This window comes from Crotalus tigris, unplaced genomic scaffold (genome assembly GCF_016545835.1).
Source record: "Crotalus tigris isolate CLP2741 ecotype Arizona unplaced genomic scaffold, ASM1654583v1 scf7180000024348.693503, whole genome shotgun sequence".
In the NCBI taxonomy this organism is placed as follows: Eukaryota; Metazoa; Chordata; class Lepidosauria; order Squamata; family Viperidae; genus Crotalus; species Crotalus tigris.
The window spans coordinates 552251-622214 of NW_024100517.1; the positions used below are offsets into that span (position 1 = coordinate 552251).

The 69964-nt window shown below is 45.9% G+C and overlaps 5 protein-coding genes across 7 annotated transcripts in view; all 5 read left to right on the forward strand.

Moving 5' to 3' along the window:
* Nucleotides 1–14030: 14030 nt before the first annotated feature.
* LOC120300672 (phospholipase A2 inhibitor-like) lies at nucleotides 14031–28748 on the forward strand. The gene is made up of 3 exons (XM_039326981.1): nucleotides 14031–14215; nucleotides 21577–21893; nucleotides 27431–28748. The coding sequence occupies exon 3, from the start codon at nucleotides 27432–27434 to the stop codon at nucleotides 28425–28427; it is 996 nt and encodes a 331-aa protein (XP_039182915.1). The 5' UTR covers nucleotides 14031–14215; nucleotides 21577–21893; nucleotide 27431; the 3' UTR covers nucleotides 28428–28748.
* Nucleotides 16516–18473, forward strand: LOC120300671 (phospholipase A2 inhibitor-like). The gene has a single exon (XM_039326980.1). The coding sequence runs from the start codon at nucleotides 16776–16778 to the stop codon at nucleotides 17772–17774; it is 999 nt and encodes a 332-aa protein (XP_039182914.1). The 5' UTR covers nucleotides 16516–16775; the 3' UTR covers nucleotides 17775–18473.
* A 1958-nt stretch (nucleotides 28749–30706) lies between the features above and the next one.
* Nucleotides 30707–34927, forward strand: LOC120300676 (phospholipase A2 inhibitor). 2 transcript variants are annotated; one of them, XR_005554711.1, is made up of 3 exons: nucleotides 30707–31223; nucleotides 32737–33804; nucleotides 33868–34927. XR_005554711.1 is itself a non-coding variant. In XM_039326984.1 (2 exons), the coding sequence occupies exon 2, from the start codon at nucleotides 32738–32740 to the stop codon at nucleotides 33731–33733; it is 996 nt and encodes a 331-aa protein (XP_039182918.1). In that variant the 5' UTR covers nucleotides 30708–31223; nucleotide 32737; the 3' UTR covers nucleotides 33734–34927. The 2 variants fall into 2 exon arrangements, 1 of the variants encoding a protein (XP_039182918.1); XM_039326984.1 differs by having other exon boundaries at nucleotides 30708–31223; nucleotides 32737–34927.
* A 3404-nt stretch (nucleotides 34928–38331) lies between these two features.
* On the forward strand, nucleotides 38332–43600 carry LOC120300677 (phospholipase A2 inhibitor-like). Its single transcript, XM_039326985.1, has 2 exons — nucleotides 38332–38806; nucleotides 42234–43600. Exon 2 carries the CDS (start codon nucleotides 42235–42237, stop codon nucleotides 43225–43227), a length of 993 nt encoding a protein of 330 aa, XP_039182919.1. The 5' UTR covers nucleotides 38332–38806; nucleotide 42234; the 3' UTR covers nucleotides 43228–43600.
* A 10520-nt stretch (nucleotides 43601–54120) lies between these two features.
* LOC120300668 (perilipin-3-like) overlaps nucleotides 54121–69964 on the forward strand; it is a 24213-nt gene continuing 8369 nt past the window's right edge. For both annotated transcript variants that reach the window (XM_039326974.1, XM_039326975.1), the window contains exons 1-4: nucleotides 54121–54212; nucleotides 63232–63302; nucleotides 63564–63759; nucleotides 66611–66693. In XM_039326974.1, coding sequence (XP_039182908.1) covers nucleotides 63240–63302; nucleotides 63564–63759; nucleotides 66611–66693 — 342 coding nt within the window. In that variant the 5' untranslated portion in view covers nucleotides 54121–54212; nucleotides 63232–63239. The remainder of the gene's footprint in view (nucleotides 54213–63231; nucleotides 63303–63563; nucleotides 63760–66610; nucleotides 66694–69964) is intronic.

A 69964-nucleotide genomic window follows, 5' to 3' on the forward strand; every position in this document is an offset into this window, starting at 1 on the left:
AGGCAGGACAAGAAGCAATGGGTGGAAACTAATCAAGGAGAGAAGCAACCTAGAACTAAGCAGAAATGTCCTGACAGAGAGAACAATCGGGACTGAAGCTAAAATATACGATAAATGATTGCAGGAATTCTCTAACAAAGAGAAGAACTAGGGGGGGGACAGGATAGCAACTCTTCCAGTATTTAAGGGTCTGCCACAAAGAAGAGGATGGGGGGGTCAACCTGTTCTCCAAAGCCCTTCAAGGCAGGACAAAAAGGCAGGGATGGAAATTAATAAAAAAGAGAAGCAACCTAGAACTAAGGAGAAACTTCTTGACAGTGAGAACAATTAACCAGTGGAACAACCTGCCTCTGGAAGCTGTGAATCCTCCAACACTGGAAGGTTTTAAGAAGAGGCTGGACAGCCATTGGTCTGAAATGGTATAGGGTTTCCTGCCTGAGCAGGGGGTTGGACTAGATGACCTCCAAGGTCCCTTCCAACTCTGTTATTCTGTTCTGTAATTCTATTCTATTCCATTCTATCCCATTCCATTCTATTATTGTTTTGTTATTCTATTCTATTATTATTTTGTTATTCTATTCTATTCTATTCTATTCCATTCTATTCTATCCCATTCCATTCCATTCTATCCCATTCCATTCCATTCCATTCTATTATTGTTTTGTTATTCTATTATTATTTTGGTATTCTATTCTATGCTATTCTATTCCATTCCATTCCATTCTAGTATTGTTTTGTTATTCTATTCTACTATTATTTTGTTATTCTATTCTATTCTATTCTATTCCATTCCATTCCATTCCATTCCATTCCATTCCATTCTTATTGTTTTGTTATTCTATTGTATTATTATTTTGTTATTCTATTCTATTCTATTCTATTCCATTCCATTCTATTCTATCCCATTCCATTCCATTCTATTATTGTTTTGTTATTCTATTATTATTTTGTTATTCTATTCTACTCTATTCTATTCCACTCCATTCCATTCCATTCTATTATTGTTTTGTTATTCTATTGTATTATTATTTTGTTATTCTATTCTATTCTATTCCATTCCATTCCATTCTTATTGTTTTGTTATTCTATTCTATTATTATTTTGTTATTCTATTCTCTTCTCTTCTCTTCTCTTCTCTTCTATTCCATTCCATTCTATTATTGTTTTGTTATTCTATTGTATTATTATTTTGTTATTCTATTCTATTCTGTTCTGTTCTATTCTATTCTATTCTATTTTCTATTCTATTCTGTTCTGTTCTATTCTATTCTATTCCATTCCATTTTTATTGTTTTGTTATTCTATTGTATTATTATTTTGTTATTCTATTCTATGCTATTCTATTCTATTCTATTTTCTATTCTATTCTGTTCTATTCTATTCTATTCTATTCTATTCTATTCTATTCCATTCCATTCCATTCCATTCCATTCTATTATTGTTTTGTTATTCTATTGTATTATTATTTTGTTATTCTATTCTATTCTATTCTATTCTATTTTCTATTCTATTCTGTTCTATTCTATTCTATTCTATTCTATTCCATTCCATTCCATTCTATTATTGTTTTGTTATTCTATTGTATTATTATTCTATTCTATTCTATTCTATTCTATTCTATTCCATTCCATTCCATTCCATTCGGTTTGTTTACAGAAAGGTGACAGGCGAAACTCGGCGTTTTACTCGGAATCCAGCAATCGGACCCAGGCGAAATCCCTCAAAATGCAGAAACACAGTCTTTCCTAGCTACGGAAGCTTCCCCCCCCCCAGCACCACCCCCCTCCATTTCTCTGACCTCATCCGGCTTATGCCGAAAATACCGAACGGTGCAGCCCCTGGGACAGATCGCCTTGTATTTCCTGCGAACGGCATCTCCCCTCCGATGCAGAGCTATTAATAAGGACTTTGCATCCACACTTGTTTGACCAGCTGTCAGAGAGCGGACGGATTCCCGTTGCATTGCCCACCTGGAGCCTCTGCGTTGAATGGACCGGACATTGGGGGGTTTCTCTCTAATTGGGGGGCCGCAAGGATGTTTGGCCTTGAGTCATCGCTAAATGTGCTCAGGTTTTGGGGGGTTACAGTAGGTATTTCTTGACTTACGACCGAATGCTTTAGCAAACCATTTGACGTTACAATGGACCCCCCCCTCCCGCTTCAAGATACAGGTAGTCCTCGGCTTATGACTGTTCGTTTAGCGACTGTTCAAAGCTACGACGGCACTAAAAGCGGGATCTTAGGATCGTTTTTCTCACTTAACCACCGTCGTAGCATCCCCCGCAGTCCTGTGATCAAAATTCAGACGTTGGGCAGCCGGTTCGGATTTACGACGGTCACAGTGATCCCCTTTTGGCGGCCTTCTGACAAACCAAGTCAATATGGAAGCCGGATTCGCTTAATGACCGTGTCACCCGTCATGATTCACTTAACAACTACGGCAGGAAAAGAGGGAAAGTGGGACAAAATTCACTTAGGAAATGATTCCCTTAGGAAGAGAAAACTTTGAGCTTGGTTGCAATCCTACGTCAAGGACTACAAGTAGTCCTCGACTTATGACAGATACTAAATGTAAAAAAGATGTTGAGACTCTAGAAAGAGTACAGAGAAGAGCAACAAAGATGATTAGGGGACTGGAGGCTAAAACATACGAAGAACGGTTGCTGGAATTGGGAATGTCTAGTTTAACGAAGAGAAGGACGAGGGGGGGACAGGATAGCAGGGTTCCAGTATCTCAGGGGTTGCCCCAAAGAAGAGGGAGTCAAGCTATTCTCCAAAGCACTTGAAGGCAGGACAAGAAGCGACGGATGGAAACTCATCAAGGAGAGAAGCAACCTAGAACTAAGGAGAAACTTCCTGACAGTCAAAACAATTAACCAGTGGAACTACCTGCCTCCAGAAGTGGTGAATGCTCCAACACTGGAAGTTTTTAAGAAGAGACTGGACAGCCATTTGGAACAACCTGCCTCCAGAAGCGGTGAATGCTCCAACACTGGAAGTTTTTAAGAAGAGACTGGGCAGCCATTTGTCTGAAATGGTGTAGGGTTTCCTACCTGAGCAGGGGGTTGGACTAGATGACCTCCAAGGTCCCTCCCAACTTTACTACTACTACTACTATTATTATTATTATTATTATTATTATTATTATTATTACTGAGCAAGCATTTGAAGTTACAATGGACACCCCCCCTCGGGTAGTCCTCGACTTACAACGATTCATTTAGTGACTGTTCAAAGATACAATTGCAGTGAAAAAAGGGGCTTAGGACCGCTTGTCACACTTATGACCATTGCAACATCCCCAGGGTCATGTGATCAGACTTCAGACGCTTGGCAACTGACTCGTATTTACGACGGTCATAGCGTCCCGGGGTCACATGATCCCCTCCTGACAAGCAGAGTCGATGGGGGAAAAGCCAGATTCACTGAACAGGAGACTGGACAGCCATTTGTCCGAAATGGTATAGGGGGTTGGGGTAGATGACCTCCAAGGTCCCTTCCAACTTTATTATTATTCTTATTATTCTCTTATTGTGTCAACAACTGCAGGGATTCCCTTAAACCACTGCAGCCAGAAAGATGGTAAAACGGGGCAAAATTCACTTAACGACGGTCTTCCTGAGCCTGGCCTGAATTGTGGTCGTAAGTCGAGGACTCCCTGTAATTTGGGGGGAGGAGGGGAAGGGGAGGGTTAGGGTGTTCTAAGCGCTCACAAATTGACACTTTGGAAAAAAATAGAAAAAGGAGAGCGACAAAAAGGATCCAAGGCCTGGAGACTAAAACCTACGAAGAACGGCTGCGGGACTTGGGTTTGGCTAGTCCAGGGGTAGGCAACTTTGGCTCTTTTATGACTCGTGGACCAACTCCCAGAATTCCTGAGCCAGCATGGCTCAGCTTGGAAACCTCTCCTTTTCACCTCAGCGTGGCTGGCTCAGGAATTCTGGGAGTTGAAGTCCATGAGTCATAAAAGAGCCAAGGTTGCCTACTCCTGGGCTAGTCTAAAGACAAGAAGAAATAGGGGAGACACGATAGCAGTCTTCCAGTATTTGAGAGGGAGGTCAATCTCTGAAATACTGGAATATTGCTATCGTGTCTCCCTATTTCTTCTTTTTTTTAGACCAGCCAAACCCAAGTCCTGCAGCCGTTCTTCGTATGTTTTGGTCTCCAGGCCTTGGATCATCTTTGTTGCTCTTCTCTGAACTTTTTCCAAACTCTCAACCTCTTTTTTGTAGTATGGTGACCAAAAGTGGTTGCAGTATTCCAGGTGTGATCTTACTAGGGCTTTATAAAGCAGTACGAATACTTCGTGTGATCTTGATTCTATCCCTCTGTTTATACAACCCAGGATTGTATTAGCTTTTTTGGCTGCTGCTGCACATGGCTGGCTCACACGCTTGATAAATCCTCAGTAAGGCCATACTAAGTCCAGTTTTGGTCACCACATTACAAAGAAGATGTTGAGATTTTGGGAAAAGTGCAATCAAGGGCAACTAAGATGGTTAAAGCAAGGCCTGGAGACAAAAACATCGGAAGAACGGTTGCAGGAATTGGGTATGGCCAGTCTAGAGAAAAGAAGAACTAGGGGGGACATGATAGCAGTCTTCCAGTATTTGGGGGGCTGCCCCAAATAAGTTGACCCACTATTTTCCAAAGCACCGGGAGGCAGGACAAGAAACAACGGATGGAAACTAATCAAGGAGAGAAACAATCTGGAATTAAGGAGAAACTTCCTGACGGTGAGGACAATTAACCACTGGAACGGCTTGACATCAGAAGTTGTGGGTGCTCCATCACTGGAAGTCTTTAAGAAGAGACTGGACAACTATTTGTCTGAAATGGTATTAAGATCTCCTGCTTGAGCAGGGGGTTGGACTAGATGACCTCCAAGGTCCCTTCCAGCTCTATTCTGATTCTTGAAATCCATCTGTAGGGGTGGGGAAATGGTTGTCTTGAACAATGTCGTGCGTTTTGTTGCTACCTATTAAGATATGTGTCCATGCATGCACACACACACACACACACACACACAGAGAGAGAGAGAGAGACACGCACACATGCACAAGGCTACAGGAGCATTCAGAACAGCTGACAAAGCTCTTGCGCTCAACAGATGCTCTGCTGTTTGGGGGGGGGGGGAAATCATGCTGTTTGGCTTTTGGCCTTGGCAGCCTTCACTGGACACGGTGTGCCAATAAAGCTGATAGGATTTAATAGAAGGGAAATTGACTGTGTCGGAAGTAAATGTGCCTATTTGGGGCGACCCCGCCTTCCCCTTTGATGTGGCTGGGCCTGGTTCCCACTGACCAAGACTGAAAAACAAACATACACACCATTCGGGGACTGGAGGCTAAAACATATGAGGAACGGTTGCTGGAATTGGGTATCTCTAGTTTAATGACGAGAAGGACGAGGGGGGACAGGATAGCAGCCTTCCAGTATCTCAGGGGCTGCCCCAAAGAAGAGGGAGTCAAGCTATTCTCCAAAGCATCCCAAGAAGCAACAGATGGAAACTCATCAAGGAGAGAAGCAACCTGGAACTAAGCAGAAATTTCCTGACTTGTTAGAACAGTGGTTCTCAACCTTTTTAATGCTGTGACCCCAAACCGGTCGTAAGTCGAGGATACTCAACCGGTCGTAAGTCGAGGACTACTCAACTGGTGCAGCCCCGTTTGCAGAATGGGACTTTTGGCGGGCTCAGCAGGGCAGAGACAGCCTGGACAATTCCTATTGGCTTTGGAAAGCCAATAGAATTAGACTCTATTCAAGAGAGTCTATTCTATTGGCTTTCAAAAGCCAATAGAATAAAAGGGAGTAGCACAGCTAAGGAAAAGGGGGGGAAAAATGGCGGACTGCGTTGTTTGGCGACCCCCGTGAAATGGTCGTTCGACCCCAAATGGGGTCCCGACCCACAGGTTGAGAACCACTGTGTTAGAACAATTAACCAGAGGAACAACTTGCCACCAGAAATTGTGAACGCTCCAACACGGGTAGTTTTTAAGGACAACAATTTGTCTGAGATATTGTAGGGTCTCCTGCTTGAGCAGGGGGTTGGACTAGAAGACCTCCACAGTCCCTTCCAACTCTCTGTGATTGTGGTTCTAGCCTCCAAAGCGCCTGGAGGCAGGACAAGGAGCAACGGAGGGAAACTCATCAAGGAGAGAAGCAACCTAGAACTAAGGAGAAACTTCCTGACAGTCAAAACAATTAAGAAGTGGTGAATGCTCCAACACTGCAAGTTTTTAAGAAGACACTGGACAGCCATCTGTCTCAAATGGTATTGGGTGTCTTGCCTAAGCAGGGGGTTGGACTAAATGACCTCCAAGGTCCCTTCCAACTCTGTTATTCTGCTTCTAACTACAGATGCCCCATGCTGGCTAGGGCCAGGAAAGATTGCCCAGGCCGTTTTGGGCAAGCCAAGCAGCCCCAGCCCACCCGGCTAAAAAGAGACAAGCTTGCGCACTCCTTTGGCACATTCCGACATGCCCCATCAAGGTCACGGAGCGAGTCGGGCAGCCAAACGCCCCTCCACCTCGCAGGCGTGAAATGGATTGGCTGGTCGCTGGCTAAGATTGAATTTGCCTTTCTGGGTGGGGTGGGTGGGGGACAAAGAGAGGGGGGGGCTTAGCTTCTGATCAGGGGCTCCAGATGGCTCACCCAAGGAAGGGGAGGAGAGTTGTAGCCCAGCAATAAATCTCTCTCTCTCTCTCTCTCTCTCTCTCTCTCACACACACACACACACACACACACACACACACACACACACACACACCACACACACACACACACACACACACCATTGCTCCTTCAGAGCCTGCAAAGAGGAAAACAATATTGTCGACACCGCAAGATGCTGCGTGGCGGCGCCTGGCTGGGTGGGGAAGGGAGGGAGGAAGCTGGAATGGAGGGGGGGGAGAGGAAAAGGTAGGGGGAGAATGGGGGGGACAGCACAGCAGGTGAAAAGGAGACCCGGTCTGGGGGTCTTTGAGGGTGGGGTCAGAGGGGGGGGTTGGCCATGCCAGACAGGTCTCCCTTCAGATCAGGTAAAGTCCTTTTTCCTGTCATCTTCCCTTCTTTTTCTATCCGTTATTCATCCCTTCCTTCCTTCCTTCCTTCCTTCCTTCCTTCCTTCCTTCCTTCCATCTCTCTTATCCCTGCCTCTCTCCTTCTCTCCTTCTTTCATCCATTCCTTCCTTTCTCTTTATCTCTTTCTCTCTCTCTTCCTTTTCTATCCATCGTTCTTCTCCCTCCTTCCTCCCTCCTTCCCTCCTTCCTCCCTCCTTCCCTCCCTCCTTCCCTCCTTCCTTCCCTCCCTCTCTCCCTCCCTCCCTTCCTTCCTTTCCTCCTTCCCTCCTTCCATTCCTTCCTTCCTTGCTTCCATTCATCTCTTATCCGTGCATTTCTTCTTCTCCTCTCCTACCCTCTTTCTTTCTTTCATTCATCCATTCCTTCCTTCCTTTCTCTATCTCTATCCCTCTCCCTTCCTTTACTATCCATCATTCTTCTCTCTGCCTTCTTTGCTTCCTTCTTTTCTTCCATCCATCTGTCTTATCTCTGCTTCTCTACTTCCTTCATCCGTTCATTCCTTTCTCTTTATCTCTCTCCCTTTTCTATCCATCATTCTCCTCCCTCTCTCCCCCTCTTCCTCCTTCCTTCCTTTCCTTCCTTCCCTCCTTCCTCCTTCCCTCCTTCCTTCCTCCCTCCCTTCTTTTCTTCCTTCCTTTCCTTCTTTCCTTCCTTCCCTTCCTCCTTCCCTCCCTCCCTCTGTTCCTTCCTTCCTCCCTTGCTTCCTCCCTCCTTTCCTTCCTTCCTTCCCCCTCCCTCCCTTCTTTTCTTCCTTCCTTTCCTTCCTTCCTTCCTCCCTCCCTTCCTTCTTTTCTTCCTTCCTTCCTTTCCTTCCTTCCTTCCCTCCCTCCTTCCCTCCCACCCTTTGTTCCTTCCTTCCTCCCTTGCTTCCTCCCTCCTTTCCTTCCTTCCTTCCCCTCCCTTCCTTCTTTTCTTCCTTCCTTTCCTTCCTTCCTCCCTCCCTCCCTTCTTTTCTTCCTTCCTTCCTCCCTTCCTCCCTCCCTCCCTTTGTTCCTTCCTTCTCTCCCTCCCTCCCTCCCTTCCTTCCTCCCTTCCTTCCTCCCTCCCTCCCTTCCTTCTCTCCCTCCCTCCCCCCTCCCTTCCTTCCTTCCTCCCTCCCTTCCTTCTCTCCTCCCTCCCTCCCTCCCTCCCTTCTCTCCCTCCCTCCCCCCTCCCTCCTTCCTTCCCTTCCTTCCTCCTCCCTTCCTTCTCTCCCTCCCTCCCTCCCTCCCTTCCTTCCTCCCTCCCTCCCCCTCCCTCCTTCCTTCCTCTTCCTTCCCCTCCCTTCCTTCTCTCCCTCCCTCCCTCCCTTCTCTCCCTCCTCCCCCCTCCCTCCTTCCTTACTTCCTTCCTTCCTCCCTCCCTTCCTTCTCTCCCTCCCTCCCTCCCTTCTCTCCCTCCCTCCCCCCTCCCTCCTTCCTTCCTTCCTTCCCTCCCTCCCTTCCTTCCTCTCCCTCCCTCCCCCCTCCCTCCCTCCTTCCTTCCTTCCTTCCTTCCTCCCTCCCTTCCTTCTCTCCCTCCCTCCCTCCCTCCCTCCCTTCTCTCCCTCCCTGGCCCCCATCCACCTTTTCTTCCCTTCTTTTCCCTGCCCTTCGTCTCCCTCTCTGCCAAAGGGCCCTCCAGCGTCTCCTTTTTGCCCCCCATCTCTGCCTCGCTCACCCGCAGCCCCCCCCCAAAGCCTCAGGGGTGCCACCTGCCAGGCTTCATTCACCACAGCCGGGATTCCTGGGCACCTAGCCAGGCCAGCCATTTCTCCGGGCACCTTTGCCAGTTCCTCCATTGCCCCGGCCCCCTGCGGGAACCAGCAAAACAGGGCGGGAAGCTGCAAGTCCCCCTCCTCCAGTTGCTCTCCATTTTTATTCTTTTCTCACTGACAAGTTTTAATAATAATAATAATAATAATAATAATAATAATAATAATAGTAGTAGTAGTAGTAGTAGTAGTAGTAGTAGTAGTAATAATAACAGCAACAACAATAATAATAATAAAATAAAACTTGGAAGGGAACTTGGAGGTCATCTAGTCCAACCCCCTGCTTAGGCCCTATTCCATTTCAGACAAATGGCTGTCCAGTCTCTTCTTAAAAACTTCCAGTGTTGGCACATTCACAGCTTCTGGAGGCAGGTGGTTCCACTGGTTAGTTGTTCTAACTGTCAGGAAGTTTCTCCTTAGTTCCAGGTTGCTTCTCTCATTGGTTAGTTTCCATCTGCTGCTTCTCGTCCTGCCTTCAGGCACTTTGGAGAATAGCTTGACTCCCTCTTCTTTGGGGCAGCCCCTGAGATACTGGAAGACTGCTATCCTGTCCCCCCTCGTCCTTCTCTTCGTTAAACTAGACATACCCAATTCCAGCAACCGTTCCTTCTATGTTTTAGCCTCCAGTTCCCTGATCCTCTTTGTTGCTCTTCTCTGCCCTCTTTCTAGAGTCTCAACAACTTTTTTTTTTTTGTCTCCCGCCACGTCCTGGGCGGCAGCTGAGGCAGCGGAGGCAGAGGCAGAGAAGGCGAATCCAGAGTTTGCAGGGCCAGCCTGCCCTCTCTGCAGCCATCTGCCCCATTCAAGCCCAAACGCGGATCAAATCACGGGAGTTTCCCCCCCCCCATTTCCAAGGGCGAGGATGGTCAGTCGGGAATCACCCTTGGGGGGGGGAAGGGATCTTGATAAGGAAGCCTCGGGCCATTTTTGCTGGGGAATTCTGGGAGTGGGAGTCCACCAAGGCTGACGGTTGTTTTATCGCTCTGAGACTTCAAAACGCCCTGAGGCTGTCGACGACGCGTGGACTTCAACTCCCACAATTCCCCAGCTGGCACGGGCGAACTTCATTCCCCAAGAATTCCTCAGCCAACATGGGTAGGCTTTAACTTTTCCCACGCCTGCCTGGGGCATTCTGGGAGTTGAAGTCCACCCATCTTCTAGCAGCCAAGGTTGAGCAACACTCTTTCATAAATGTCTATGGCAGTGATGGTGAACCTTTTAGACAAGAGTGAGTGCCCAAAAACTGCCCCACCCCGGCACCACTACCCTTCTCCACCCCTGCCCCACCCCCACCCACTCACTGGGCCACCCACCACTCCACAGCCTGCCACAGATCGCCCAGGTGGCCCAGCAGTGTCATGGTGGCCACATCCTCCACCCGTGCCCCGCAGCATCATCTGTTTACAACAGGGCACAGGGGTGGAGTCTTGTCCCCACTGCCCGGCTGCCATGTCCTTGGCTGCACTGCTCCAGGCGACTCTCCTCCGGGGGGGCAACTCTGGGGGGCTGCTGGTGTGGAGGTGCCCACGGGGGAGGCGGTGCTGGGGTGATGGCACGTGTGCCCACAGAGAAGGCTCTGAGTGGCGCCTTTGGCACTCGTGCCATAGGTTTGCCACCACTGGTCTATGGAGATCCTCAGTCATAGAGGTCACCGTTGTCCCAAAAATGCAAGGGGTCCAAGAGGCCATGTAGGTGAAAACTGAACAGCCTTCTCTCAACAGAGGGGAAGGGACACAACATCATCCATCTCCAGTCTACAACACGGTCCTTTCAGCAGCTCCAAGAAGGCTCCACCCCCATTTGCACCATTCAGGTGACCCTGAGGACACAGGTAAGCCTCCAGGTGGCCTCAACGACTCTCAAAAGAAGGCAAATGACCAGCTGTCTGCAAGGAGTATAAATCCTTCCATTTCCCCCACCGTCCAGTCAGAGCTGAAGAAGTTTCTTGGAGGAGAAGCGAAACGTCTTCAAAGAAAAACAAAGAAAGTCCAGTTGCCTCCTGAAAAAAAAAAGCACCTTTGGGAATCTTTCATAAAGTACCAAGACGTGTCAGACTATCCTGGCATTTTTCACACCCATGCACATCCCCAACAACATCCATACATACACTCCCGGTTGCCAATCGAGACCGCTAAACCAATTTCGGGGTGAAATTGAAAAAAAAAAATACAGCCTAAAACTCCAAACGTGTGCATTTGTGAACGTTGGTCTGGAAAGGTTGAAATTTCTTTGCACTTTGATGAAATGCAGTTTCTCGTTCATTGTGTTATGCAAGCTTAGATGGCGGGAGCCCCCAAGTGGATGTAACTGCTTTTGAGGACCTGTGAAGAGCGCCCCCTGGTGGCCAACGATGGATAAAACCATAAAGTGTTAATACCACTTTACAAAGCCTTGGTAAGGCCACACTTGGAATAGGTCATGCAGTTTTGCTCACCGTGACGTAAAAAAGATGTTGAGACTCTAGAAAGAGTACAGAGAAGAGCAAGGAAGATGATCAGGGGACTGGAGGCTAAAGCATATAAGGAACGGTTGCTGGAATTGGGGATGTCTAGTTTAATGAAGAGAAGGACGAGGGGGGACATGATAGCAGCGTTCCAGTATCTCAGGGGCTGCCCCAAAAAAGAGGGAGTCAAGCCGTTCTCCAAAGCACCTGAACGCAGGACATGAATGGATGGAAACTCATCAAGGAGAGAAGCAACCTAGAACAGTGATTGTGAACCTTTTAGAGGCCGAGTGCCCCAAAACCGCCCCCTGCCCCCTCTTCACCTCCCGCCCTGCCTGCTCCGCCCCCACTCGCCCCCTGCCCCGCCCACCTGCAGGGCCAGGCACTGCATCAATGGCCTGCTGCAGCAGATCGCCCAGGCAGCCCTGCAGCACCATGGCAGCCACACCCTCCACCCACACCCTGCACATCATCTGCATGCTATGGGACACGAGGGCGGAGTCATGCCCCCCTGCTGCCCGCTATGTCCTTGGCTGCACTGCTCCATGCGGGCTGTGCTCGGGCGTGACTCTCCTCCAGGGGGGTGCTGGTGAGGACAGGGCCGTAGGGGGAGGCAGGGCTGGGGCGACGGCATATGTGCCCACAGAGAGGACTCTGAGTGCCACCTCTGGCACGCGTGCCATAGGTTCGCCACCACTGACCTAGAACTAAGGAGAAACTTCCTGACAGTGAGAACAATTAACCAGTGGAACAACTTGCCAACAGAAGTTGTAAACGCTCCGACACTGGACGTTTTTAACATTGGACAGCCATTTGTCCCCCCTCGTCCCTCTCTCTCTCTCTTTTTTTTATAACAATTTTTATTGGGTTTTTTTTAACTTTTACAACAGAATGCTCAAGACACACCGTGGTGGTTAAGTGATCAATCATCCAAAAACAAAATCATGTAATAGCTCAAGTAAATACATTAAATGTTCCCTCTCTATTTCCCTCAAATAATATAACCTATTTAACATAATCCATTTCTACATTACCTATCTATAAATCCTAATCCTGTTTTGAACTTTATTAATTTACAGTTACCATCGTCCAATTTAATCTTAGATAAACGTATTATCACTTCGGGTATCCCTTCTAAAATACTAATCCAGATATATTCTAATTCATAATCTCATAAATCACTGATTTTATCACAAATCTCTCTTATTTCTTCAGATAGCATTTAAATCTCATTCAAATAATTATCATGTCTAAAAAAAAGAGAGAACACACCTATTATTACACAAAACATCATCTTACTAACTTAACACACTCAATTAGTTGTTAAAGCCATCCCAATTTCTAAAAACCTCTTTCATATTCTTATTCTCATTCCATTACAAAATAATTTTCATGCAAATAAACATATCATTCCAAAAAGTACCTTCTTACTCTGTTTAACATATATATTCTAATAATCACAAGTTTTCAACTCTAAATCTTAGTCCTTAAATCAATCCATATTTCTCAACCTTTTTAATCCATTACATATAATCGTCCTTCTCTTCATTAAACTAGACATCCCCAATTCCAGCAGCCGTTCCTTATATGTTTTAGCCTCCAGTCCCCTGATCATCTGTTGCTTTGTAAGGTGACCAACTTTTTTACAATGAAAAGGAGGACACAAATAAATTGAAGAAAAAAATATCGTAAAAGCTGGCTCGGCCCATGGAAGGTCAATCGCCCGCCGCGCCCCGCCCACAGTCACCCCGCAAGCACCACTGCTCTGCTGTGTAGAGGGGGCCACACGGGGGCAGCCCGCTGTCAACACACCCCGCCTGCAGCCGCCCCGCCAGCATCACCGCCCACCCTGCGCAGCCCCGTGTAGAGAGGGCCCCGTGGCTCCCACAGCACGGGGGCAGCCGGCCGCTGCCGCCCCTCACGCCCCCGCCTGCAGCACCCCCGCCGCCCCTGCGTCTTGCACCCACAGCCATTATTGCCCTAGCAGAGCTGAAGATCAAGAGAAACTTACTGCTCCAGTCTCCTCCAGGTATCTTTGGAACTAACTAGGAGATGGTGTAGTTGGGTAGCAGGGAGGGGTGCTAAGTTTCTGCCAATTCACCTTCGCTGCAGACAACTTGCATGTGCAAAGTTTGCCGGCTGGATGTTTTGGCGCGCTCAGCAGCAATTCCTATTGGAATAATAATAATAATAATAATAATAATAATAATAATAATAATAATAATAATAATAATAATAGTAGTAGTAGTAGTAGTAGTAGTAGTAGTAGTAGTAGTAAAGTTGGAAGGGACCTTGGAGGTCATCTAGTCCAACCCCCTGCTCAGGCAGGAAACCCTACACCATCTCGGACAAATGGCTATCCAGTCTCTTCTTAAAAACTCCCAGTGTTGGAGCATTCACCGCTTCTGGAGGCAGGTTGTTCCACTGGTTAATTGTTCTCACTGTCAGGAAGTTTCTCCGTAGTTCTAGGTTGCTTCTCTCCCTGATTAGTTTCCACCCATTGCTTCTTGTCCTGCCTTCAGGTGCTTTTGAAAACCAATAGGGGGGAGTAGCACAGCTCATGCAAAAGATGAAAAAAAAAATCAAAAAAAGGTGCCGGAATGCCATTCTGAGCATTCTATGAGAAAAAAAAAAGCCCTGCAGATTAGTCTTCAAATATCAAAAAGGAGGATAAGTAGGAGGACACTTTTTGAGGGAGGACAAAGCTTACAAAAGGAGTACTGTGGGTCACTTTATGCAGCTTTGTCAACATCAGGGTGGCCTTTGAACCAAGGCTGAGCTCCACACAGAACTTTAGCCAAGCATGTCTCAACACGATGTAATCCAGGCTGGGGAATTTTCAGTATTGCTTCCCGAGAAGGATTTTGAGCACAGGATCTTCCTCCTTCTGGCATATATAAGACACTTCCTGCTCTAGGAAGAAGGCTGGCAGACGGGAGCTTTGGAGAGAGCGGCAGGTAAGCGCAGAAGACGCGGCGCGATTACGGATGTTTAACCTTTTGTTTTTGCACAACCTGAGTGTCGATGTATTTGGAAAGAAAGGGGAAATGGCAAAAGGGAGGTGGGAATTGTAGCCAGGGGGCTGAATCCTGTCTGCAAAAGCTGGCAGTTTTGATTCTGCTTCTGCAAAATTTGTGGTCCTTAAGATTCCCTGAAGGAAGGAAGGAAGGAAGGAAGGAAGGAAGGAAGGAAGGAAGGAAGGAAGGAAGGAAGGAAGGAAGGAAGGAAAACTTTTGTTGAAGGAAGTCAAAAGAAAGAAAGAAAAAAAAAGAAAGAAGGAAGGAAGGAAGGAAGGAAGGAAGGAAGGAAGGAAGGAAGGAAGGAAGGAAGGAAAGAAGGAAGGAAGACTTTTGTTGAAGGAAAAGTAGAAAGAAAGAAAGAAAGAAAGAAAGAAAGAAAGAAAGAAAGAAAGAAAGAAAGAAAGGCTGAAAGGAAAGAAAACAAAGAAAGTGGGAGAGAGAAAAGAAGGAAGAAGGAAGGAAGGAAGGAAGGAAGGAAGGAAGGAAGGAAGGAAGGAAGGAAGGAAGACTTTTGTTGAAGGAAAAGTCAAGAAAGAAAGAAAGAAAGAAAGAAAGAAAGAAAGAAAGAAAGAAAGAAAGAAAGAAAGAAAGAGGCTGAAAGGAAAGAAAACAAAGAAAGTGAGAGAGAAAAGAAGGAAGAAAGAAGAAAGGAAGGAAGGAAGAAGGAAGGAAGGAAAGAAGACAGAGAGAAAGCGGGAGAGAGAAAAGGAAAAAAAGAAGGAAGGAAGGAAAGAAAGAAAGAAAAAAGAAAGAGAAAGAAAGAAGGAGGGAGGAAGGGAGAAGAGAGAGAAAGAGGGAGAGAGAAAAGAAAGAAACAAAGAAAAAGAAAGAAACAAAGAAAAAGAAAGAAAGAAAGGGAGAAGAAAGAGGGAGAGAGGAAAGAAAGAAAGAAAGAAAGAAAGAAAGAAAGAAAGAAAGAAAGAAAGAAAGAAAGAAAGAAAGAAAGAAAGAGAGGGAGAGAGGAAAGAAAGAAAGAAGGAAGGAAGGAAGGAAGGAAAGAAAGAAAGAAAGAGAGGGAGAGAGGAAAGAAAGAAAGAAGGAAGGAAGGAAGGAAGGAAAGAAAGAAAGAAAGAAAGAAAGAAAGAAAGAAAGAAAGAAAGAAAGAAAGAAAGAAAGAAAGAAAGAAAGAAAAAAAAGAGAAAAGGAAAGGAGTTGGGTCACACTTCCCCAGCCACAAACCTAGTCTGACCTCCTTCTACTATGTACCCCTTATCAAGTTTGCAGATAATGCTGGCCAGTGGCAGGTATCAAAGTCTCCAGGGCAGTCCAGACCAGGAAAGCAAGAATGAGCCCGTCACAATACAGTTACAATAAGAGTAACATGCATGTCTGAACGTGTATCCCTCCCTCCCTTCAGAGAAGCACAGAGTGTCCCTTCGGATATATTTTCTCCACCCCAATTCCTGCTTTGGACTCAGAGTTCTCTCACCCAACTGACGTCCGGGGTGAGGCATTTCCTGCTGTGTCACTCAAAGCTGCATTCTCACAGCCCATGCCAGGAAAAAGTGGCTCTTTTGGTCCACAAGTTAAACACAAGCCATCAATACTAATACCGCGCATGATCTTGATTCTATGCCTCTGTTTATACAACCCAGGATTGTATTAGCTTTTTTGGCGGCGGCTGCACATGGCTGGCTCACACGCTTGATAAATCCTCAGTAAGGCCATACTAAGTCCAGTTTTGGTCACCACATTACAAAGGAGATGTTGAGATTTTGGAAAAAGTGCAACGAAGAGCAACTAAGATGGTTAAAGGCCTGGAGACAAAAAACATCTGAAGAACGGTTGCAGGAATTGGGTATGGCCAGTCTAGAGAAAAGAAGAACAACGGGGGGACATGAAAGCAGTCTTCCAGTATTTGGGGGGCCGCCACAAAGAGGAGGGGGGGAGCAAACAATTTTCCAAAGCACCAGAGGTCAGGACAAGAAACAACGGATGGAAACTGATCAAAGAGAGAAGCAACCTGGAATTAAGGAGAAACTTCCTGACGGTGAGGACAATTAACCAGTGGAACAGCTTGACACCAGAAGTTGTGGGTGCTCCATCACTGGAGGTTTTTAAGAAGAGACCGGACAGCCACCTGTCGGGAATGACATAGTGTCTTCTGCTTGAGCAGGGGGCTGGACTAGAAGACCTCCAAGGTCCCTTCCAGCTCTATTCTGATCGAATGACTAGGGGTGACATGTTGGCAGCCTTCCAATATCTAGGGGGTTGCCACAAAAATAAGGGGGGGGGTGTCAACCTATTTTCCAAAACACCAGAACCAAGACAAGAAACAAAGGATCAAAGAGAGAAGCAGCCTAGAACTATGGAGAAATTTCCTAACAGTGAGAACAATTAACCAACGGAATAGTTTCTCGTACTTCTGAATATTCACTAAGTAGCCAGTTGTTAAGCGAGGACTATATACAATCTGTCTTGGATGCCGAAATGGAGGTAGCATTAAATAGACCAATAGGTTTGCCCACTGATCTTTCTCTCCCTGCTTCTCCCCAGGATGACGTCTTCAGCTCCGTCTCTTCTGATTGCCTGCCTTGTGATGTCCCTCAACAGTTACACTCAGCAGGTCCTTTACTGCCCACCCACCCCTGCCCCAGAAAGCGTCACCGAGTTCGTCTGCAACTCTCCATCTCTACGTGAATTTCCCACCGGCTTCCCCGCACGAGCCAAGAGGATCTCCGTTGAGTTCACCCAAGTCTCCAGCCTTGGCGTGGAGGCCCTCCAAGGTCTTCCAAACCTCCAGGAACTTCACCTCTCCAACAACAGGTTAAAAACTCTTCCGAGTGGCCTCTTCCGTAACCTCCCACAACTGCACACTCTGGATCTCTCCAGAAATCTCCTGGAAGATCTACCTCCAGAGATCTTCACAAATGCAAGTAGCCTAACTCATTTATCCCTCAGTGAAAATCAGCTGGCTGAACTGCACCCATCCTGGTTCGAAAGCCTGGCGGAACTCAGGATCCTAGGCCTTGACCACAACCAGGTGAAGGAGATCCCAATTTCTTGTTTTGATAAGCTGGAGGAGTTGACATCTCTAGATCTCTCATTCAACCTTCTCCATCGCCTCGCTCCAGAGATGTTCAGCGGCTTAGACAATTTGGAGAGGTTAGTTCTGGAAAGCAACCCAATCCAGTGTATTGTCAAGAAGATCTTCCATTGGCATCCCAAGTTGAGTGTGCTGTCCCTGAAGAACAGCAGCCTGACCCACATCATAATGGGAGTCTTTGATCCATTGGACCAACTGGAGCTACTGGATCTCTCTGACAATGAGCTCAGCACAATGGATGATCCAGTGTACAAGCCGTCTGCCAATCTCAGTCTTGATCTTTCAGGAAACCCTTGGGCGTGTGACTGCCGTCTGGAGAATCTTCTAAGATGGCTCAAGGATCACAACATCCATTTATATTCCAAGGAGGAATTTGTCTGTGCTTCCCCCAAGCATTTCAAGGGTGAACGTGCAACTTCACTTCAAACATATCAAATTTGTCCCTGCTAAACTTTCAAGGTGGATCTTTTCCCCACCTGTTACCTGAACAGCAGGATTTTCCAGTTTGGGGCTATTTCAAGTGGAATGGACTTCAACTCCCAGAATTCTCCGCAATGGCCATGATGGTTAGGGAATTCTGGGAGTTGAACTCCACCTAGACCAGGGGTAGCTGGCTCAGGAATTCTGGGAGTTGAAGTCCACAAGTCCTAAAAGATCCAAGGTTGCTTACCCCTGATCTAGATGGATTTAAAGGAGGGCAGCCAGAACATGATTGGAAAAAAAATTAATTTTAGGGAGAAAAAGTAGCTGACAATATACTAAATCTGGTACATGCTCACACACTTCCCAAGGTGCACCAAAGGAGGACGAGCTAGCTTCGCATCAGAAAGAAAGACAAGCAGTTCCTCCTGGAGCATTATCCAAGGCCTCCCTTCACTCCACCGGAACCACCTCACAAACGGGAAGGTTTAAAGCCGACAGAAATCTGGCTGCCTACACAGAGCACCAACTCGCCTCCCCCATCAAAGTGTACCTATTTATCTACTCCCATAGAGCATGCTTTTGTGGGCCAAAGCTAAGGCAAATACAGGAACTCATGAAATTCTAGGGCTCGAACCACTTGAGCAGAGACCATCTCCAAGATCATTAAGCCACTGGGCCAATGTGCTTCTCTCATCTGCTGTTGAATAAACTCTACTTCTACTTCAAGCAGTTGTCCTGTGCTGTTTGAAGCGCTGCTCGGAATGAGCCAGAATTTCCTGCTAACAATTTGGCGACCACATAGGGTTATCTGGTTGATAGATCTCATCTGGGCAATTTCACCGAAATACTACCAGATCATTTGTCTGGAGGGTACTGCCCTGGTCTCTGCCTGTTTCAGTGCAGGTACCGGCAGTAAAGGAAGTTTTCTGTTGGGCCAAATATTTGCTTGAGCCAGGCCCTCCCCATCATACACTCCATTATGTCCCTCGCAAACACTTTTGTAAATAAGATAACCTTTATTGTACTTTTTTTTACCATGGGCACACTGGCATACAATAAAAATAAAATTCTGTTGCCTGCTCTCAAAAGTGTATACATACATAACACACATATAAATATGCTATATGTGACATGTATATTTCTACACCCTTACATATACATATTAATCACTTTCCATCTTGAATACATACTGGAAAGAGGAAGCTTGAGCGTTCACAAGTTTAATACTGTTTGGACCAAAACTTTGGCTGAATCCGGATGTTCTGCTTCGGATACCACGAAGCCCCTCCTCCCAGAAGGTAACAAGGAAAACAGGTCGTGAAGATGTTGTGCAGCATCCCAGACCATCTTGCAGACTCTGCTCAAGCAATGCTTACATGCCACGTCCTGAACAGAAGGGAGTGAACTACCAATAATCCTTTCTGCTGTCCTCACCACTCTCAGCACCACCTTCCTGTCTGAAGCAGTGATGCTTCCAAACCAGACAGTGATGCTGTATGACAGGATGCTCTCCATCGTCCCTTTAGAGAAAGTGGTAAGGACAGGGGAAGGAAGAGTATTGTAAATGAATCTGGCTCTCTTCCGCCCAATGTACAAGATGTCCACTCTTCCCAAAAGGGGACGGGATCCCACAGAAGTGAGGTTTTACAGAACACAACTCTGATCAAGTAACACCAGGACCATCACCCTGTCTACAGCGTAGCATCCCAGCTGAAGCAGTTACATCCATTCAAAATATATTCTATATTCTATATTCTATTCTGTTCTGTTCTGTTCTATTCTGTTCTATTCTATTCTATTCTATATTCTATATTCTATATTCTATATTCCATATTCCATATTCCATATTCTATATTCTATTCTATTCTATCCTATTCCATATTCTATTCTATTCCGTATTTTATTCTATTCTATTCCATTCCATTCCATTCCATTCCATTCCATTCCATTCTACTCTACTCTACTCTACTCTGTTATTATTATTTCTATTCTATTCTGTTCTGTTCTATCAGATCTAAAAATGAAGTGGGAGAGAGATTTCAGAGTTAATTTATTTCAAACACATTTCAAATACAGGTAGTCCTCGACTTACAAACTCTCTTTTAGTGACCAAAGTTAGAAAGGCACTGAAAAAAGTTGTCATTTTTTCACACTTATGACCCTTGCAACATCCCCATGGTCATGTAATTGAAATTCAGACCCTTGGCAATTGACTCCTATTTATGAGGTTGCAGTGTCCCAAGGGTCATGTGTTCCCCTTTTGCGACTTTCTGACAAGCGAAGTCAACAGGGGAAGCTAGATTCATTTAACGACCATGTTAGTACATTAATAACTACAAGGTGTCAGACCCAGCATGATACTTACCTTCCAAAGTCCAGAATGTTCCAGTTAACCCTGTGTTCCAGCCGAGTCCGGTAGCTTCGTGAGCTACATCGCCAACAGCGGCGGCCGAACGGGTCACATGAACATCCTATGTTGCCAGCACATAACTGGACGGAGGCTACATAGAAATGGAATATGGAGAAGTCGACTACTGTTAAAACTGTTATGGCTTATGTTGCTGGAACCGTGACTCTGTGAATGATGGGAACTGGGACGCTGGGTCTGACAACACTTGGATACCGGGAGGGGGTATTATAGGAAGAGGTTGAGTGGGACATTAGGGATGAGAATGGCATGAACGGAACGCATGGACTCAATGCAAGGTTTGAACATAAGTACTAGCTGGATCGGGGCGTGGACTCAATACAAGGTTTGAACATAAGTACTAGCTGGATCGGGGCGTGGACTCAATGTAAGGTTTGAACATAAGTACTAGCTGGATCGGGGCGTAGGTAGGGTGGAGGACTATCACAAGGCAGGTATGGGGAGGGGGACAGGTGGATTCCAGATGACCAACTAACCGTCAATTGGGGTGTGTACTCTGGGTGTGGTGGAGGAATGTATTTAGGGCAATGAATGGAGCTTCGTTCCAGTGCTAACTTAGTTTCAACATAGTGAATTAAGCTTGTTGAATACTGCAACGTTCCTGTTTCCTGGCTTTTGCGAAGCGCGGTTAGGACGTTCTGTTACAAGGATTCACTTAACAAGGTGATATAATGAAGAGTTTATGACTCATTTAGCAACCATCTTGCTTAGCATTTGTGGTTGTAAGTCAAGGGCTACCTTCATGCAGTCATACAAAAATCCACATATGAATCTTTTTTGGGGTGGGTGGGAAGTCAGCTTCCCTGAGAAGGAAATATTAAAAGGGCAGAAAAATATATTTCCTCAAAGGATCTTGAAGAGGCAGAAAAGAATGCCCAGTTTTCTTAATAGCCCCAAGTCTGCCTCCCCCAAGCAGAAACCAGCTCTGTAGAGATGCAGTGTAAAGGAAGGTTGGAAGCCCCAGCTAGAAGATACATACATACATACCCCCCCAAGGTCTAAGACAGGACATAATAGGATTATCCCACAGATGCCAAACACAGGTCAAAACACATGACCCAGGAAATACAAAGCCTCAAAACAGGAACAGGAAGCAACTCCAAACAAAAGGCTCCAGAGGGTATAAAAACCTACTCCCTACATGTGCTCAGCCCTTTTTTCCTCTTTTCTGTCAGGGCCATCTTTCTGTCTGGCTCTCCTCTTCAATAAACTGCAACCGTCTTTCTAAAGCAGTCACCATGTTGTTTATTCTCGGCTTGGACTGAACCATGATGAAGACTTTTCTTCCAACAAGGGGGGAGGGAATGAAAAATTATGCATCTCTTCATTAAATGCCCCCCCCCCCAGGGAGATGTGGAAACCTGACTAACTTCAATCCTTGGTTTTTTTCCCTTGTTCCAGGCCGCTTTTCTAAAAGACAGAAAAAAATTGTTTCTCCTCCCAAAATTCAGGCAATTGTTCTTTTTTTTTTGAGAGAGAGAAAGACATTTGAAGGAGGCAGATTATCAACATCAGGATGGCCTTTGAACAGAGGCTGAGCTCCACAGAGAACTTTAGCCAAGCGTGTTTCTCAACACGATGTAATCCAGGCTGGGGAATTTTCAGTATTGCTTCCGAGAAGTTTTTTGAGCACAGGATCTTCCTCCACCTGGCATATATAAGACACTTCCTGCTCTGGGAAGAAGGCTGGCAGACGGGAGCTTTGGAGAGAGCGGCAGGTAAGCACAGAAGACGCGGCGCGATTAGGGATTTTTTAACATTTTGTTTTTGCACAACCTGAGTGTCGCTGCATTTGGAAAGAAAGAGAAAATGGCAAAAGGGAGGTGGGAATTGTAGCCAGGGGGCTGAATCCTGTCTGCAAAAGCTGGCAGTTTTGATTCGGCTTCTGCAAAATTTGTGGTCCTTAAGATTCCCTGAAGGAAGGAAGGAAGGAAGGAAGGAAGGAAGGAAGGAAGGAAGGAAGGAAGGAAGGAAGGAAGGAAGGAAGGAAGGAAAACTTTTGTTGAAGGAAAAGTCTTCATAGAAAGAAAGAAAAGAAGGAAGGAAGGAAGGAAGGGAAGAAAGGAAAGGAAAGGAAGGAAGAGAGAAGAGAGAAAGAAAGATGGTGAAAGGAAAGAAAACAAAGAAAGTGGGAGAGAGAAAAGAAGGAAGGAGAGAAGGAAGGAAGGAAGGAAGGAAGGGAAGGAAGGAAGGAAGGAAGGGAGAAGAGAGAAAGAGGGAGGAAGACGGGAATAAAGACAGAGAAAGCGGGAGAGAAAAAAGGAAAGAAAGAAAGAAGGGAAGGAAGGAAGCAAGGAAGGAAGAGAGAGAGAAGAGAGGAGGAAGAAGGGAAAGAAAACAGAGAAAGTGGGAGAGAAAAAAGGAAAGAAAGAAGGAAGGAAGGAAAGAAAGAAAGAAAGAAAAAAAGAGAAAAAGAAAGAAAGAGGGAGGGAGGGAGAAGAGAGAGAGAAAAGGAGAGAGAAAAGAAAGAAAGAAAGAAAGAAAGAAAGAAAGAAAGAAAGAAAGAAAGAAAGAAAGAAAGAAAGTAAGAAAGAAAGAAAGATCAAGGAGAAAAGGAAGGAAAGGAGTTGGGTCACACTTCCCCAGCCACAAACCTAGTCTGACCTCCTTCTATTATGTAACCCTTATTAAGTTTGCAGATAATGCTGGCCAGTGGCAGGTATCAAAGTCTCCAGGGCAGTCCAGACCAGGAAAGCAAGAATGAGCCCGTCACAATACAGTTACAATAAGAGTAACATGCATGTCTGAACGTGTATCCCTCCCTCCCTTCAGAGAAGCACAGAGTGTCCCTTCGGATATATTTTCTCCACCCCAATTCCTGCTTTAGACACAGAGTTCTCTCACCCAACTGACGTCCGGGATGAGGCATTTCCTGCTGTGTCACTCAAAGCTGCATTCTCACAGCCCATGCCAGGATAAAGCGGCCCTTTTGATCCATAGGTTGAACACAAGCCAGCAAGGCCCTGCAGCTGCTAAAACAGCAAAGACAATCTTGGGAGGAGCAGGAGCAGAGAGTCCAGATCGCGGAAAAAAATTCCCCCCAGCCAGCATGCTTTGTGGACTTCAGCACCCAGAATTCTCCCAGCCGACATGCTTTAAGATGGGTGGACAAGCTCCCAGCTTGCTGCCTGGTGGATTCTGGGAGTTGAAGGATGCTGCAAACAGACTTAAAGGTGAGCCGGCTGCCAAAAGAGCATCAAGGATGGTTAGGGGACTGGAGGCTAAAACTTATGAAGAACAGTTGCAGGAATTGAGTATGTCTAGCCTGGTGAAAAAGGAAGTGGACGGTAACTTAAATGTGAGCCAGCCGTGTGCGGCAGCAGCCAAAAAAGCTAATACAATCCTTGTTTGTATAAACAAAGGCTGTGATGACCTAGGGCACAGCACCCAGGCCATGCAGTCAGCTGGCAATTCAAACCGCCCTTTAATTGTTCCAAATTTTCCCCAAATGCTCCCACATTTCTGGCAAGTCCCAGAACAAAGTAAGACACACCCACCTTCAGCAGCCTCTGGCTGCAAGTAGTTTCGTATACAGTTAGATTAGAAGAGTAATTTACTCAAGGCCACACAGATAACAAGGAATGAAACATACATCCAAAATCTAACGAGTCTGTGGAAATACAAGCTTGTCTGAGCAGTTTCAGAAGAGAAGCCAAAATACAATCCGAGGTCTTTGAACACCCAATTAAATTTGTCAGCCAGTCCAATGGTCAGAGTTTTAGGACCTCCAAGCAGAAGTCACAGAACAAGAGATCAGCAACAACACACACCAAACTCCAAGGAATCAGCGTTTGTTCCCGACAAATGCCTCTCCCCACAGCGTCTTCTTAAGTCTCAGTCTCCAGGTGTGCCTTGTGGAAAGGGACGGGACGTTATCCTCCCAAGTAGTTGAGCCTGACTGCGTTGTTCCCTCCTTCTCTCCACTCTCCATGCTCTAGGATCAGGTGGGGGTGGCCCTTACTCATCGCCTGAACTCTGTCTCTCGTGTTCCTCCTGTCCCACTCCTGAAGGGCCCTGGCCTGCCTCGGCCTCCCCTTCCCCACATTCCTCTGAAACCACAGACCCCTCTCCCTCAACCGCCATAGGGTCCCGTTCCAGCTCATTTTTCTCTGCAGATTCTGCTCCGGAGGCATGACAGAGACATAGAATAAAAATCACGTATTAGAATAGAATAGTGCTAGAAGGGACCTTGGAGGTCTTCTAGTCCAGCCCCCCGCTCAACAGGAGAACCTATACCATCTCAGACAAGTGGCTGTCCAGTCTCTTCTTAAAAACCTCCAGGGATGGAACGCCCACGATTTCTGGAGGCAAGCTGTTCCACTAATTGATTGTCCTCACTGTCAGGAAGTTTCTCCTTAATTCCAAGTTGCTTCTCTCTTTGATCAGTTTCCAATCATTGTTTCTTGTCCTGCCTTCAGGAGCTTTGGAGAATAATTTGACTCCCTCTTCTTTGTGACAGCCTCTCAAATACCAGAACATTGCTATCGTGTCTCCCCTATTTCTTCTTTTATTTATACTAGCCAAATCCAAGTCCTGCAGCCGTTCTTCGTATGTTTTAGTCTCCAGGCCTTGGATCATCTTAGTTGCTCTTCTCTGAATTTTTTCCAAGGTCTCAACATCTCTTTTGTAGTATAGTGACCAAAATTGGTTGCAGTATTCCAGGTGTGGTCTTACTAGGGTTTTATAAAGCGGTACTAATACCTCGCATGATCTTGATTCTATGCCTCTGTTTATACAACCCAGGATTGTACTACTTTTTTTGGCTGATGATGCACATTGCTGGCTCATATGCTTGGTAAATCATACTAAGTCCAGTTTTGGTCACCACATTACAAAGAAGATATTGAGATTTTGGAAAAAGTGCAATGAAGAACAACTAAGATGGTTAAAGCAAGGCCTGGAGACAAAAACATAGGAAGAACGGTTGCAGGAATTGAGAATGGCCAGTCTAGAGAAAAGAAGGACTAGAGGGGACATGATAGCAGTCTTCCAGTATTTGGGGGGCTGCCTCAAAGAGGAGGGGGGGGTCAACCTATTTTCCAATGCACCAGAAGGCAAGACAAGAAACAATGGATGGAAACTGATCAAAGAGAGAAGCAACCTGGAATTAAGGAGAAATTTCCTGATGGTGAGAACAATTAACCAGTGGAACAGCTTGCCACCAGAAGTTGTGGGTACTCCATCACTGGAGGTTTTTAAGAAGAGACTGGAGAGCCACCTGTCTGAAATGGGATAAGGTCTCCTCCTTGAGCAGGGGGTTGGACTAGAACAGGGCTTTTCACCCATCAGCTGGAATGTTGCAGCATCTCCAGGGTCTTGTGATTTACATTCAGATGCTTGGCAACTGATTCATATTTATGACAGTCACAGTGTCCCAGGGTCATGTGAAGTGACCAAAACCTGCTGCAACCACCGAGCAGATGGGGGGGAATAAAAACCAAACACCCCCCCACCCCACTCCCACTGCCAATCCTCAACAGAAATGCTCACAACCATGAAAACCTCGGACAGGAGGAAGAGCGCCCCCGGGCGGGCAGGCAGGTGTCTTGCTTGGCTGTGGCTGGGGGGGGCACTTTTTTCAGTGCCATTGTAACTTCGATCAGTCACTAAGCAAATTGTTGTAAGTCGAGGACTACCTGTACTTCATCACTTTTTTCCTTTTTTTGGAGGGGTCATAAAGTTTTTAACACCTTGCTAGGCGACTGGTGGTACTCGGATGTTACCATATCCTAAAAATGGTACAATGGGTGAAAAGGTTGAAAAGCCCTGGCTTAAAGAGAGAAAAAAACGGAGTTTGTGTTTATTTTATTTTCTTGCTTTGCACTTGATTCCTGTGTCTTTAAGGGTACAGGGAAGGGATTGGGGGGGGGGTGCATTCTTACTACACTGTGGAAGAGCTCAGAACACCTAGCTCAGGTGTCTACAAACTTAGCCACTTTAAGACCTGTGGACTTCAACTCCCAGAATTCCTCAACCAGCCACGAGGGCTGAGGAAATCTGGGAGTTGAAGTTCACAAGTCTTAAAAGTGCCAAGTTTGAAGCTGGCAGTGGTGCATATTAATAAACATGGATAAATTCACCATACATGTGTCAGTGCAAAGGGAAAGGGATTCAGCAAAGGAACAGCCACTGAAGAAATTAAAACTGGTACTTTTTTTTCTTTTTTCGTACACTTTGTAATATTTTATTAGGTTATAGAATAAAATACAAAAATACAAAAGCAAATAGTAGGGCACGGTGGGGAGGAAAAAGGGGGGGAAAGTGAGGGGGAGAAGGGATATTCTGGCACATATAGCTCCATGGACCGTATAGCTCTATGTAGCCCTAACTAGAGAGCAGGTATCAATGTGTTGGAGCGTCTGGCAGTTATTGGGTTAAATGCTACGTATGTTGATGGGTCAGTGGGAGGAGTATCAAAGGTCATTGAGAGACTTCCTGGACACAAGCCAGATGGGATCCTTTGTTCACCAGCCGCATGGTTCCTAGCCACATGGTTAGGAGATCCTCACTAACATGTGATGCTCAGGAAGAGAAGAGGGGAAAATCCAATATCAATTTACCTGGGGAATAAACCAATATTGCAAACATGTACTTCTGGATGCATCTCCACGTGACTGTAAGTCATTGTCTAGAATTCCCAGAATAAAGCTATATTTCTGTTATTCTTCTGAGTTATCTATCTGTTTGGACTGTACAGAAAGCAGCCTGTTCAGTTTGGAACAGAATAAGGGAAAAAGAACAGACTTTCTCTGTTGCAGTAGAACAGGGGTTCTCAACCTTGGCAACTTTAAGACTTGTGGACTTCAACTCCCAGAATTCCTCAGCCTAGCCATTTCTATAACAACAAATGAATCTAATCAGTAAAACCCCAAATCCCCCCCCCTTTTTTTTAAGTTATCAAGTTTTTGACACCTTGCTAAACACTGGTGGCACTCAAATATTGTCATGTCCTAAAAGTGGTACAATCTGTGAAAAGGTTGAAAAGCCCTGGACTAGAAAACCACAAGGTCCCTTCCAACTCTACTACACTATGTATTTTTCTACATATTCTAATGCAATCATGTGTGGCCGTCAGAACTTTGGAGTCATGTTGTATGTACCTTTTGGAGTGATCTGTCGTACTTCTGAATGTTCACTAAGTAGTCAGTCGTTAAGCAAGGACTATGTATAATCTGTCTTGGATGTTGAAATGGAGGTAGCATTAAATAGATCAATAGGTTTGCCCACTTATCTTTCTGTCCCTGCTTCTCCCCAGGATGACGTCTTCAGCTCCGTCTCTTCTGATTGCCTGCCTTGTGATGTCCCTCAACAGTTACACTCAGCAGGTCCTTTACTGCCCACCCACCCCTGCTCCAGAAAGCATCACCGAGTTCGTCTGCAACTCTCCATCTCTACGTGAATTTCCCACCGGCTTCCCCACACGAACCAAGAGGATCTCTGTTGAGTTCACCCAAGTCTCCAGCCTTGGCGTGGAGGCCCTCCAAAGTCTTCCCAACCTCCAGGAACTTCACCTCTCCAACAACAGGTTAAAAACTCTTCCAAGTGGCCTCTTCCGTAACCTCCCACAACTGCACACTCTGGATCTCTCCAGAAATCTCCTAGAAGATCTACCTCCAGAGATCTTCACAAATGCAAGTAGCCTAACTCATTTATCCCTCAGCGAAAATCAACTGACTGAACTGCGCCCATCCTGGTTCGAAACCCTGGAGGAACTCAGGATCCTAGGCCTTGACCACAACCAGGTGAAGGAGATCCCAATTTCTTGTTTTGATAAGTTGAAGGAGTTGACATCTCTAGATCTCTCATTCAACCTCATCCATCGCCTCACTACAGGGATGTTCAGTGGCTTAGACAATTTGGAGAGGTTACTTCTGGAAAGCAACCCAATCCAGTGTATTATGGGGAGGACCTTCCATTGGCGTCCCAAGCTGAGTGTGCTGTCCCTGAAGAACAGCAGCCTGACCCACGTCATAATGGGGGTCTTTCAGTTGGACCAACTGGAGCTGCTGGACCTCTCTGACAATGAGTTCACCACACTGGATCCTCCAGTCCACAAGCCATCTGCCAATTTCAGTCTTGATCTTTCAGGAAACCCTTGGGCGTGTGACTGCCGCCTGGAGAATCTTCTAAGATGGCTCAAGGATCACAACATCCATTTATATTCCAAAGAGGAATTTGTCTGTGCTTCCCCCAAGCATTTCAAGGGTGAACGTGCAACTTCACTTCAAACATACCAAATTTGTCCCTGCTAAAATTTCAAGGTAGATCTTTTCCCCACCTGCTTCCTGAACAGCAAGATTTCCCAGTTTGGGGCCATTTCCAGTTGAATGGACCTCAACTCCCAGAATTTTGACTGCCTACACAGAACATCAAGTCACCTCCCCCACTGAAGTGTACCTATGTATCTACTCTCATAAAACATGGTTTTGTGGGCCAAAGCTAAGGCAAATATGGGAACCCATGCAATTCTAGGGCTTGAACCACTTGAGCCGAGACCATCTCCAAGATCATTAAGCCACTGGGCCAATGTGCTTCTCTCATCTGCTGTTGAATAAACTCTACTTCTACTTTAAGCAGTTGTCCTGTGCTGTTTGAAGCGCTGCTCGGAACGAGCCAGAATTTCCTTCTAACAATTTGGCGACCACGTAGGGATTCCAAATCTAATCTGGTTGCTAGATCTCATCTGGGCAATTTCACCCAGACACCAATGGATCATTTGTCTGGATGGTGCTGCCCTGGTTTCTATCTGTTTCAGGGCAGGTACCGGCAGTAAAGGAAGTTTTCTGTTGGGCCAAATACTTGCTTGAGCCAGACTCTCCCCGTTGTACTCTCCATTATGTCCCTTGCAAACACTTTTGCAAATAAGATAACCTTTATTGTATTTTTTTTACCATGGGCACACTGGCACACATTAAAAATAAATTCTGTTGCCTGCTCTCAAAAGTGTACATGCTATATGTGGCATGTATATTTCTACAACCTTACATATAAATAATAATAATAATAATAATAATGTTGGAAGGGACCTTGGAGGTCATCGAGTCCAACCCCCTGCTCAGGCAGGAAACCCTACACCATTTCAGACAAATGGCTGTCCAGTCTCTTCACTGTCCATCTTGAATACATACTGGAAAGAGGAAGCTTGAGCATTCACAAGCTTAATACTGTATGGAACAAAACTTTGGCTGAATCTGGATGTTCTGCTTCGGATACCACGAAGCCCCTCCTCCCAGAAGGTAACAAAGAAAACAGGTCATGAAGATGTTGTGCAGCATCCCAGACCATCTTGCAGACTCTGCTTAAGCAATGCTTCTATGCCACGTCCTGGATAGAAGGGAGTGAACTACCAATAATCTTTTCTGCCGTCCTCACCACCCTCTGCACCGCCTTCCTGTCCGAAGCAGGGATGCTTCCAAACCAGACGGTGATGCTGTATGACAGGATGCTCTCCATCGTCCCTTTAGAGAAAGTGGTAAGGACAGGGGAAGGAAGAGTATTGTAAATGAATCTGGCTCTCTTCCGCCCAATGTACAAGATGTCCACACTTCCCGAAAGGGGACGGGATCCCACAGAAGTGAGGTTTTACAGAACACAACTCTGGTCAAGTAACACCAGGACCATCCCCCTGTCTACAATGCATCATCCCATCTGAAGCCGTTAATCCCATCCAAAATCAAATACAGGTCGTCCTCGACTTATGACCACAATTGAGCCCAACATTTATGTCACTAAGTGAGACATTTGTTAAGTGAGTTTCACCCCACTTTACAACATTTCTTGCCACGGTTATTAAGTGAATCACTGCAGTCATTACATTAGCATGGTGGTTAAGAGAATCTGTCTTCCTCATTGACTTTGCTCGTTAGAAGTTTGCAAAAAACATTCACCTGATCCCAGGACACTGCAATCGTCATAAATATGAATCTGTTGCCAGGTATTTGAATTTTAATCAAATGACTATGAGGATGCTGTAACGGTCGTACATGGGAAAAACGGTTATCAGTCACTTTTTTCCAATGATGATGTAACTTGGAACGATCACTAAATGAACTGTTGTAACTTGAGGCCTACTTGTAAACACTTATTTAGCACAGAAGGTCCTCTGGAAATATACACAACCCTTTGTTGTTCGGTTACTAGGTCATGTCCGAATCTTTACGACCTCACAGATCCCAGCACGCCAGGCACCATGCTGTCCTTCACTCTCACCCGAAACTTGCCGAAATTCACGTTCTTTGGGTCAATGACACCATCTCACCAGGACAAGAAGCAACAGGTGGAAACTAATCAAGGAGAGAAGCAACCTAGAACTAAGGAGAAACTTCCTGACAGTGGGAACAATTAATCAGTGGAACAGCCTGCCTCCAGAAGCAGTGAATGCCCCAACACTGGAAGTTTTTAAGAAGAGACTGGACAGCCATTTGTCCGAAATGGTGTAGGGTTTCCTGCCTGAGCAGGGGGTTGGACTATATGACCTCCAAGGTCCCTTCCAACTTTACTACTATTACTATCTCATCCTCTGCCGTGCCTTCGCGCTGACCATAAAACAAGACCTACCTTGTGCAGTTGTTCAGGGAACCCATCCATTCATCCTTTTTGACAAAAGAAAAAAGGAAACCCGTTTTTCCATGACGTGCTTTTTTCAGGTTTTGGTGGAAATGGGAGCAAGTTGGGGCCTAGGTTTTTGGTTTTTTTTTTTCATAGTTTGTTTCAGGCAGTTTTCCAAAAAAGATGAGGAAATAGTTTCTCCTCCTCAAAAAACAAAGAAGTGTTTTTTTGGGGAATGCCCTTCAGGTAACGAGAATGTCAACATTTGCCTGGCCTTTGAACGGAGGTTGAACTCTGCACGGAAATTCAGCCAAGTTTTTTTCTCGCCATGATGCAATGCGGGCTGGGAAATTTTTACTAATGTTTTTGAGAAGATTTTGAAGATAGGAACTTCCTCTTAGTGAAGGTATATCAGACAGGTCCTTCTGGACACAGGGAGAGAGAGACAGAGAGAGACAGAGACAGAAGCTGGCAGACCTGCGATTTGGCGAAAGATACAGGTAAATGCAGACTTTTTGGCTTTCCTTGCATGAGCTGAATGTTGGTGCATTTGGCAAAAACTGGTGGCAAAAAGGAGGCTGGGAATCACTGTCAAGAAGGCTGGATCCGGTCTGCAAAAGGCAACACTGGTTTGATTCCCCTTCTTCCAAATTTCTAGTCCTTAAGAGTCTTGAATTGAGAAATAGAAATGTCAGACCCCAAACAAGCATGTTTTCATACAGAGGTGCCCACTTGGGAAGAAAGAGAAATGACAAGGACAAGCAAACAAGGAATCATGGCTAGGGGACCGTGCAGGGTGGTCTTCTGGGAGGGAAGGAAGGAAGGAAGGAAGGAAGGAAGGAAGGAAGGAAGGAAGGAAGGAAGGAAGGAAGGAAGGAAGGAAGGAAGGAAGGAAAAAAGTGGAAATATGGAGATGAGAGTGAGAGAAGTAGGAAGGAAGTAAAAAGAGGAAAGAATGAAAAAGGGAAGGAAGGGAGGAAGGTATAGAGGGAGGTCAAGGGAAGGGAAGGGAGGAGAAGGGAGGAGGGAGGTTGAAGAGGGAGGGAGGGAGGGAGGGAGGGAGGAAGGAAGGAAGGAAGGAAGGAAGGAAGGAAGGAAGGAAGGAAGGAAGGAAGGAGAAAGGGAAGGAAAAGAGTTGGATAACCCTTTCAGTTCCCAGCCTCAGCCCAGTCTGACCTTCTTCTATTCTGGGAGGGGCAGCAGATATTTCAGGAGATCTCTTAACTCAGTGGTTCTCAACCTTTTTAATGCCGTGACCCCCCAAACCGGTCGTAAGTCGAGGACTACTCAACCGGTCGTAAGTCGAGGACTACTCAACTGGTGCAGCACCGTTTGCAGACTGGGACTTTTGGCCGGCTCAGCAGGGCAGAGACAGCCTGGACAATTCCTATTGGCTTTTGAAAGCCAATAGAATTAGATTCTATTCAAGAGAGTCTATTCTATTGGCTTTCAAAAGTGGTTCACTTAAGAGCCGAGGTGGCGCAGCAGTTAGAGTGCAGTACTGCAGGCCACTTTAGCTGACTGTGTTCAGCAGGTCAGCGGTTCAAATCTCACCGACTCAAGGTTGACTCAGCCTTCCATCCTTCCGGGGTAGGTAAAATGAGGACCCAGATTGTTGGGGGCAATGTAAATATACATATACATTGCTTACTGGTGTACACCGCTTAGAGAGTGCTTGCACTTAAAGCGGTATATAAGTCTCATAAATAAATAAATAAATAAATAGAAAAAAGGGAGTAGCACAGCTAAGAAAAAGGGGGAAAAAAAGGGCGGACTGCGTTGTTTGGCGACCCCCGTGAAATGGTCGTTCGACCCCAAATGGGGTCCCGACCCACAGGTTGAGAACCGCTGTCTTAACTGGTTTGAGCAATAGGTTGATGAGGGTGGAACTGAACAGGAAGAAAAGGCAGAAAAGGTAGAAATGGTGGGAGGGGAGAGGGGTCTTGGCTGTGGCCTGTGTGAAAGTGAAGCTGAAGGCGACACCTCTCTCTTTCTCTCGCTGCTTCGCCCCAGGATGACGTCTTCAGCTCCATCTCTCCTGATTGCCTGCCTTGTGATGTCCCTCAACAGCTACACCCAGCAGGTCCTTTACTGCCCACCCACCCCTGCCCCAGAAAGCGTCACCGAGTTCGTCTGCAACTCTCCATCTCTACGTGAATTTCCCACCGGCTTCCCCGCACGAGCCAAGAGGATCTCCGTTGAGTTCACCCAAGTCTCCAGCCTTGGCGTGGAGGCCCTCCAAGGTCTTCCAAACCTCCAGGAACTTCACCTCTCCAACAACAGGTTAAAAACTCTTCCGAGTGGCCTCTTCCGTAACCTCCCACAACTGCACACTCTGGATCTCTCCAGAAATCTCCTGGAAGATCTACCTCCAGAGATCTTCACAAATGCAAGTAGCCTAACTCATTTATCCCTCAGTGAAAATCAACTGGCTGAACTGCGCCCATCCTGGTTCGAAACCCTGGAGGAACTCAGGATCCTAGGCCTTGACCACAACCAGGTGAAGGAGATCCCAATTTCTTGTTTTGATAAGCTGGAGGAGTTGACATCTCTAGATCTCTCATTCAACCTCATCCATCGCCTCACTACAGGGATGTTCAGTGGCTTAGACAATTTGGAGAGGTTAGTTCTGGAAAGCAACCCAATCCAGTGTATTATGGGGAGGACCTTCCATTGGCGTCCCAAGCTGAGTGTGCTGTCCCTGAAGAACAGCAGCCTGACCAACATAATGGGCTTCTTTCAGCCATTGGACCAACTGGAGCTGCTGGACCTCTCTGACAATGAGCTCACCACACTGGATCCTCCGGTCCACGAGCCGTCTGCCAATCTCAGTCTTGATCTTTCAGGAAACCCTTGGGCGTGTGACTGCCGCCTGGAGAATCTTCTAAGATGGCTCAAGGATCACAACATCCATTTATATTCCAAAGAGGAATTTGTTTGTGCTTCCCCCAAGCATTTGAAGGGTGAAAGTGCAACTTCACTTCATAGATCCCAAATTTGTCCCTGCTAAACTTTCAAGGTGGATCTTTTCCCCACCTGTTACCTGAACAGCAGGATTTCCCAGTTTGGGGCTATTTCAAGGGGAATGGACTTCAACTCCCAGAATTCTCAGCAATGGCCATGATGGCTAGGGAATTCTGGGAGTTGAAGTCCACCTAGCTGGATTTAAAGGCAGGGAGCCAGAATATGATTGGGAAAAAAAATTAATTTTAGGGAGAAAAAGCTGCTCAGGAAAAGATGTTCAGAAATCCCAACAACATAGGTAGTCCTTGACTTAAAACCGTTCATTTAGTGACCTTTTGAAGTTTCAACAGCACTGAAAAAAGTGAGCTATGACTGGTCCTTATATTTATGACAATTACTCCATCCCAGGTGATCACTTAATCAAAATTTGCATATCTTGCAACCGACATGTATTTAGAACAGTTGCCGGGTGCTGTGGTCATGTGATTGTCATTTGCGACCTTCACAGCTGGCTTCTGAGAAGCAATGTCTAGTAAATAAAGTTCTTTATGACCACTGAACATCTGCAGTGGTTTACTTAGCAACTATGCCCCCCCCCCCAAAAAAAGAGAGAGATGCTAAGTAAGACATGACTTGTCTAGTATGGAAATTCGGTCCCAAATGTGTTTATCAGTCAGGGACTACAAGTATTTGATTTTAAGGCTGTGCCTTATGGAGGACACGAGGAACAAAAATAGAAGTCTTCCTGTTGCTGGACAAATAGTTATCCTAGTCAGAGCTGTCCGTTTTGCTGTTATTATTATCATTAGCGTAAGGCATAGTTACATTAAACCAGGAGACTGTAACGCTATTATAGAATAGGAGTAGCTGACATGCACCTCCCAAGGTTCACCACAGGAGGGCGAGCTAGCTTCACACCAGAAAGAAAGACGAGTAGTTCTTCCTGCAGCATTATCCAGTTCCTCTCCTACCTCCACTGGGCATTGCAAACGGGAAAGTGCAAAGCAGGCAGAAATCTGATTGCCTACACAGAGCACTAACTCACCTCCCACACTGAAGTGTACCTATTTATCTATTCTCATAAAGCATGCTTTTGTGGACTGAAGCTAAGGCAAATACGGGATCCCATGCAATTCTAGGGCTTGAACCACTTGAGCAGAGACCATCTCCAAGATCATTAAGTCCCTAAGTCAATGTGCTTCTCTCTTCTGTTGTTGAATAAACTCTACTTCTACTGCAAGCAGTTGCTGTTTGAAACTCTGCTCGGAATGAGCCAGAATTTCCTTCTAATAATTTGGCGACCACGTAGGGATCTGGTTGCTAGCTCGCATCTGGGCAATTTCATCCAGACACCACCGGACTATCCCCCTCCCAAATAAGACCTATCCGGAAAATAAGCCCTAGCATGATTTTTCAGGGTGCTCATAATATAAGCCCTACCCCCCAAAATAAGCCCCAGTTAAGATTGTCAACCGGATGGACACATTTTGTATCATATGTCCCCGAAAATAAAATCTAACTGGAAAATAAGGCCTAATGCAGGGATCTTCAAATTTGGCCCTTTCATGACTTGTGGACCAACTCCCAGAATTCCTCACCCTGCATTAATCCATCTTTTGGAGTAAAAAATGAGACCTGGTCTTATTTTCAGGGAAATACAGGTAGTAAAAGAAGTTTTGGGTTGGGCCAAACACTTATTTGAGCCAGACCCTGCCCATTGTACTCCCCATGAATGCCTCACAAACCCTTTTGTAAATGAATCTGGTTCTCTTCCGCCCAATGTACAAGACTTCCACACTTCCCCAAAGGGATGGCATCCTATAGAAGTGAGGTTTTACAGAACACAACTCAAATAAAACTATGACCACCACCACCATTACAATACAGTATCCCAGCTGAAGCAATTAAACCCATCCCAAATTAAATGGAAGTAGTCCTCGACTTATGACCACAATTGAACCCAACATTTATGTCATTGAGTGACTAGCTTTCTCCCAAGAAAGCTGAACTCTCAAAAGAGGCATCGTTTCAAAAGGAACTTTTATTAGGAGCTAGTGACGGCAAGGAATCAAAGCAGGGTCTGAGGAAAATCCCGTGCAAGCAGTATATCAAAAGCAAGAATTATTGCTCCTCTCCCCCAGTGTCCCAGTGTCCATCTGAATCTCATCCAATCCGCAGGTGGTATATTGTTTTGGTAATGAACTCCTTTGGCATGTTCTTGAAGGTCTCTCTCAATTTTGTTTCCCTCTGGCTCCGAGCGCAAGCCATCATCCAGATAAGGGTGATGTTCTTCGGCTGCATTCCTTCCCCTGGCAAGGCAGTGCAAAGCATCCCCTCTACCAACAGAATGGCAGGCACCAAGAAATGGATATAAAAGCAAGTACAGGCATGTAAGGTTCTACATTTAGGCAAGAAAAACCAAATGTACAGGTATAGAATAGGGGGTACTATACTATGAAGAGTCGTAAGCCGAGGTGTTCCTGTAGTAACTGTGAGAGGGATCTCGGAGTCCTAGTGGACAATCACTTAAATAGGAGCCAGCTGTGTGCTGCAGCTGCCAAAAAAGCCAACACAGTGCTGGGCTGCATTAACAGAGGGATAGAATCGAGATCACGTGAAGTGTTAATACCACTTTACAAGGCCTTCGGAAGGCCACACTTGGAATACTGCATCCAGTTTTGGTCACCACGATGTAAAAAAGATGTTGAGACTCTAGAAAGAGTGCAGAGAAGAGCAACAAAGATGATTAGGGAACTGGAGGCTAAAACATATAAGGAATGGTTGCTGGAATTGGGGATGTCAAGTTTAATAAAAAGAAGGACGAGGGGGGACAGGGTAGCAGTGTTCCAGTATTTGAGGGGCTGCCACAAAGAAGAGGGAATCAAGCTATTCTCCAGAGCACCTGAAGGCAGAACAAGAAGCAACGGGTGAAAACTAACGAAAGAGAGAAGCAATCTAGAACTAAGGAGAAACTTCCTGACAGTTAGAACAATTAACCAGCGGAACAACCTGCCTCCAGAAGCTGTGAATGCTCCAACACTGGAAGTTTTTAAGAAGAGACTGGACAGCCATTTGTCCAAAATGATATAGGGTTTCCTGCCTGGGCAGGGGGTTGGACTAGAAGACCTCCAAGGTCCCTTCCAACTTTTTATTATTATTGATCATCGCACAGTCAGCCATATTATTATTATTATTATTATTATTATTATTATTATTATTATTATTATTATTATTATTACATGCCCATGGGGTCGCAAGTATGAAAAATGCTCGCAAGTCACTTTTTGCAGTGATGCGATATTGAACAGTCACTAAATGAACCCTCGTAAGTCGAGGCCTACTGTAAAAGCTTATTTAGCACCAGCTGTTATGGAGATGCTGCAATGGCCGTACATGTGAAAAACGGCGATAAGTCACTTTTTTCCAGTGATGTTGTAACTTGGAATGATTACTAAATGAAGAGTTGTAAGCCGAGGGGTTCCTGTAAAAGCTTATTTAGCACCAGAGGTCCTGTGTAAATATACATAACCCTTTGTTCTTTGGTCACAAGGTCGTGTCCGAATCTTCGCAACCTCACAGATCCCAGCATGCCAGGCACCACGCTGTCCTTCACTCTCACCAGAAACTTGCCGAAATTCACGTTCTTTGGGTCAATGACACCATCTCACCATCTCATCCTCTGCTGTGCCTTTGTGCTCACCATAAAACAAGATCTACCTTGTGCAGTTATTCAGGGTGTTGTTAGTTGTGAAGTTGTGTCCAACCCATCGTGACCCCATGGATAACCTTCCTCCAGGCCTTCCTATCCTCTACCATCTTCTGGAGTCCATTTAAGCTCACAGCTACTGCTTCAGTGACTCCCTCCAGCCACCTCCTTCTCTGTCGTCCCCTTCTTCTCTTGCCCTCAATCTTTCCCAGCATCAGGCCCTTCTCCAGGGAGTCCTTCCTTCTCATTAGGGGTGGCCAAAGTACTTGAGTTTCCACTTCAGGATCTGGCCTTCTAAAGAGCAGGCAGGGTTGATCTCTTCTAGAACTGACCGGTTTGAACGCCTTGCAGTCCAGAGGACTCGCAGGAGTCTTCTCCAGCACTATAATTCAAAGGCCTCCATTCTTCGGCGCTCAGCCTTTCTTATGGTCCAACTTTCACAGCCATACATTGCAACAGGGAAAACCATGGCCTGGACTATACGCACTTTTGTTGGCAGGGTGATATCTGCTTTTTAGTATGCTGTCTAGATTTGCCATAGCTTTCCTCCCCAGGAGCAAGCGTCTTTTAATTTCTTGGCTGCAGTCCCCAACTGCGGTGATCTTGGAGCCCAGGAAGATAAAATTTGTCACTACCTCCATTTCTTCCCCATCAATTTGCCAGGAATTGGGAGGGCCGGATGCCATGATCTTGGTTTCCTTAATGTTGAGTTTCAAGCCCACTTTTGCACTCTCCTTTTCACCCGCATCAAGAGGCTCTTTGGTTCCTTTTCACTTTCTGCCATTAGAGTGGTATCATCTGCATATCTTAGGTTGTTGATATTTCTCCCGGCGATCTTAATTCCAACTTTTGATTCATCTAGCTCTGCCTTTCTCATGATGTGCTCTGCATAGAAGTTAAATAGGCAGGGCGACAGTATACAGCCTAGCCGGTCTCCTTTCCCAATTTTGGTACCCTTCCATTAATCCTTTTTGGGGGGGGGGGGAACCCACAAAAAGTCACCCATTTCTCCATGATGTGCTTTTTTCAGCTGAAAATAGAAGCAAGCTGGGGCCTTGGCTTTCTTTGTTTGTTTGTTTTTCCCGTTTTTTCCAGGCAGTTTTCCAAAAGAGATGAGGAAATCGTTTCAAAATTGCAGAGAAATCTTCTTTTTGGGAAAGCACTTCGCGTAAAAGGAAAGTCAACATTTACCTGGCCTTTGAGCGGAGGTTGAGCGCTGCATGAAAATTCAGCCAAGTTTTTTTCTCGTCGTAATGCAATCGGAGGAGGGGAATGTTTACTAATGTTTTTGAGAAGATTTTGAGGACAGGAACTTCCTCCTGGCAAAGATATATAAGACAGGTCCTGCTGAATACGGCATTCCAGAGAGAGAGAGAGACGCTGACAGAACCTGCGGTTTGGCAAAAGATACAGGTAAATGCAGACTTTTTGGCTTTCCTTGCATGAGCTGAATGTTGGTGCATTTGGCAAAAACTGGTGGCAAAAAGGAGGCTGGGAATCACTGCCCAGAAGGCTGGATCTGGTCTGCAAAAGGCAACACCGGTTTGATTCCCCTTCTTCCAAATTTCTAGTCCTTAAGAGTCTTGAATTGAGAAATAGAAATGTCGGACCCCAAACAAAGCCTGTTTTCCTACAGAGGTGCCCATTTGGGAAGAAAGAGAAATGGCAAGAACAAGCAAACAAGGAATCACGGCTAGGGGACCGTGCAGGGTGGTCTTCTGGGAAGGAGGGAGGGCAGGAGGGAGGGAGGGAGGGAGGGAAGGAAAGAAGGAAGGAAGGAAGGAAGGAAGGAAGGAAGGAAGGAAGGAAGGAAGGAAGGAAGGAAGGAAGGAAGGAAGGAAAAGAGTGGAAGGATGGAGATGAGAGTGGAAAGAAGTAGGGAGGAAGCAGAAAGAGAGGAAAGGAAAGAATGAAAAGGGAGGGAGGAAAGGAAGGAAAGAAGGAAGGAACGAAAGAAGGAAGAAAGGAAGGAAAAGAGTGGAAGGATAGAGATAAGAGTGGAGAGAAGTAGGGAGGAAGCAGAAAGAGAGAAAAGAATAAAAAGGGAGGGAGGGAGGGAGGGAGGGAAGGAAGGAAGGAAGGAAGGAAGGAAGGAAGGAAGGAAGGAAGGAAGGAAGGAAGGAAGGAAAAAAGTGGAAAGATGGAGATGAGAGTGGAGAGAAATAGGAATTTCTAGTCCTTAAGAGTCTTGAATTGAAAAATAGAAATGTCAGACCCCAAACAAGCATGTTTTCATACAGAGGTGCCCACTTGGGAAGAAAGAGAAATGACAAGGACAAGCAAACAAGGACTTCTTGGGGGTTGCAAAATGACAGGAGGGAGGGAGGGAGGGAGGGAGGGAGGGAGGGAGGGAAGGAAGGAAGGAAGGAAGGAAGGAAGGAAGGAAGGAAGGACGGAGGGAGGGAGGGAGGGAGGGAGATGGTAGTGAGAAAAGGAAGGAAGGAGATGAGAGTGGAGAGAAGTAGAGAGAAAAAAGAAAGAGGAAAGAGAAGAATGAAAAAGGACAGATGGAGGGAGGGAGGAGGGAAAGAAGGAAAAAGTGAAAAGAGAAGAAGGGAAAGAAGGAGAAAAAGTGGGACGACAGACAGCGAAGCAGGAAGGAAGGAGAAAGACAGGAAAGGAAATAATGAAAAAGGGAGAAAGGGAGGAAAAGAAGGAAGGAAGGAAGGAAGGAAGGAAGGAAGGAAGGAAGGAAGGAAGGAAGGAAGGAAGGAAGGAGATGGAAGTGAGAAAAGGAAGGGAGGAGGAAGGAAGGAGATGAGAGTGGAAAGAAGTAGGAAGGAAAAAGAAAGACGGAAGGAGATGGAAGTGAGAAAAGGGAGGAGGGAGAAAGACAGGAAAGGAAATAATGAAAAAGGGAGAAAGGGAGGGAGGGAGGGAGGGAGGGAGGGAGGAAGGAAGGAAGGAAGGAAGGAAGGAAGGAAGGAAGGAAGGAAGGAAGGAAGGAAGGAAGGAAGGAAGGAAGGAAAAGCCAAAGGGAGGGTGGGAATCACAATCAAGGGGGCTGAATCCCATCTGCAGAAGGCAGCATCGGTTTGATTTCCCTTCATCCAAATTCCTAATCCATAAGATTTTCTAATTGACAAACAGAAATATTGGATCCTGAACAAGATGGGAGATATAGAGGGAGGTCAAGGGAAGGGTGGAGAAAGGGTGGAAGAGAGGGAGGCAGGAAGGAAGGAAGGAAAAAAGGAAGGGAGGAAGGGAGGGATGGAGGGAGAGAGGGAGGGAGGGAGGGAGAAAGGAAGGAAGGAAGGGCAAAGAGAAGAATGGAAGGAAGGAGAAAGGGAAGGAAAAGAGTTGGATAACCCTTTCAGTCCCCAGCCTCAGCCCAGTCTAATAATAATAATAATAATAATAATACCATCTGGTAAGCTGTTGCAAGAAGATCGCACAGACTAACTACAAGCAGCGGCATGACAAAGTAGCAACAATGGTGCATTGGAAGATCTGCAAAAAATATCATTTGCCTGTAAGCAAAAACTGGTGGGATCATAAAATAGAGAAAGTCATAGAAAATGATAAAATTAAAATGCTCTGGGACTTCAGAATTCAAACAGACAAGCACCTGCAACATAACACACCAGACTTAACAATTGTTGATAAGAAAGACAAAAAAGTCTGGATAGTGGACGTGGCAGTGCCTGGAGACAGCAGAATAGAAGAGAAAGAACTGGAGAAGATAACAAAATACAAAGACCTACAAATAGAAATAAAAAGACTGTGGCAAAAGCAAGCAAGGGTAGTACCAATAGTAATAGGCTCCCTGGGTGCAATCCCAAAACAACTGGAGCACCACTTGAACACCATTGGCATTGACAAATTTGCTATTAGTCAAATGCAAAAGGCGGCCTTATTAGGAACTGCTTCCATCCTGCGACGATACCTGTAATACCATCAAACATCCACATCTGCCTATCCCAGGTCCTAGGTAAGGACTCGATAGGTAGACAAAATGCCAAATCCAATCTGAACATCTGGCTGACTGTGTGATGATCCATAATAATAATAATAATTAAAAAAAAAGTTGGAAGGGACCTTAGAGGTCATCGAGTCCAACCCCCTACTCAGGCAGGAAACCCTATACCATTTCAGACAAATGGCTGCCCAGTCTCTTCTTAAAAACGTCCAGTGTTGGAGCATTCACCGCTTCTGGAGGCAGGTTGTTCCACTGGTTAATTGTTCTGTCAGGAAGTTTCTCCTTAGTTCCAGGTTGCTTCTCTCCTTGGTTAGTTTCCATCCGTTGCTTCTTGTCCTGCCTTCAGGCGCTTCGGAGAATAGCTTGACTGCCTCTTCTTCGTGGCAGGCCCTGAGATACTGGAAGACTGCTATCCTGTCCCCCCTCGTCCTTCTCTTCGTTAAACTACTAGACCAGTGGTTCTCAACCTGTGGGTCGGGACCCCATTTGGGGTCGAACGACCATTTCACGGGGGTCGCCAAACAAGGCTGTCCGCCATTTTTTCCCCCTTTTCTTTGGCCACGCCCCTGGCACCCGGTGATGTATAAGTGGTTGGGGGTCACCACAACATGGGGAACTATATTATGGGGTCACGGCATTAGAAAGGTTGAGAACCACTGTACTAGACAGACCCAATTCCAGCCCCTTGTACATTTGGAAATAACCCAGCCGGGAAGGGCAGCAGACATTTCAGCAGAGCTCTTAACTGGATTGAGCACTAGGTTGATGAGGGTGGAATTGAACAGGAGGAAAAGTCAGTTCTGTATCTGGGAATGGAAGGCAGAAAAGTGGGGGGTGGGGAGAGGGATCTTGGCTGTGGCCTGTGTGAAAGCCAAGTTTAAGGCGATGCCTCTCTCTCTTTCTCCCCCTGCTTCTCCCCAGGATGAAGTCTTCGGCTCCGTCTCTCCTGTTTGCCTGCCTTGTGATGTCCCTCAGCAGCTACACCCAGCAGGTCCCTCACTGCCTGCCCCTTCCTCCTTCCGAAAAAAGGGTGGTCTGCAATTCTTTCTCTCTCCGTGAATTTCCCACTGGCTTCCCCACTGATACCCAGACGGTCTACGTTCAGTTCACCCAGCTCTCCAGCCTTGGTTCGGAGGCCCTCCAGGGTCTCCCAAACTTACAGGGGCTTCATCTGACGGACAACCGGCTGAAGACCCTTCCGGGTGGCCTCTTCCGTAACCTCCCCCAACTGCACACCCTGGATCTCTCCAGAAATCTCCTCAAAGATCTACCTCCGCAGATCTTCACCCAGGCAATTAGCCTGGCCTACTTATCCCTCAGCGAAAACCAGCTGGCTGAATTGGACCCGTCCTGGTTCGAGACCCTGGAGGACCTCAAGATCCTGTGCCTCGACCACAACAAGCTGAAGGAGATCCCAGGTTCCGTCTTCCAGAAGCTGACGATGCTCCTCTCCCTGGACCTGTCCTCCAATCTCCTCCATTGTCTGTCTCCGAAGTCGTTCAAAGGCCTTCCTTATTTAAACGTTTTAAACCTGAAGAATAACCCAATCCGGTCCATCGCCCCCAAGACTTTCCACGGGAATTCCGGGCTGTGGGTGCTCAGCCTGAGGAACTGCGGCCTGACCCACGTTCCGGCTGGGCTCTTCCAACCATTGAACCATCTGGGACGATTGGATCTGTCCGCCAACGAAATCACCGCCCTGGAGCCTTTGTTGCTCAATGTGTCTTCTGAGCTCACTCTTGATCTTTCCGGAAACCCGTGGGCTTGTGACTGCCGCATGCAGGCTCTCTTAAACTGGGTGCAGGGAGGCGACGTTGATTTGTTCTCCAAGGACGACGTCGTCTGTGCTTTCCCCAAAAGTTTGAAGGGCCAAGTTGCAACTTCACTTAACGGAACCAAACTGTGTCCCTGCTAAAGCTTCAGGACGGGTCTTTTTCCAACCCGCTCAGCTGGTATGCTTTAAGACCGTTGGACTTCAGTTCCCAGAATCCCCCAGCCATCGTGTATGACTTCAGCTCCCAGAATTCCCAAGCCAGCATACTTTAAGACGGTTGGACTTCTGTTCCCAGAATCCCCCAGCCATCATGTATGACTTCAACTCCCAGAATTCCCAAGCCAGTATACTTAAGACGGTTGGACATCTGTTCCCAGAATCCCCCAGCCATCATGCATGACTTCAGCTCCCAGAATTCTCTAGCCAGCATGCTTTAAGACGGGTGGACTTCAGTTCCTAGAATCCCCCAGCCATCATGTATGACTTCAGCTCCCAGAATTCTCTAGCCAGCATGCTTTAAGATGGGTGGACTTTAGTTCCCAGAATCCCCCAGCCATCGTGTATGACTTCAGCTCCCAGAATTCCCAAGCCAGCATGCTTTAAGACGGTTGGATGTCTGTTCCCAGAATCCCCCAGCCATCATGTATGACTTCAGCTCCCACAATTTTCTAGCCAGCATGCTTTAAGACGGGTGGACTTCAGTTCCCAGAATCCCCCAGCCATCATGTATGACTTCAGCTCCCAGAATTCTCTAGCCAGCATGCTTTAAGATGAATGGACTTTAGTTCCCAGAATCCCCCAGCCATCGTGTATGACTTCAATTCCCAGAATTCCCAAGCCAGCATACTTAAGACGGGTGGACTTCAGTTCCCAGAATCCCCCAGCCATCGTCTATGACTTCAACTCCCAGAATTCCCAAGCCATCATGCTTTAAGATGGGTGAACTTTAGTTCCCAGAATCCCCCAGCCATCGTCTATGACTTCAACTCCTAGAATTCCCAAGCCAGCATGCTTTAAGACGATTGGATTTCCGTTCCCAGAATCCCGTAGCCACCTAATTCCCAGGATTTCCAATGAGTATGTTGTAGGATATGTTAAAAAGAACGAAAGAGGGAAAAGTGGTGTAGAAAGCCAGACAATAAAGAAAGAAAACAAATATTTGATTCTACATGTGATAACAGCGGCAAGAATTATATCTGCACAATATTGGGAGAAGGAAGAAATATCACCAGAAGAAGAAATAATCAAAAATAATATTGGACTGTGCAGAAATGGACAGACTTACTTTAAGGTTGAAAGAAAAAAGAAGAAACAGAATATTTTCAAACTTGGGACCTATTTTATCAATGGTTAGAGAAAAGATTTAGGGAACAGGAATTTAATTTGTATTAGTGAATAAGATACTCAGACCACACGTTTTTGTTTGAATGATTACTATTGAATTCTGCTCAAAAATAATAATAAAACTTTATAAACTAAAAAAAAGAAAGAAAACAAGATAATTAAACGCGATTCAGAAAAATGAAGTGAAGTTTGATTTTCTTTTCAACATTAACCAACCTTTTTTCTCTCTGCCCTTTTGAGTGTGACATATTTCCCTTCAGCCCTTTATTTTGAATCCCTCATACCCCAAAATCATCCTTTCGATTACTTTCAGTTTGAGTAAAAACTCTGTAAAGAACAGGTGGTCCTCAACTTACAACCGTTTCATTTAGTGACAGTTCGAAGTGGCACCAGCACAGAAAAAAATGATTTGTGACAATGTTCACCCTTACGACCGTTGCAGGATCCCTCAAGGTCACGTGGTTTTCTTCCGGCATTTATTTGCTGTCTGCTCCTTCCGCTAAATCAGTGGTTCTCAACCTTTTTAATGCCGCGATCCCCAACCGGTCGTAAGTCGAGGACTACTCAACCAGTCGTAAGTCGAGGACTACTCAACTGTTCGTAAGTCGAGGACTACTCAACTGGTGCAGCACCGTTTGCAGAATGGGACTTTTGGCGGGCTCAGCAGGGCAGAGACAGCCTGGACAATTCCTATTGGCTTTTGAAAGCCAATAGAATTAGACTATTCAAGAGAGTCTATTCTATTGGCTTTCAAAAGCCAATAGAATAAAAGGGAGTAGCACAGCTAAGGAAAAGGGGGAAAAAATGGCGGACTGCGTTGTTTGGCGACCCCCGTGAAATGGTCGTTCGACCCCAAATGGGGTCCCGACCCACAGGTTGAGAACCACTGGGCTAAATAATCCCTGCGATTGATGTAAACAGAAATAAATTAAGAATTAAGGAACAGCAAAAGGGAGGGTGGGAATCACCATCGAGGGGGCCTGAGTCCCATCTGCAAAAGGCAGCATCGGTTTGGTTTCCCTTCATCCAAATTTCTACTCCGTGAGATTTTCTAACTAAGAAACAGAAATGTTGGATCCTGAACAAGTACATTATGGACAAAAGAGGAAAGAGAGAGGGAAAGAGAGAGGGAGGGATGAAGAAGAAGAAGAAGAAGAAGAAGAAGAAGAAGAAGAAGAAGAAGAAGAAAAGAAGAAGAAGAAGAAGAAGAAGAAGAAGAAGAAGAAGAAGAAGAAGAGGAGGAGGAGGAGGAGGAGGAGGAGGAGGAGGAGGAGGAGGAGGAGGAGGAGGAGGAGGAGAAGAAGAAGAAGAAGAAGAAGAAGAAGAAGAAGAAGACGAAGAAGAAGAAGAAGAAGAAGAAGAAGAAGAAGAAGAAGAAGAAGAAGAAGAAGAAGAAGAAGAAGAAGAAGAAGAAGAAGAAGAAGAAGTAGTTAAACTGCTCTGGGACTTCAGAATTCAAACAGACGAGCACCTGCAACATAACACCCCAGACTTAACAATTGTCGATAAGAAAGACAAAAAAGTCTGGATAGTGGACGTGGCAGTGCCTGGAGACAGCAGAATAGAAGAGAAAGAACTGGAGAAGATAACAAAATACAAAGACCTACAAATAGAAAGACCGTGGCAAAAGCAAGCAAGGGTAGTACCAATAGTCATAGGCTCCTTGGGTGCAATCCCAAAACAACTGGAGCACCACTTGAACACAATTGGCATTGACAAATTCGCTATTAGTCAATTGCAAAAGGCGGCCTTACTAGGAACTGTTTCCATCCTGCGACGATATCTGTAATACCATCAAACATCCACATCTGCATATCCCAGGTCCTGGGTAAGGACTCGATAGGTAGACAAAATGCCAAATCCAGTCTGAACATCTGGCTGACTGTGCGATGATCCATAATAATAATAACAAAGTTGGAAGGGACCTTGGTGGTCCAGGAAGGAAGGAAGGAAGGAAGGAAGGAAGGAAGGAAGGAAGGAAGGAAGGAAGGAAGGAAGGAAGGAAGGAAATGAAGAAGAGGAAAGGAAAGGAGACAGGAAGGGAGGGAGGGAGGATAAGGAGGGAGGGAAGGGAGGGAGGAAGAAAGGGAAGGAGAAAGGAGGGAAAGAAAAGAAGGGAGGAGAAATAGAGGGAAGAGAAGGAAAATGAAGGGAAAGGAAAATGAAGGGAAAGGAAAGGAAAGGAAGGGAAAGGAAAGGAAGGGAAGGGAGGAAGGAAATGAAAGGAAAGGAAATGGAAGGAAAGGAAAGGAAAGGAAAGGAGAAAGGAAAGGAAAGGAAGGAAATGGAAGGGAAGGGAAGGAAATGGAAGGAAAGGAAAGGAAAGGAAAGGAGAAAGGCAAGGAAAGGAAAGGAAAGGAAAGGAAGGGAAGGGAAGGAAATGGAAGGAAAGGAAAGGAAAGGAAAGGAAAGGGAAAGGAAAGGAAAGGAAACAAATGCTGCAGTGACTCACACAACAGATTTGAGGGAGCCCTTATCAAGTCTGCAGATAACACAAAGCTATTGCAAACATTCTAGCAGAGAGGAAGGTCCCGAAATATCTGAACAGGCTTGAGCAACAGATTTTGATGATGGTGGACTTGAGCAGAAACAGAAGACCTCCAAGGTCCCTTCCAACTCTCTCATTCTGCTACCTGGAAACGAGAGGCAGAAACAAGGAAGGGGGAGACGGGGCTGGTCAGCCCCTCCGAGGTAGTCCAGAGTCCAGACCAGGGGTGGGCAACCTTGGCCCTTTTCTGACTCATGGACTTCAACTCCCAGAATTCCTGAGCCAGCCACGCTGAGGGGAAAGGAGAGGTTTCCAAGCTGAGCCATGCTGGCTCAGGAATTCTGGGAGTTGAAGTCCGCAAGTCATGAAGGGGCCAAAGTTTCCCCCTTGCTGGCTCAGGAATTCTGGGAGTTGAAGTCCACGAGTCATAGAAGAGCCAAGGTTTCCTACCCCTGGTCTAGACCCATACCCCTACTACATATACATATCAAATAAATATTAAATACTGTGTGGACTTCAACTCCCAGAATTCCTGAGCCAGCACGGCTCAGCATGGAAACCTCTCCCTTTCCCCTCAGCGTGGCTGGCTCAGAATTCTGGGAGTTGAAGTCCACGAGTCATGAAGGGGCCAAGATTGCCGACCCCTGGTCCAGACCAGATTGGTAAACCCTTTTCCACAAAGAAGACCACTTAATTTTCCATTCTTCTTCCCCAAATATGAAAATCAAAAGTTTAGAGCCCAAGACAATGCAACAGTTTCTTTTTTTAAAATTTACATTTTATTAGCCTATAGTATAAACTGATATAAATAACAAGACAAAATACCAAAGCAAATAACAGGAAAATTAAGGGAGGAAAAAGGGAAGGGAAAAGTGTGGAAAAGAAGGAGGGAAAAACAAAGAAACGGCGTCGACTTGATGACCACAGTTTCAATCTTCTGACAGGCACCCAAGAGATACTTGGCGCTGTTTCTTCAAACCTAGATGGATTTCCTGCTTCATAAAATTTATTTTACTTTTATTTAAAAAAAAAAAAAAAACCTTTCCCACAGTGACTCTCCAGCAAGCTATTTTCAGGGGCCTGTCAATTATTGGTATAGTGATTCCTCCTGCAAATTTGTGATCAATGCAGCTTTCATGCCCCCCCCCCCCGTGTTCCCTGAAAAAAATCGGAAATTTCTCATTTGTTCTACCTCCACACACACAAAAAACACCCTTCTAATTAGCAAAGATGTTATGAATGGAACGGAACATAATAGAACATAATGAATGGAATGGGATGGGATGGGATGGGATGGGATGGGATAGGATAGGATAGGATAGGATAGGATAGGATAGGATAGGAATTGGAATGAATAGAATAAAATAGAAATTGGAATGAATAGAATAGAATGGAATGGAATGGAATAGAATCTGGAAGGGACCTTGGAGGTCTTCTAGTCCAGCCCCCTGCTCAAGCAGGAGAACCTATACCAGGGGTAGGCAACCTTGGCTCTTTTATGACTCGTGGACTTCGACTCCCAGAATTCTTGAACCAGCATGGCTCAGGTTGGACACCTCTCCCTTTACCCTTAGCTCCTGGCTCAGGAATTCTGGGAGTTGAAGTCCACGAGTCATAAAAGTGTCAATGTTCCCTACCCCTAAATACCATTTCAGACAAATAGCTGTCCAGTCTCTTCTTAAAAACTTCCGGTGTTGGAGCATTCACCGCTTCTGGAGGCAGGTTGTTCCACCGGTTAATTGTTCTGTCAGGAAGTTTCTCCTTAGTTCTAGGTTGCTTCTCTCCTTAATTAGTTTCCATCTGTTGCTTCTTGTCCTGCCTTCAGGCGCTTTGGAAAATAGCTTGACTCCCTCTTCTTTGAGGCAGCCCCTGAGATACTGGAAGACTGCTATCCTGTCCCCCCTCGTCTTTCTCTTCGTTAAACTGGACATACCCAATTCCAGCAACCGTTCCTTGTATGTTTTAGCCTCCAGTCCTCTGATGATCTTTGTTGCTCTTCTCTGCACTCTTTCTAGAGTCTCAACATCTTTTTTACATTGTGGTGACCAAAACCGGATGCAGGATTCCAAGTGTGGCCTTGTCAAGGCCTTGTAATAACGTCCCAAACGCTTCTATGGCATATTTTTGAGTTTGTTCCTTAATTATTTTTCCTCAGCTCTCCCCACCCAACCCCGGTTTCCAATCGGGAAGAAAACAGGTGGGTTGCCTACTAATATTTCGACTGCAAACGGATGAGGAGGACACAAAATCCCTTGGAAATGTTAAATTAAATCCAGTTGCTTAAAGATATTCGGCAATTGGCGGTGATTTAACCGAGCAATAAAACACAAGCTAAGATACTGCTTGCTATCCCAAAGCGGTTTCCGTCTGGCATCTATTTGCTTGTCCGCTCCTTCCGTTAAATAATCCTTGCGATGGATGTAAACAGAAATAAAGGAAAATTAAGAATTAAGGGGGGCGACGGGAGGAAAAGGAAATACTACAGGGAAATTAAACTGACAGAGGAATTTGGGCTGTTGCAAATGCTGGATCTGGCGCGGGGACAGACTTAATTGGTATCTAAAGTTTGGCGCTTGCCAGAATCTTTAGACCAGGGCTTTTCAACCGGTGGTACGGGTACCCCCTATGGTACATGGGCACCTGGCAGGTGGTACGCGACCATCCTAGAAAAGGGGTAGTGGGGGAGAGGAATGAGCTGAACTGGTGGCAACACCGCACAAGCCTAAGCGAGAGACGGCTGGAGCTGCAGGGCTGTCAGGGCTCAGCGGAAGCACCAGGATCCGCACCAGGATCCAGCTGGAGCTCAGCGCTGATCCTGGCGCTTCTGCTGAGCCCAGAAGAAGCGCCGATCAGCTGGAATGTTGCAGCCTCTCCAGGGTCTTGTGATTTATATTGAGATGCTTGGCAACTGATTCATATTTATGACGGTCACAGTGTCCCAGGGTCATGTGAAGTGACCAAAACCTGCTGCAACCACCCAGCAGACGGGGGGGGGAATAAAAACCAAACACCCCCACCCCACCCCTGCTGCCAATTCTCAACAGAAATGCTCACAACAATGAAAACTTTGGATAGGAGGAAGAGCGCCACTGGGTGGGCAGGCAGGTGTCTTGCTTGGCTGTGGCTTGGGGGGCACTTTTTTCAGTGCCGTTGTAACTTCGAACAGTCACTAAGCGAACTGTTGTAAGTTGAGGACTACTTGTACTTTATCACTTTTTTCCTTTTTTTTTATGGGTCATCAAGTTTTTGACACCTTGCTAGGCGACTGGTGGTACTCGGATGTTGCCATCCTAAAAGTGGTACAATGGGTGAAAAGGTTGAAAAGCCCTGCTTTAGAAAACAGCCCGGTGCCAGAAATATTGGGTCCGAAAAGAAGACAAATCTCCAGAATACAATTTTTACAAGATTAAATCCATTTCTGCTCCAGCTGACCACAAACATATGTAGTGTTCCCAGTGGCTGATTTGTTTTGAGTTTGGAAAACCATACTGTGATGTTTTAAACTGCCTGGGGTTGTTAAGATTTCCTGGTGGTCTTCCATCCAAGGAGAGAAAAGGGGAGTGTGCCCTTTAGATTTAAATGGCAGTCATTTGCATTCATTCGGCTCATTTGTGTCAATCCCTGTCATTTTTACACTTACATAACTTCTGCTTTGAAGTTGTCTTTTTCAGACTTGGCTATTTTAAGACCTGTGGACTTCAACTCCCAGAATTCCTCAACCAGCTGTGAATTCTGGGAGTTGAAGTCCACATATCTTAAGAGGGCCACATTTAAGGAACATTGCTTTAAAGGGTGCTATTTGTAATAAAACAAAGCGGGGGGGGGGTGTACAGCCTTGGCAATTTTAAGACTTGTGGACTTCAACTCCCATAATTCCCCAGCCAGTATGACAGGATGACTGGCTGGGGAATTCTGGGAGTAGCGGTCTTCAAGTCTTCAAGTGGCCAAGTTTGGACAGGCCTGTAGTAAAACCTTGTTTAATGGACAAGCAGATGTCAAAAAAAAAAAAAATGTGCCCAGGTATTTGAAATCTACTAAAGTTAACCATGGTCTGTTAAACCACATCGGATTAAGATTTGGAAGGATCAGCTAAAATTATCCAGGACAGAGACAAATTGGGGGGAATCTGGGAGCAACTTTTTCCAAGTTCAAGACTTTGGCTCAAAGTCACTCTATCCCAGTGGTTCTCAACCTGTGGGTCGGGACCCCATTTGGGGTCGAACGACCATTTCACGGGGGGCGCCAAACAATGCAGTCCGCCATTTTTTTCCCCCCTTTTCCTTAGCTGTGCTACTCCCTTTTATTCTATTGGCTTTTGAAAGCCAATAGAATAGACTCTCTTGAATAGAGTCTAATTCTATTGGCTTTCAAAAGCCAATAGGAATTGTCCAGGCTGTCTCTGCCCTGCTGAGCCCGCCAAAAGTCCCATTCTGCAAAGAGTGCTGCACCAGTTGAGTAGTCCTCGACTTACGACCGGTTGAATAGTCCTCGACTTACGACCGGTTGGGGGTCGCGGCATTAAAAAGGTTGAGAACTTTTAGAGAAAGCTGCTCTATCAGCTTTCACACCAAAGGCGGCACTAGAATTCACCCAAAGCCATTCATCTGACTTTATCCCTAAAGCAGAACTAGAACTCACCATCTCCTGGTGACTGGCCCAAAGTCACCAAGCCAACTTTCATACCTAAGGTAGGACTAGAACTCAAGTCTCCTGCTGGTTGGAGGATAAGCTGCAATCCAAATAGCTCTGAATAAGGATAATGTCCCAGTGTGGGGCTCATCACCCATCAGAATGCATCCTTCCTTTCTCAGAGCATCCCGTGGGGGGTTGCCATGGTAACAAGAGCCTTCAAAGCAAAAGGAACCAGGATGTGGTTGCCATAGCCACTAACTCTCTCCCCCCCTCCCACCCCAGATTCCAAACTTCATGTGCTCCAGGTGTCATTATAGAATTGCAGATGTCTCACAGTTAAGGGCCAGTTGACTTAAGACCAGATTATTGTGCCAGCCAGCCATGCCCTTCTCCCTAACACTCCATTCCCTTCTTGCCGCATGCTGGCGGGGGAATTCTGGGAGCTGAAGTCCACATGCCTGGACTCTAATCCTCAGCTCCCAGAATTCTCAGCAAAGGCCACGCTGGCAAAGGAATTCTGGGAGCGGAAACCCACACGTATTCCAACTCAGCCAACTTGAGAAACACTACTTAGATCAGTGGTTCTTACCCTTTTTAATGCCGTGACTCTCAACCGGTTATAAGTCGAGGACTACTCAACCGGTCGTAAGTCGAGGACTTCTCAACCGGTCGTAAGTCGAGGACTACTCAACTGGTGCAGCACCGTTTGCAGAATGGGACTTTTGGCGGGCTCAGCAGGGCAGAGACAGCCTGTACAATTCCTATTGTCTTTTGAAAGCCAATAGAATTAGACTCTATTCAAGAGAGTCTATTCTATTGGCTTTCAAAAGCCAATAGAATAAAAGGGAGTAGCACAGCTAAGGAAAAGGGGGGGGAAAATGGCGGACTGCTTTGTTTGGCGACCCCCGTGAAATGGTCTTTCGACCCCAAATGGGGTCCCGACCCACAGGTTGAGAACCACTGACTTAGATCAAAGATCTCTAAATTGGCCCATTTTAAGACTTGTGGATTTCAACTCCCAGAATTCCCCAGCCAGTAAGACTGGCTGGGGTATTCTGGGAGTTGCAGTCCACAAGTCTTCGAGTGACCCAAGATTGGACACCCCTGTAGTAAAACCTTGTTTAATGGACAAGCAGAGGACAAAAAAAATGTGCCCATGGGTTTGAAATCTACTAAACCATGGTCTGTTAAACCACATCTGATTAAGATTTGGAGCTATTGCCTAAAATCATCCAGGAGGAAAGAGAGAAATATGGGGGGAGTCCAGAGGCAATTTTTCCAAGTGTCACTCAATCAGCTTTCACGTCTAAAGCAGGATTTCATCGTCTCCTGGTGATTGACCCAAAGACACGGAGGCAACTTTGATGCCTGAGGTATGCTTGCTGGGGAATTCTGGGAGTTGAAGTCCACAAGTCTTGAAGTTGCCAAATTCGGAGACCCCTGCTTAGTTTAGACGAGGGATAGGCAACCTTGGCTCTTTTATAACTTGTGGACTTCAACTCCCAGAATTCCTGAGCCAGAGGTTTCCAAGCTGAACCATGCTGGCTCAGGAATTCTGGGAGTTGGTCCACGAGTCATAAAAGAGCCAAGGTTGCCTACCCCTGCTCTAGAAGTTTCTACTAGACCAGGGGTAGGCAACCTTGGCCCTTTTATGACTCGTGGACTTCAACTCCTAGAATTCCTCAGCCAGGCACGCTGAGGGGAAAGGGAGAGGTTTCCAAGCTGAGCCATGCTGGCTGAGGGATTCTGGGAGTTGAAGTCCACAAGTCATGAAGGGGCCATAGTTCCCCCATGCTGGCTGAGGAATTCTGGGAGTTGAAGTCCACAAGTCATGAAGGGGCCATAGTTCCCCCATGCTGGCTCAGGAATTCTGGGAGTTGAAGTCCATCAGTCATAAAAGAGCCAAGGTTGCCTATCCCTGGTCAGTCAGTCGGTCTGTCTGTCATCTAGATCAGGGGTAGGCAACCTTGGATCTTTTATGACTCGTGGACTTCAGCTCCCAGAATTCCTGAGCCAGCCTGGCTCAGCTTGGAAACCTCTTCCTTTCCCCTCAGCATGGCTGGCTCAGGAATTCTGGGAGTTGAAGTCCACGAGTCATAAAAGAGCAGAGGTTGCCTACTCCTGGTTTGGACCATTACCGGGCCCCCTAGCCGTGGTTCCTCCTTAAATCTGAACCGTAAATCTTGCCATCTATGTCATAGTCCCTCTCGGCCGCCTTCTACATATGCTCAGAGGCACTCTTTCTTTTTTTTCCCTTTCCATTTGCACCTATTCTACCGCCGTTCCTCCTTCCTTTCCTCCTTCCCCTCTGAAAAATATTCCGGGGCTTCTAATTATTTCCCGTAAAAACAAAAAAAAACCCTCCCCCTTTTTTTTCTACCCAGAAACGCTTCGCTTTCCCACGTCCTTCTCCCACGCACGTGTAGCACGAATCCTCGCTCTCGCCACGGCTCCCCGCCCGCTTCTTCCCGTCTCTTCCCCATTGGCTGCGGTCCAGTCCTCCCCTTCGCTGATTGGCTCCGACGCGCTGCGATGTAAAGAAACTCCCAGGCCAACGTTCTAACCACGCCCCCCTCCGTATCAATGCAGGAGTCACAGCTGCGGTCGGCGTGTTACGCCTCGAGATCGGAGCGCGGAGTAAGAGGTTCACGCTGAGGAACAGGTTAGGAGTAACTCCACCGGGTTGGAAAGTTACGTGCAGTGGGGGGGGAGGCGTGATAGTTGGAGCTGCCTCCCTCGAGGAAGAGTTTTCCAACAATTCCGCGATTAAGTGGGCTGCAGAAGTCGGTGAACTGGGATTTAGTGGGAAAACGCGGGCGTGGGAACGCGGGCGTGCAAATTCTATTGTGCCTTCTCAAAACTCGTAAACAGGCTGCTTCTTGCCTGCCCAAACTTGCAGGTTAGACTTATTTCCTGTACAGCCTTGACTAATCGCTCTGATGCGATTTTTTTTTTAAAAAAAAAAAAACAAAACAAAACAGATTTTAAATTTTTTTCCAGAAGTTTTTTTTCTGAGTCGTCCTACCGTGCCAAGCAATCAAACTATGAAAATCCTGGTGCCGTTTTAAGAGGGTGATTTAAAACAACAACAACAACAAAGTTATTTATGCCAGGTTCGTTTGTTTTTTAAAGTGCCATAACATTCTTTGCGTGGCACTTTGAAAAACAAACCTGCCTTTAAAAATAACTTTATGAAAAGATCTCTCGTTGGGTAACCTAAAATAGTAGTAAATATTTCCTTCTCCTATGGAATCTTTTGGGTTCTCCTTTCTTGCTTAAAAAGAGGTGTGGATCATGTTGAAGGAATCCAGCTGCTGACCTTTATTTTCTGTGGGTTTTTTTTTTTAAATGCTTTTGGGCAGTTTTGATAAGTTTGTCTATTGTATTTATTGTTGTTGTGAATTGCCTAGAGTCGCTTAGACAGGATGGGTGGCATTAAAACCAATATTTTTTCTCTTTCTGTCTTTCTCTCTCTCACACACTCATCCTGAATACGTGCAGCCCTACACATACACACTTCTAGACTGTTGATTAATTTCCTCCAGAAATTAGCAGTTCTTTTACAGACTTGGAATACGGCATCCAGTTTTGGTCACCACAATGTAAAAAAGATGTTGAGACTCTAGAAAGAGTGCAGAGAAGAGCAACAAAGATGATCAGGGGACTGGAGGCTAAAACATACAAGGAACGGTTGCTGGAATTGGCTATGTCTAGTTTAAGGAAGAGAAGGAGGAGGGGGGACATGATTGCAGGGTTCCAGTATCTCAGGGGCTGCCCCAAAGAAGAGGGAGTCAATCTATTCTCCAAAGCCCCTGAAGGCAGGACAAGAAGCAACGGGTGGAAACTCATCAAGGAGAGAAGCAACCTAGAACTAAGGAGAAACTTCCTGACAGTGAGAACAATTAACCAATGGAACAACCTGCCTCCAGAAGGTGTGAATGCTCCAACGCTGGAAGTTTTTAAGAAGAGACTGGACAGCCATTTGTTCGAAATGGTGTAGGCTTTCCTGCCTGAGCAGGGGGTTGGACTAGATGGCCTCCAAGATCCCTTCCAATATTATTATTATTATTATTATTATTATTATTATTATTATTATTATTACTTAACAACAGTTAATTTAATGACCATTCAAAGTTACAACAGCCCCGGAAAAAATAATGACTTAGGATCTCCCCCAAACCTGCCCGGCCCCCACAGGTGTCCCTCTCCATGAGCAACATCGAGGTGATCAAGCCCCCCTTGGCCACACCCACCCAATCTGCCATGACCACTACAGCCACACCCACCCAGTGGCCCACGCCCACCTGGCACCCGACGATAAATAAGTGGGTTTGGGATTGCAGTTTGGGCACTCAGGTCTCTAAAAGGTTCGCCCTCACTGTCCTATCCTATCCTATCTATTGCTATTCCATTCCATATTCTATTCTATTCTAATTGTCAAGGATTACCTGTGCAATAAAATTTATCTGGCCCTTCTAACAGTGTTGGTTTCCTTCAGTGTCTGGAGCATGTTAAAGACATGATTTTCCCCTAAGTGTTCTCAACTGTTGAGAAACTCTTCCGCTTTAAAGAGGAGCAACTAAGATGATTAAAGGCCTGGAGACTAAAACATAGGAAGAACAGTTGCAGGATTTGGGTTTGGTCAATCCAGAGAAAAGAAGGACTGGGGGGGCAGACACACACACACACACACACACACACACACACACACACACACACACACTAGCAGTCTTCCAGTATCTCAGGGGCTGCCCCAAAGAAGAGGGGGGTCAAGCTATTCTCCAAAGCACCTGAAGGCAGGAGAAGAAGCAACGGATGGAAACTAATCAAGGAGAGAAGCAACCTGGAATTAAGGAGAAACTTCCTGACAGCTAGAACAATTAACCAGTGGAACAGCTTGCCACCAGAAGTTGTGGGTGGCAAGAGGTTTTTAAGAAGAGACTGGACAGCCTCTTCTAGTCTGAAATGGGGTGGGGTCTCCTGCTTAAGCATGGGGCTGGACTAGAAGACCTTCAAGGTCCCTTCCAGCTCTATTCTGATTGATTCTTTCCTGTGAAATGGGCCTATGGTGGAGAAAGCCCAAAGATTCGACAGATGGATGGATGGCTCCCTCAAATAATCTGTGCAAATTTAGTGTTTGGTTTAATTCCTTACTTAAGGCAGATTACAGAATAATAGAATTGGAAGGGACTTTGGAGATCTTCTAGAATCTAGTCCAACCCCCTGTTCAAGAGACCCTAAACCCTTTCAAACAAATAGCTGTCCAGTTTCTTGTTAAAAACCTCCAGTGTTGGAGCACCCGCAACTTCTGGAGGCAGGTTGTTCCACTGGTTAATTGTTCTGACTGTCAGGAAGTTTCTCCTTAGTTCCAGGTTGCTTCTCTCCTTGATGAGTTTCCATCCGTTGCTTCTTGTCCTGCCTTCGGGTGCTTTGGAGAATAGCTTGACTCCCTCTTCTTTGGGGCAGCCCCTGAGATACTGGAACACGGCTATCATGTCCCCCCTCGTCCTTCATTAACTAGACATGCCCAATTCCAGCAACCGTTCCTTATATGTTTTAGCCTCCAGTCCCCTGATCCTCTTTGCTGCTCTTCTCTTCCAACAAGCAAAGTCAGTGAGGATTCGCTTAACGACCATGTGATTCCTTTAACAATTGCAGTGATTCGCTTAACCGCTGTTGCAAAATTGGTTGTTAAATCGGGCACCATTCATTTAACAGCTGCCTTGCTTAAGGAAGGCAGCTGCTTGAGGAAGGCAGCTTGCTTAAGGAAGGCATTTGTCCGAAATGGTATAGGGTTTCCTGCCTGAGCAGGGGGTTGGACTAGATGACCTCCAAGGTCCCTTCCAACTTTACTACTATTACTATTACAAGGAATGGAAACTCTGCTTGCGACTGTGTCCATAAGTCAAGGACCAGGAAAGGGCTGTAAATGTTGGTAGCCATTACTATAAAGGCTGAGTTTTTAAACGGAATCACAGGGAGTCCTCGACTTACAACAATTCACTTAGTGACCGTTCGAATTTACAACGGCACTGAAAAAAGGGACTTAATGTCCATTTTTCACACTTTACGACCGTCACGGCCTCCCCAGGGTCATGAGATCTAAATTCAGATGCTTGACAACTGGTTCCTATTTACGACGGTCGCAGTGTCCCTGGGATCACGTGATCCTCTTTTGCGAGCTTCCGGTGAGCAAAGTCCACGGGGAAGCCAGATTCACTTAACGACTGGGTTTCTAACTTGTGACCTGCAGTGATTCACTTAACGACTGGCCAGGAAGGTCATGAAACGGGGCAAAACTCATTGAACGGCAGAAATACGGGGGGGGGGCGCTTGAGGTCGTCGGTCCGAGGATCACCTGTCTTTTTCTATCAGAATTGCTTTTCACAGACTGATATTTGTGTAGCCTTTTCAAAGGCGAGATTGAGAAAGTCGTAATTTTATCTTTTTATTCTTTCCAGTTGAAGGATAAATGATTGGGGTTCGGCCGTGGGCGCTGTGCCCGTTTGCCTAATAATGGGTACGCATTGTTGCGCCCCGTTGTGTCGTTTTCACCAAATAAGGAGATAATTCTGCAGGAGTCTTGTCTGAACACATTGTCCCCAGGGATTGTGTTTCTGTGTGACTCGTCACAAGGTGACATTCTTGGCATGAGCATGAAAGAACGGCAGCCATCCCCAAGTGACTAAGCCCCTGGCAAGCAGCCCAGTGGGACAGACGTTAATTTTCTGAGCATATTTGCATTAGCTGGATGGATGGAAACTCACCAAGGAGAAAAGCAACCTAGAACTAAGGAGAAACTTTCTGACAGTGAGAACTATTAACCAGTGGAACTACCTGCCTCCAGAAGCGGTGAATGCTCCAACACTGGAAGTTTTTAAGAAGAGACTGGACAGCCATTTGTCTGAAATGGTGTAGGGTTTCCTGCCTGAGCAGGGGTTGGCTTTTCAACCTTTTCACCCATTGTACCACTTTTAGGATATTGCAATATCTGAGTACCACCAGTCGCCTAGCAAGATGTCAAAAACTTGATGACCCAAAAAAAAAAAAAGGAAAAAGGTGATAAAGTACAGGTAGTCCTCGACTTACAACAGTTCGCTTAGTGACTGTTTGAAGTTAGAATGGCACTGAAAAAAGTGCCCCCCAAGGCACAGCCGAGCAAGACACCTGCCTGCCCGCCCGGCGGCACTCTCATTCCCCTCCCCCGCTACCACTTTTCTAGGGTGGTTGCGTACCACCTGCCAAGTGCCAATGTACCACAGGTGGTACCCGTACCACTGGTGGAAAAGCCCTGGACTAGATGACCTCCAAGGTCCCTCCCAACTTTATTATTATTATACATGAACCTCAGTCTACTGAACATTCCAATTGGCTAGGGTTGATGGTTGTCACGGGTTGCTGCCAGCATCCTAGGTGTCAACCAGGTACCTCCTTAAAATGTAAGATGTTCCGAGTAGCGCAGTTTTTTGTAACATTGCTGGAGTTATTGCAGGAAGCTGCAGTTTCTTGGTGTGTTTTTGGACATAATTCCCAGTGCCCCGATGACAATGGGTACCACTGTTACACGTTTCATCCATAATCACGCAGTTTTGATGGCCAGGTTGCGATATTTCATAATTTTTTTCCAGTTCTTTTTCTTCGACTCTGGCATCTCCTGGTACAGCGATATCAATCAGCTGTACACTTCGGTTCTCTACAACTGCGATATCTGGCGTGTTGTGTTCCAAATGACGATCTGTCTGTATTCGAAAGTCCCACAAGATCTTCACCCTCTCATTCTCAACCACTTTTTCCTATTGTTATTGTTATTTTTGTTATTGTTGTTGTTGTTGTTATTATTATTATTATTATTATGGATCATCACACAGTCAGCCAGATGTTCAGACTGGATTTGGCATTTTTGTCTACCTATTGAGTCCTTCCCAAGGACCTGGGATAGGCAGATGTGGATGTTTGATGGTATTACAGATCTTGTCGCAGGATGGAAGCAGTTCCTAGTAAGGCCGCCTTTTGCAATTGACTAATGGCAAATTTGTCAATGCCGATGATGGTGCTCAAGTGGTGCTCCAGTTGTTTTGGGATTGCACCCAAAGCGCCTATTACCAGAAGTACAGGCAGGATGTCGAAGAGGCAGAGGAACTAGAGATCAAATTGCCAACATACGCTGGATCATGGAGAAAGCTAGGGAGTTCCAGAAAAACATCTACTTCTGCTTCATTGACTATGCAAAAGCCTTTGATTGTGTGAATCACAACAAATTGTGGCAAGTTCTTAAAGAGATGGGAGTACCAGACCATCTCATTTGTCTCTTGAGAAACCTATATGCGGGTCAAGAAGCAACAGTGAGTACTGGACACGGAACCACTGATTGGTTCAAAATTGAGAAAGGAGTCCGGCAAGGCTGTATACTGTCGCCCTGCCTATTTAACTTATATGCAGAGGACATCATGAGAATGGCAGGGCTAGATGATTCAAAAATTGGAATTAAGTTTGCCAGGAGAAATATCAACAACCTAAGATATGCAGATGATACCACTCTAATGGCAGAAAGTGAAGAGGAACTAAAGAGCCTCTTGATGCGGGTGAAGAAGGAGAGGGCAAAAGTTGGCTTGAAACTCAACATTAAGGAAACCAAAATCATGGCATCTGGCCCTTTCAATTCCTGGCAAATAGATGGGGAAGAAATGGAGGTTGTGAGAGATTTTATCTTCCTGGGCTCCAAGATCACCGCAGATGGGGATTGCAGCCAAGAAATTAAAAGACGCTGGCTCCTGGGGAGGAAAGCTATGGCAAATCTAGACAGCATCCTAAAAAGCAGAGACATCACCCTGCCAACAAAAGTGCGTATAGTCAAGGTTGTGGTTTTCCCAGTTGCAATGTATGGATGTGAAAGCTGGACCATAAGAAAGGCTGAGCGCCAAAGAATGGAGGCCTTTGAACTACGGTGCTGGAAAAGACTCCTGCGAGTCCCCTGGACTGCAAGGCGATCCAACCGGTCAGTCCTAGAGGAGACCAACCCCGACTGCTCTCTAGAAGGCCAGATCCTGAAGTTGAAACTCAAATCCTTTGGCCACCTAATGAGAAGGAAGGATTCACTGGAGAAGGGCCTAATGCTGGGAAAGATGGAGGGCAATAGAAGAAGGGGATGACAGAGAATGAGATGGCTGGATGGAGTCACTGAAACAGTAGGTGTGAACTTAAATGGACTCCAGAAAATGGTAGCGGACAGGAAGACCTGGACGTTGTCCATGGGGTCGCGATGGGTCAGACACGACTTCGCAAATAACAACAAAACAATGGCGAATTTGTCAATGCCGATGATGGTGCTCAAGTGGTGCTCCAGTTTTGGGATTGCACCCAAGGCGCCTGTTACTATTGGTACTACCTTTGCTTGCCTTTTCCACAGTCTTTCTATTTCTATTTGTAAGTCTTTGTATTTTGTGCTCTTCTCCAGTTCTTTCTCGTCTATTCTGCTGTCTCCAGGCACTGCCACATCTACTATCCAGACTTTTTTGTCTTTCTTATTGACAATATTACTATTACTACTACTACTACTACTACTACTACTACTACTACTACTACTTGCCCTTTCCCTTCCCTTCTCCCTGATGGCTGGGTTCAGATTATGCTCTACAGTCTACAACAGAGAGGGACTGGTTCCATGGAGAGAGGTTTTTCCACAGACTGGAGGGTTGCATGGTTTTGTATGCTGCCTGCATCATGGACCGGTACCGGTCCACACACCCGAGATTGGTGACGTGCTTGCCTGCAGAGTCTTTTAGGACCAACCTAGCGAAATTTTAGCCCTTGGTGATGTGGTTTCCATTTTCAGCTACATCATGAGGACTAGAAACCAAGGAGCATTGCAAAAAGATCAGTTTGGTTTTGTTTTTTGTTTTTTAAAAAAAGGAAAACTAGTAGAATTCGGAATCAGATAAACATAAATGCCAGTATTTGGGAGTTGTCAAGTATTAACAGTTGAAATCTTTACAAGGTAATCCTCCACTTGCAGCTATTCATTTAGTGACCGTTTTTCGCGCTTGTGGCCATTGCAGCATCCCCAGGGTCACGTGATCAAAATTCGGATGCTTGGCAACTTACTCATATAATAATAATAATAAAAATTAAAATTAAAATTAAAAAAAATAAAAGTTGGAAGGGATCTTGGAGGTCATCTAGTCCAACCCCCTGCTCAGGCAAGAAACCCTATATACCATTTCAGACAAATGGCTGTTTATGACGGTTGCCAGTTCCCGGAGTCACATGATCCCCTTTTACGACCTTCTGACAAGCAAAGTCCATGGGGGAAGCCAGATTCACTTAACAACCAGGTTGCTCACTTAACAAAAACAATGATTCACTTAACAACAGTGGCGAGAAAGGTCGTAAAATGGAGCAAAACTCAAAAACTTTAACCAATGTCTCGCTTAGCAGCCAAAATCACAAAATAACAAAAGTCGGAAGGAACTTGGGAGGTCATCTAGTCCAACCCTCTGCTCAGGCAGGAAACCCTATACCATTTCAACTCCATTGTGGTCATAAGTCAAGGACAGGGAGAAAACCCCATTCCCTGCTAGCACTGAAAATGTCATTTAGTCGGCTAACTTCTGCAAGCCAATCACCAAGGTCAGAGAGCACCCATGAATCCACTAAGGCTTTCAAACAGGGGCCTTCAAACTTGGCCCTTCTGTGACTGGTGGACTTCAACTCCACGTGCCTGGCTGAGGAATTCTGGGAGTTGAAGTCCACCAGTCATAAAAGGGCCAAGTTTGAAGACCCCTGGTCTGGATCCAAGCCCGCAGTTTCATCAAAATGGCCGACTGAGGAATTCTGGGAGTTGAAGTCCACCAGTCACAAAAGGGCCAAGTTTGAAGTGCCCTGCTTTCAAATCTCCTGAAGTCCAGCGTACAGAATTAAACTTTTATGGAATCCAAATCGGGGTGTTTGTTGTCCAGGCCAGGCCGAGAGTTGTCTGGTAACCTTCAGGAGGTGGTTCTTTTTGAATCCCGTGTTCCCAAATTTCCAGGATTCTATTCTTAGAATCGGATTCTTGTGAAAGCCCTTGTGTTCTCCTTGCTGAATGCTTATATTTTGATTGGAACTTTTTATTTAAATCTCCTCCTCCTCCCCCTTCCTTATCGTCTTGCTTTGCCTCCTCCTTATTCTTATATTTCCTCCTTCTTTTCCCCCTCTTCTCCTCCTTTTTCTTCTCCTTATTCTTCTTCTTCCTCCTCTCCTTTTCCTTCTCCTCATTCTTATTCTTCCTCCTCCTCTTCCTCTTTCTCCTCCTCTTCTCCTTATTCTTATTCTTCCTCTTCCTCCTTCTCCTCCTCTCCTCCTTTTCCTTCTCCTTATTCTTCTTCCTCCTCTCCTTTTCCTTCTCCTCTTTATTCTTATTCTTCCTCCTCCTCCTTTTTCTCCTTCTTCTTCCTCCTCTCTTTTTCCTTCTCCTTCTCGTCCTTATTCTTATTCTTCCTCCTCCTCTTCCTCCGTCTCCTCTTTCTCCTCCTCCTTTTCCTTCTCCTTCTTATTCTTCTTCTTCCTCTTCTCCTCTTTCTCTCATTATTGTTATTGTTGTTGTTTTATAAAACACAATAGCCTCCCTCCCGCTATCCTTTACCTGACCATCCCATAATTTTAACGGGCAGCATGTTCCAACTACTTCCTCTTCTGCTTTTCAGGGCCCCCCATGGCCTCTGAAGAAAAAGAGGGGAACCACCTGGTTTCTGAGGGTCACAAGATGGAGCAGCAGGTAAGTTCCCCTTGGCCTGGATTTCCACTTCATTCCTAACCCTGTTTGGTTTTAAACCCTGATTTGCTGAATAAGCCATCCTGGGTTGGGTGACGGCAAGGTTGTGGGAACCACAGCAGTTGCGTTCACGTCACCTCCTAGAAAAGCCCAACCAGCCGTTGGACAACTTGAGGGTCCCGGTTGGGATGTTTTGAGGCCTGATCGGCAACTGGCGGCCATCAAGCCACGATCTGCCCCCTCAACTCGAATTCTTCCCTGCAGAACCTGATCCGTCGGGTCGCCCGCCTCCCCTTGGTCAGCTCCACCTGCCACCTGGTCTCCTCTGCCTACGCCAGCACCAAGGAGACGAGCCCCTATCTGAAGTCCGTCTGCGATGTGGCCGAGAAAGGGGTGAAGACCCTCACCGCAGCTGCCCTGTGTGGTGCCCAACCATTGGTCACTAGGCTGGAGCCTCAGCGTGAGTAAGAAGGCCAGAGCAGTGTTTGGGGGAAGTGGCAATTCAACATTTAGAATAGAATAGAATGACAAGAGTTGGAAGGGACCTTGGAGGTCTTCTAGTCCAGCCCCCTGCTCAGGCAGGAAACCTTATGCAAAGGGTAGGCAACCTTGGCTCTTTTATGACTCGTGGACTTCAACTCCCAGAATTCCTGAGCCAGCCACGCTGAGGGGACAGGGAGAGCTTTCCAAGCTGAGCCAGGCTGGCTCAGGAATTCTGGGAGTTGAAGTCCACATGTCATGAAGGGGCCATAGTTCCCCCATGCTGGCTCAGGAATTCTGGGAGTTGAAGTCCTCGAGTCATGAAGGGGCCATAGTTCCCCCATGCTGGCTCAGGAATTCTGGGAGTTGAAGTCCACGAGTCATAAAAGAGGCAAGGTTGCCTAGCCCTGCCCTATACCGTTTCAGACATGGTTGTTCATTCTCTTCTTAAAAACTTCCCGTGCTGGAGCATCCACAACTTCTGGTGGCAAGTCGTTCCACTGATTAATTGTTCTCGCTGTCAGGAAATGTCTCCTTAGTTCCAGGTTGCTTCTCTTCTTGATGAGTTTCCATCCGTAGCTTCTTGTCCTGCCTTCAGGCGCTTTGGAGAATAGCTTGACTCCCTCTTCTTTGGGGCAGCCCCTGAGATATTGGAAACTGCTATCATGTCCCCCCTCGTCCTTCTCTTCATTAAACTGGACATCTCCAATTCCAGCAACCATTCCTTGTATGTTTTAGCTTCTAGTCCCCATCTTTGTTGCTCTTCTCTGCACTCCTAATAGCAATAGCACTTAAATGTATGTACCACTCCATAGTGCTTTAAGAGAATAACAGAGTTGGAAGGGACCTTGGAGGTCATCTAGTCCAACCCCCTGCTCAGGCAGGAAACCCTACACCATTTCAGACAAGTGGTTGTCTAGTCTCTTCTTAAAAACCTCCAGTGTCGCAGCATTCACAACTTCTGGAGGCAAGTTGTCAGGAAATTTCTCCTTAGTTCCAGGTTGCTTCTTTCCTTGATTAGTTTCCCTCTGTTGCTTTTTCTCTTGCCCTCTGATGTTTTGGAAAATAAGTTGACCCCCCCCCTCTTCTTTGTGGCAGCCCCTCAAATATTGGAAGATGGCTATCATGTCACCCCTCGTCCTTTCCATTAAACTAGACATACCCAATACCAGCAACCATTCCTTATATGTTTATATTTGGTTTGCAGGAGTAGATGGGCTCTAAACGTTGGCACTGAAATGGACAGCTCTGTGGTGGAGGCTGAAATTGTGCATTCCTACATCAACCAGGAGGCTGGACTAGATGATCTTTAAGGGTCCTTTCGAATCTTCTGCCCTGAGATTCTAAGGTTCAGTCTGCCTCAGGGGGTGATAGACCGTCCTTTGTGGGAGCTTGTAGGACTAGTCTGGTCTTTCTCAACCTTGAAAAACATTTGAGACATGAGGGCTTTAACTCCCAGAATTCCTAGTCAGCAGACTGCCTGAGGAATTCTGGGAGTTGAAGTCCACATGTCTTAAAGCAGTGGTTCTCAGCCTGTGGGTCGGGACCCCATTTGGGGTCGAACGACCATTTTACGGGGGTCGCCAAACAACGCAGTCCGCCATTTTTTCCCCCTTTTCCTTAGCTGTGCTACTCCCTTTTATTCTATTGGCGTTTGAAAGCCAATAGAATAGACTCTCTTGAATAGAGTCTAATTCTATTGGCTTTCAAAAGCCAATAGGAATTGTCCAGGCTGTCTCTGCCCTGCTGAGCCGGCCAAAAGTCCCATTCTGCAAACGGTGCTGCATCAGTTGAGTAGTCCTCGACTTACGACCAGTTGAGTAGTCTTCGACGTACGACCGGTTGGGGGTTGCGGCATTAAAAAGGTTGAGAATCACATGTCTTAAAGTAACCTAGTCTGAGAACTAGGTGACCTCTGATATCTCCTAGCCCTCACTTAATCTTAAAATCGGCCGTGCAGATTTGATGAACAAATTAATACAAGTCTGATGCCCAGCCATCATCATTCAAGCAATCCTGAGGACTAGCACCTTGAAACAAATGTTTGCAGCTGTGGTGACTGGCAAGATGATGAAAAAAAAAATAATTTCTATGGATCCCAGCAGAACTGCTGATCTGGCGTGTTGCTCGTGTCTGTCTCTCTCTCTCTCTCTCTCTCTCTCTCTCTCTCTCTCTCTCTCTCTCTCTCTATATATATATATATATATATATATATATATATATATATATATATATATATATATATTTTAAGTATTGCCAAATAGTTTGGGAGTTGTGAAAAAAAAAAGTCCATTCGTGAGAAAATGTGTTTCTCAATGTTGAAAAGTTTAAGCTGTGTGGACTTCAACTCCCAGAATTCCTCAGCCAGCATGCTGGCTATGGAATTCTGGGAGTTGAAGTCCACAGATGCTGGCTATTGAATTCTGGGAGTTGAAGTCCACAGATGCTGGCTATGGAATTCTGGGAGTTGAAATCCCAGATACTAGCTATAGAATTCTGGGAGTTGAAGTCCACAGACGTTGACTGGGGAATTCTGGGAGTTGAAGTCACAGATGTTGACTGAGGAATTCTGGGAGTCAAAGTCCACAAATGCTGGCTGGGGAATTCTCGGAGTTGAAGTCATAGATGTTGACTGGGGAATTCTGGGAATTAAAGTCACAAATGTTGGCTGAGGAATTCTGGGAGTCAAAGTCCCAGATGTTGGCTATGGAATTCTGGGAGCTGAAGCCCACATATCTGAAAATTATCAATATTTAGAAACACTTCTTAGACTAGCAAAGAGGATTGTGTGAACCCAGCTGAGCCGTTTTTCTGTCTCTCTCTTCCCCCAGTTGCAATAGTCAGTGTGTATGCATGCAAAGGACTGGATAAACTGGAAGAAAAACTACCTATCTTGCAGCAGCCGTCTGAGAAGGTAAATGGCCCTTTGCCACGGGCGTTCTGCTTACATTAGCAATCTCGTTTTGCTCAAATCACGTTGCAGAGTCAGTCTTACCACCACGTCAGCGTGATTGATCTCCGTGTGGTCTCCCATCCGTTTGGGAGAAATCAAGATGGCAGACAGGGTCTTTACAGGGAGTGGATCCCCAAGACAGCTCTACTTTGGACCAAGCTAGCAGGTTGTGTGAACCCACTTTCTAGATCAGAAAAGTTTCAGGGTTTAGCATCGGTTGGTCTTGGATTCAAGGATTTCTGAATTTACATCATTTGGGGGGGAAATGTCAAGGCAAAACCACTTCTGGGCAAGGAGAGGTAGTTCTTGAGTTACGACCACAGTTGACCCCCCCCCCAAATTTCAGTTACTAAGCAAGACAAGACGTTCAGCGAATTTTGCACCAGGTTATCATTTTGCTTGCCATAGTTGTTAAATGAATTGCTGCAAGAGTTAAGTTAGTGACCCAGTCGTTAAGTGAATCTGGCTTTGCTGGTCAGAAGGTCGCAAAAGGGGATACTGTGATCCTGGGGACACTGCAACCGTCATAAATACGAGTCAGCTGCCGACCGTCTGAATTTTGATCACGTGACCCACGGGGAGGCTGCAACGGTTATATGTATGAAAAACGGACGTAAGTCACTTTTCCCAGTGCCGTTGTAACTTTGAATGGTCCTTAAATCACCTGTTGTAAGTCGAGGACTGCCTGGGACACTCCTCTCCTCCTCCTCATCTGCCTTTCTTTAAAATGGCTGTCCAGTCTCTTCTTAAAAACTTCCAGTGTTGGACCATTCACAACGTCTGGTGGCAAGGAGTTCCACTGGTTAATTGTCCTCCCTGTTAGGAAGTTTCTCCTTAGTTCCAGGTTGCTTCTCTCCTTGATTTAGTTTCCATCCGTTGCTTCTTGTCCTGCCTTCTGGTGCTTTGGAGGATAGCTGGACCCCCCCCCTTGATCATTTATTTGTTCGATATTTATCACAGATGGAAACTAATCAAGGAGAGAAGCAACCTAGAACTAAGGAGAAACTTCCTGACAGTTAGAACAATTAACCAGTGGAACAACCTGCCTCCAGAAGCGGTGAATGCTCCAACACTGGAAGTTTTTAAGACGAGACTGGACAGCCATTTGTCTGAAATGGTATAGGGTTTCCTGCCTGAGCAGGGGGTTGGACTAGATGACCTCCAAGGTCCCTTCCAACATTATTTTATTATTATTATTATTATTATTATTATTATTATTATTATTATTTACATGCATGATCTGGAGACATCCTTTTATTTATTTATAGCAAGTTTATTTAGGTCTGGGCTGTTTTCCACAGGTGACCATCAATCCAGAAAAAAAACCCCAAAACCTGGATCCCAATTTCTAGAAACTGTCCATGTTTTTTTGTGTGTTTTTTGTTTTGTTTTGTTTTGCAACGCGTGGGGTTAGGCAGTTGCTGAACAGAATTGCAAGCTGTTCAAATGAATATTCTAGGAAAGCCGTGGTGATTCTAATGAGACTCAACCTTTCCTGGAAGCTAGATGGAAATTGAAGGCTTGCAATATTTTCACGGCTTGTTTCAACACCCGTAGCCTTGGCCTCGGGACCCGCCCTGTATGATTCCACAGAGCGATGGGAAGATCTCATTAATTGTGAGCTGAGCAACTTCAGCAGAAACCCAAAAGTGTAGGCTAGGGGGATGGGGGGGAAAAAAACCCATTAAGAGAAGATGTCTATGGAGATGCTCAATCAATCCAGGTCCTGGTTGTCCCAAAGATGCTTTTTCAGGAAGCAACTGGACTTCCTTTGTTTTACTTTGAAGACGTTTCCCTTCTTATCCCAGAAGCTTCTTCAGCTCTGACTGGATGGTGGGGAAGGGAAGGATTGATACTCCTTGCAGACAGCTGGTCATTTGCCTCCTTTTGGAGAGTCATTGAGACCACCTGGAGGTTTGTCTGTGTCCTCAGGGTTACCTGAGTTGTGCAAATGGATGTGAAGCAGGGGTCTTCAAACTTGGCCCTTTTATGACTTATGGACTTCAACTCCCAGAATTCCTCAGCCAGCATGGAGGAACTATGGCCCCTTCATGACTTGTGGACTTCAACTCCCAGAATTCCTCAGCCAGCATGGAGGAACTATGGCCCCTTCATGACTTGTGGACTTCAACTCCCAGAATTCCTCAGCCAGAGTTGCTGGCTGAGGAATTCTGGGAGTTGAAGTCCACAAGTCATAAAAGGGCCAATTTTAAAGACCCCTGGTGTGGAGCCTTCTTGGCTGCAGGATGTCTTCTGCCCAGGGTCCTTTCCTTGTTGAAGACAGGTGCAGGCTGTTGGGGATGAGTCCGTGTTCTCTGCCTCTCCAACTGAAGCGCAAATAGTTCCTGGAACCTGCAATGGTTTCTGGGAATCCGTTCATCCTCCTGCACCATCCGATGGGAGTTCATCCCAAAGTGCACGTCTCCATGTCCATGGAGATGCTCAGTCAATCCAGGTCCTGGTTGTCCCAAAGGTGCTTTTCCCAGGAGGCAACTGGACTTCCTTGTTTTTATTTGAAGACATTTCACTTCTCATCCCAGAAGCTTCTTCAGCTCTGACTGGACGGTGGGGAATGGCAGGATTTATATTTATATGACTATTCCTTTCAGCCGTTCGAAGAAGGCTCCACACCCATTTGCACCACTCAGGTGACCCTGAGGACACAGATAAGCCTCCAGGTGGCCTCAATGACTCTCCAAAAGGATGCAAATGACCAGCTGTCTGCAAGGAGTATAAATCCCTCTGTTCCCCACCATCCAGTCAGAGCTGAAGAAGCTTCTTGGATGAGAAGAGAAATGTCTTCAAAGGAAAACAAAGATAAGTCCAGTTGCCTCCTGAAAAAAAATCAGCTTTGGGACATTAAGAGAAGGTTGAGTGAGTGATTTTGAGGCCCTCAAGTCAACACTGACTCTTAGCAACCACAGACAGGTAGTCCTCCACTTACCACCCAAAGTTTTTGCTACTAAGTGAGACACTTGTTAAGGGAGTTTTGTTTCATTTCATATCCTTTCTTGCCACAGTTGTTAAGTGAATCACTGCAGTTGTTAAATTAGTAATGTGGTTGTGAAGTGAATCCAGCTTCTTCCCCATTGACTTTGCTTGTCAGAAGGTCGCAAAAGGTAGATAAGATAAGATAACAGCACATCTCAAAAATGAAATTTAGTTGCCCGCTCTCAAAATGAAACACATATATGACACAAACCTAAACATACTATATACAACATATGTATAG

Excerpts from the sequence above, each read along its gene's own strand:
- LOC120300671 (XM_039326980.1), top strand. The coding sequence starts at position 16,776 with ATGACGTCTTCAGCTCCGTCTCTTCTGATTGCCTGCCTTGTGATGTCC.
- LOC120300672 (XM_039326981.1), top strand. The coding sequence starts at position 27,432 with ATGACGTCTTCAGCTCCGTCTCTTCTGATTGCCTGCCTTGTGATGTCC.
- LOC120300676 (XM_039326984.1), top strand. The coding sequence starts at position 32,738 with ATGACGTCTTCAGCTCCATCTCTCCTGATTGCCTGCCTTGTGATGTCC.
- LOC120300677 (XM_039326985.1), top strand. The coding sequence starts at position 42,235 with ATGAAGTCTTCGGCTCCGTCTCTCCTGTTTGCCTGCCTTGTGATGTCC.